Here is a 71313-nt window from a genome sequence, read left to right on the forward strand (position 1 = left end):
AGAAAGGTCTCTCGCCTGAAGGAAGTCCTTCAAAGTAAAAGAAGAAGCAGATGTTGGAAAGAGTCCAGGCCTCTGCTTTTGCTAGCCATATGACTTTGTACTTCTCCCTTAGCCTCTTATTCCTTTCCTCTCCTCTACAGAATGGGCACACTTCTTAGCAAATAAGAACTTTCCCTCCCACCTTAGAAGGAAGCTATTCAGATACGCATGTTCAGTTACCATGCCCCATCTTTCCCAAGGCTGGCATTCAGGGCGAACACCTTCTTACAATGATCTTTGGGTAATTTCAATACATTCAGCAATCCTTTTGCAGCACAGACTCAACACTTGGGAGCCAGGGCAGCAGATGGACACTCAAGCAAGCACAGGAAACTAACCTGAAGTTCAGGGATAAGAGAAGCCCCAGGGTTGAGTTCAATAAACAGATGCTGGCTATACCATGTGGACTCTGTGCCAACCTTCTGCTTGAACAGTCTTCCCTGGACATTGCCTGAGAAATGCTTCGCATTGAGCTGGGTCTAATAAGAGCTGAAATATGGTAATGCATGGGGGAGAGGGCATTCAAGGTAGAAGGAACAGCCTGTGTATCACTAGGAAAGAATCCCAGGCTGTCTCAGAACTGTGAGTGCCAGCCTACCCCAGGCGCTTGTCTGATCCAGCAATTCAGTGTCCCGTCCTGCTAAGTGGACATTACAGAATTTCTGGAAATTTTATTGAGTTACTTTATTAAAATTTCAAATGCAATTATAAAGAATTCAAATTATATACAGAATCATATTTTCAAATGAGGATGTTCTGGCTCCTTCCTTTCATACTTGCATCACCTTGATCTCCTTCTCTTAGGATATTGCTTTAGTAAAGACTTTTTTAGTAAAGTCCTTTTTTGAACAGGAAGGGGCAGAGTGGACATTCTTGCTTGTTCCTGATTTGAGTAGAAATGCTTTGAGTTTTTCCTCTATTTAGCAAGATGTAGTCTGTGAAATGTGTGCTCTGTATCCCTAGAGTTTTCAGGACTTTCATCATTAAGGGATGATGGATTTTGTCAAAGGCCTTTTGCATTTGATGAAAAGGTTTTGTGGCTTCCTCTCCTTGAGTCAGATTATGTGGTGGATTATATTTATTGATTTGCATATGTTGAGGCACTTCTGGGATGAAGATGACTTGGTCATGATGGATAATATTTTTATGTGTTTTTGAATTCAGTTTGCAAGTATTTTGTTAAGAACTTTTGGGTTCATGTTCATGATAGATGTTGATCTATACTTTTTTTTTTTTGGTTGAGCCATTATCTGGTTTTGGTACCAGGATTCGATTGCTGGCTTTGTAAAAATATTTTGGAAATATTCCTTTTTTTTTTTTTAATTTGTGGAATAGTTTGAGGTCTGTAGCTGTGAGTTCTTTGAAGATCTAGTAGAATTCTACACTGAATCCATCTGGCCCTAAGCTTTGTTTAGCCAAGAGACTTTTAGTTACTGTTTCTGTTTCACTGGCTGTTGTGGGCTTATTCAAATTATATATTTCCTCTTAGCTTAGCTTCAGTAGGCCATATAGATCTAGAAATTCATTCATTTATTTTAGATTTTCAAGTTTGGTGAAATACAGTTTTTAAAATTTCATTTTAAATAAAATATTATTTAATGTGTATGGCTGTTTTGCCTGCATGTGCATCTGTGAGGTGTGTGCATGTCTGGTACCTGCCAAGGCCAGAAGAGGGTGTCTTATCCTTTGGAACTGGAGTTATAGACAGTTGTGAGCCACCATGTGGGTGCTGGAAAGCAAACCCATGTCCTCTGGAAGAGCAGCTTGTTCTCTGAACTGTAGAGCCACCTCTTTAGCTCTATCGTTTTTTTTTTCCTTTTATTTTTGCTAATTTGGCTAAAAGTTTGTCTAAAGTCTTTCCAAAGAACCAACTCTTTGCTTCATTGACTCTCTTTGCACTTTTTTTTTTTTTTTTTTTTTTGGAGGCCGAGTTTGCTTGTCCTTGTTTTTCCAAGGTCTTCAGGTGCATCATTAAGTCATTAAGCTGAGGGCTGGAGAGATGACTCAGAGGTTAAGAACACTGGCTGTTCTTTCAGAGGTCTGTGAGTTCAATTCCCAGCAACCACATGGTGGTTCACAACTATCTATAATGAAATCTGGTGCTCTCTTTTCTGACCCACAGACATACATGTAGGCAGAACACTGTGTACATAATAAGTAAATAGATTTTACTCTTTTAAAAATGTTATTAAGCTAAGATCTCTCAATTGTTGTTGTTTTTTAAATGTAGGTACTTAGTAGGCATTCCCATTGCCTTCATTTTGTCCCATAGATTTTGGTATGCTGTGCTTTCATTTGTAAACCAATTCTAGGAATTTGAAGTTTCCCTTCTTGATTTCATCCATGACCGAATTATCATTCAGCAGAGTGTTGTGTAGTTTGTATATGTCTGTGTACTTTCTGTAGCTTTTACTGCCCTCAACTTTCAGCTTTATTCCATTGTGCTTAGATAGAATGCAGACTGTAATTTCAGTGTTTGTGTGTGTGTGTGTGTGTGTGTATTTGTAGAGACTTGCTTTGTGTCCTATGTGATTAGTTTTGAAGAACAGTTCCATGAGCTGCTGGGAAGAATGTGTATTCTTTAGTGTTTGGCTGGAATATCTGTTGGGTCCTTTGGTTCATGATGTCATTTAACTCCAGAGTTTGTCTGTTGAGTTATTTCTGGATGGCCTGTCTATTGGTGAGAGTGTGGAACTGACATCACCACTATCACTGTGTTGGGGTCAATCTTTGGTTGTAAATCAACTGGTGCTTCTTTTATGCAGTTGGTTGCCCTTGTATTTAGTGTATGTATGATGTTTAGGATTGCATTAGATATAATGAAAATCGAGGCTGAGATTAGTAAAATAGAAGCAACAACAAAACAGTGCCAAGAGTCAGTAAAACAAAGAGTTGGTTCTTTGAAAAGACTAACAGGACTGACAAACCTTTAGCCAAATTCGCCAAAAGGAAGAGGGAGTTAGAGAGACAGGTAAGAGCACAGGCTGCTCTTCCAGAGGACCTGGGCCTGCTGGGTGATTTCTTTCTTTAATGACTGTGAAATGTTATTTCCCTATCCTTTCTGGCTAGTTTTGGTTTGAAGTCTACTTTTTCAGGTATTAGAACATCTCCACCTGTTTGCTTATTACTTCCATTTACTTGAAACACCTTCTGACATCCTTTTACCTCAAAGTGATGCCCATCACTGCTGGTGAGGGGAGCTGTGGATGTGGGCCAAGGGAAACACTTATCTATTGCTGGTGCAAACTGGTCCAACCACTATGGAAATCATCATGGAGGCTTCTAGAAAAGCTAGAAATGGCTGGGCAATGGCGCCATACATGTTAAGTGTAGCATTCTGGATTCAGAGACAAGTGAATCTCTGTGAGTTTGCAGTTAGTCTGATTTACACAGCAAGTTTCCATTCATCCAGGAACCTTGTCTCAAAAAAGAAATAGATCTACTACACGGTGCAGTTATACATCTCTTGGCATATACACAAAGGGCTCTATATCACACTGTAAAGATACGGGCTCATCCACATTCATTCATTGTCTCTATTCATGCTAGCCAGGGAATGGAAACAGCTTTGATGTCCATTAGCTGATGGATGAATAATGAAAACATGACACATTTATAGAATGGAATATTATTCATCTGTTAAGAAAAACAAAATTGTGAAACTTGCAGGTAATGGATGGAGCTGGAAACAACCACTCTGAATGAGGTAACTCAGGCTCAGAAAGACGAGCATCATGTGTTTTCTCTCACATGTGAATGTTAGCTTTGAATCTTTAGATAAGTGTGTTCTGCTTGGAATACTGTCTTAGGGTTTTACTGCTGTGAATAGACACCATGACCAAGGCAACTCTTATAAGGGACATCATTTAATTGGGGCTGGTTTACAGGTTCAGAGGTTCAGTCCATTATCATCAAGATGGGAGTGTAGCAGCATCCAGGCAAACGTGGGGCAAGAGGACCTTAGAGTTCTATCTTCAACCAAAGGCAGACAGGAGAAGACTGTTTTCAGGCAGTAGAAGCCAACCCCCACAGTGGCATATTTCCTCCAACAAGGCCACACCTCCTAATAGTTCCATTCTCTGGGCCAAGCATATTCAAACTGCCACAAACACTCATAGAGATTGGACAATTAATAAGGACAGATGGGTGGATTTCAAGAAAATGTAGAAAGAACCCAGTGGTTTAAAAGGTTAAAGGGGAAATAATGGAACAGGAAAGGTTAAGTGGCCTGGAAATCTCTCTCTCTCTCTCTCTCTCTCTCTCTCTCTCTCTCTCTCTCTCTCTCTCTCTCTCTCTCTCTCTCACACACACACACACACACACACACACACACAATTTACTCTAACAGGGCAACAGTGTCCCTACTAGATACCACAAATAGAAAAAACCCTGTCCCAGGAATGGATGATCTCTTTTGGAGTTGTTGGTCAGCAGGGTCCTATAGACTCTCCAACATTACAGGCTGCTACCAATGCTCTTGGTTTCCCCCACTGAACTTGGTGGTAAGACCCCATTGCTGAGGACACCACATACTTAAGTCATAGAATGTGAAGAAATCAATCTAGTGCTCACCTGGAAGCTTCATTGCTGCTGGCTGGCCTTTACAGTGCTGCAATGGACTGCGCATGGTACCGGAGGAGAAAAGTCATCACTAATCTTACCCAGCTGTGAGCCTTGTTAACAACGACAGTGGCAGGCATGGTATGATGTGCCTGCCGGTGTGGTGGTACAGTAATAGCAGAGGAATAACCAACCACTATCTGATTGAATTGAAGACACACTCCACTAGTTGAAAACTTTATCTGTCACCATTATCAGGAACAAGAACCTGTGACCAGGCAAGTCATAGACTTTAGAGGAGAACCTACTATTACTTCTCTAAAGGGGCATAGGATTAAACAGACTCTTAAAGATGTCATACTATGCTCATAGGTTGGGGGCATCTCTCAACTCTCATCGTTCTTTTTGCACTAGACAGAGATTAACACAGAGACACAGCTGGTAAAGGCACAGAGGACAAGAGAGTGGTGAATGTTCGCTCCTAAGTAGGTCATCTATATCACACCCCTTCCTGCTAGAGTTTAGGGATCATTATGGAAGAGGGTGTAGAAATATTGTAAGAGCCAGAGGCAGCAGATGAGTACAAGTTTTCTGGGCACAGCTGGGCAGTTGCATATATGAACCCACAGCAGTTGTAAAAGCATGCACAAGGCCTGTGCAAGCTCAGGTCACACGAATTCCCAGCATGGTCATGGAAGGTGGCATGAAGTCCCATCGCTAATTAAGGAGATATTGGCTACTGGTAGCTGTTGGGAGAGGGAGAGTCAGTTTTCTTTAAAAGTGAGATCCCTGGTAGGCTGACCATGCTCTAGTGAAAGGCTGTCCATCCAAGAGTGTTTAGGCATCACACATTGTACTTGACGGGCTTCACAACAAAAGAAAGCAGCACAAAGGTGGGTGTGGAGTTGGCGGGGGCTGAATCCAAGAGGAATTGGAGAGGTAGTGAATATGATCAAAACAAGTTCTTAAAGAGTCAATAAAATACGAGAAAACTAGTAAGATGAAAAAGTAAAAACAATAGACTGAGAAAAAGAATTCAAAATGGAGGCAGTAAGGGACATACTATTGCAAAACCTAGTGCCCCAAGCCACAAATCGGTATCAGGCAACATTATTCTAGATATGCTTATAGACATAGATATGGAAGGAAGGAAGGAAGGAAGGAAGGAAGGAAGGAAGGAAGGAAGGAAGGAAGGAAGGAAGGAAGGAAGGAAGGGTGAGAAGAAAAGGAGGAGGGTGAGAGGAGGAGGAAGGCAGACAGGCAGGTGGAAGGAAGGAAGGAACAGAAAAAGCACCCGAAGGTCACAGTGAGTGTGCTGGTTTTAAATTAAATGTGTGCAATGTCTTCTCACTCAAACCTAATATGAGATAAACAAATGTGGTGGACTCAACAGTTATTAACTTTACACAGGGTTTGTTACCCAACTGCACCTGTTACAGATCTCAAGATGATGGACACTCTTTCTTCTTGAGTCCCATGCACTTTCTCTCTGTTCAGGAGGATTTGGAGGTCCAGTCCCTCACACCTCATCCATGCCCCCAACATACTGCTGCTGGCCTGTGGCTATGCCCAACTCTGCCATGCTTCCTTTGGACATGCAAGCATCCTGGTCCTGGTTGATTTGATGACACTCTCACCAGCCCGACCTTGACCTTTCCCTGGCTGAGCACTTTGCTTGGATATCTCTCGGTTGCACAACTCTGCCTCATAGATGGGAAGCAGAAAGCCTGCTGCATGTCCTGCTGCTTCTGGCAAGTCAGAGCAGCTTGGGGATGCTGAGCAGCATTCGATGGATCTAGAGACCATACTCAGGAGAGCACCAGGAGCTCAGGGTCCTGGACTTGGGCATTGGCACCTAGAGGAGACACTCTGCACATGAGCCTTCTGAGAAGGCCAGAGTAGCCTGTTCAGGGCTCAGGAGAGGGCAGGAAAGGTGTAATGCATGTATCCCAGCCTCAGGAGGGGATTAGTGAGACAGGCTGCTGGTCTTCTGGGCTTAGATTTTTGTCCGGAGCCCGGGGAATAAGAAACAGACACAGTACTCAGGGCCTTTTCACTAAGAAACAGACAAGATCAAATGGAGAGATTTTCTTCTCCCCTGGAAGACCAAGCCCCAACGCGAGTGATGTGGATGGCGATGGTGCTCGCTAGGCCACTGTGAACCAGAATCTTCCTGTTTACATAATTTCACTCAGAAGCTCACAAGATCAGGGGAAGAGGGTTAACCCCAAAGTCATCCTTTATCTGATCTGCCACCAGAAGATGCCACCCACATTTAGGGTGGGTCTTCCCATTCTAAATAATCTGATGAAGAAAAATCCCTCACAGGAGGGCACAGTGCTTGAATTTTAATTCCAGATGCAGTCAAGTTGACAACTAGAATTAGCCATTGTGGCATCTTGTGCTACTCTCAAATCAGCAGAAGAAAGTGTGATCAATGCTACAAAACCCAGCTTTGAAGTGGTTGTTACTGACAGACGGCAGCGCTGACCCACTCAGGCAAAAGGCAGTTCATTCTTGGTCCTGTACAGCCCCATGTGCTGATGGGAGTTAGCGTTCCTAGCCCTCTCCACTTGCCTGGCTCATTCAGAGCATGGCTGATGGTGGTGTGTAACTCACAGGCTTTCAATCTGCTTTCTTCCCAAGAACCGCAGATTATAGAGTGGGTTTAGCACGAACACAGATTCATTCATGGGAGCACTGGGAGGGGACATTGGGTTTGTGTCCATCTAAAAGCAAGAATGCTTTAAAGTCTCACTTCTGGTGACTTGAACACTTATTTCCCAAAACACAGACTCTGGGGAGAGCCAGACTCAGCACCGGCATGCCAGGCACCGATTCTGAGTTGGAGAGATGAGGACCAACAAGGGACTGAGGGCCTGCTCTCCTTCATCTTCTGATGTCATCTGTATGAGGAGAAACTGTGCCCAAGCCACTTCTGTCCCCTGTGCAAGAAGTTAACCGTGGACTGCAACAGGCTGCTCTCCCTGACAGCACTGAGCGGGAGTGGGAGTCCTGTCCTCTCTTAACCAAATGGAGCGTCCTAGTTTGGATTTTAGCTGTCCCTACAGGCCCATGTAAAGGCTTGGTTCCTAGCTTGAGGTGCTACTGGGAAGGAACTGGGCCTTCCAGTGAAAGGATGTTAAGTCACTGGGGGCAAGGCCTTGAAGAAGAGAAGAGAACCTCAGCTCCTTCATGTCCCTCTCCTGCTTCCTGGATGTCATGAGGGGAGTGTGTTTTTCCCCAACAGCCTCTTGCTATGTTGCCTAGCAACAGGGTTAAGCATCCATGGACCTAAACCTCTGATATCAAACAAAGCTTTCCACCTTTAAGCTAAAAGCTGGGGAGGGTAATTTGTCACGTGGCAGCTGACTGTCTTGGGGCTCTGGGTTTCTGCTGTTTCCCAGCTATGGGAACAGGATCTCCAGACCTCATTGTCCTGTCCTACCTGCTCTCACCCTGGGGGGTAGGATCTGCAGGCAAGAGCTCCAGGGCAGGAGACCCAAAGCTTTCATGAGAGAGGCCTGGGTGACTCCTGTCACTTCTGACTGCTTCTTTTTAACGGTCGCTCTCCATGGGCTGGATGCTCAGGCTCTTGAGAGTATCACCTGGGTGTCACATCCATCTCTTTGGTGGATGCTTGTGACACAGGCCACATTGGTGAAGCATAACAGCCACTGTGATGGGAAGAAGTGTCCTGGTTAGGGTCTTCAGGGTGGTCCATGGGTGCTTTTCATCACCCTGTACCAGCACAGATTTCCTTGTCAGAGACCTTCTTTGCTGCTAGCTGAGGTTCTTTGCAAGCCACTGAGTCACATCAGCTGTGCTTCTCCTCTGAGCACCAGCATACTTCACTTATTCTTTGTCAGCAGTCTGCCTAGCACAGGGCCCCAGCAGCTCGTTACTTCATTAATAAAAGGGGTTCTACAGCCTATGATTTTTTTTTTTTTTTTTGCTTTAAGACTCTTTTTTCTGTGTGTATGTGTGTGTTGTGGGGGGTTATGTGTGCACACGTGTTTATTAGTGTGTTCACCTGTGTATGAGTTACAGAGGCTAGAGGAGGATGTTGGGTGTCCTACTGTGTTGCTCTCCACCTTATTCCCTTGAGACCAGGCACCTCTTAGTAGCAACTGTTAACTGTGGTTCTGGGACTGGGCTGGTTATTTCTTCTGCCCCCAACAGGTGGCGACAAAGCCCAGAGTGAGCGCCTGCCCAGGTATGCTTGGTTTGCCTGAAGAACAAGAAGCCCACCGGGGACAGCTCTTTCAATGATCCAAGTAGTGGTTGCAAACGGGGGTGGGGTGGGGTGGGGGGGGGGTGGGGGGGGGAGATCCTGGGCTAGCAGGAATTTGCAAAAAAAGAACTTCTGCAGTCAGTCCAAGACAGTTGATCTAGGGCTCAGGACTTTGGGATGCTTTAAATAAAGTTTCTCCTTCAGAACTCTCAACCCCCTCTAGTAAGTGACCTAGAAGTTACTAGCTGCAGAACATACCCAACAAACAAGCGAATGAAAAACTGTCTTGGACCATGAATTTAATAAGTGGCAGAGCTGGCACCAAACCCCATGCTTAGCTGATCCCCAAATGTGCGATCTCTTCAGCAAGCCATGGTTTTGGTTTGACATACGCTCTGTGCAGTTGTGTAATCAGAACAGAAGGACTTTGTTATGAGAAGACTGTACTCTAATGAGAGGCCTCTGGTGTGAGCCTGGATATCCTTTAGGATGGGAAGGGCTCTGCCAAGACAAGCCCAAGGGCACTGGAAGCCCAAGGAAGAATTACAATAAAAATATGCTATCTTCAAATACAGACCTGGTCCTATGTAGGGATATGTGTCTGACTCATTCAAAGATCTGCAGAGAATATCAGGCCCTCTATATCTCTAGATTCTATAGAGTCTGGAACACATTAATCCTTGATGAATATTTGAAAAATGGATGAAGAAGAAACCAAGAACCATGGGTAGAAGCCAGGTGGGTCAAGGCAAGCTTTTCAGGTGAGTGGGGATGTGGGTGGGCCTTGGAGGGTGGGTTACAAACTTACCAGGTGGAAAGGGAGCTAAAGGCATTGGAGTTATACAAAGAGGAAGGATAGGGTGCACCTTTGCCCATGTTCAATGTGCATCTAATGCCTTTAAAACACACACACACACACACACACACACACACACACACACACGGGTAACATGGGAGCTATGGCTAGAGCCAGTGCTTCAAGTTCAAATCTCAACTCTATCATATACTACTGGCTGTGAGGATATGGGGATATTTAATACTACACGATCACATTCTTCATATAAACAGGGATGTGATAATGAGAACAGGGCCTCACAGCATTGTCAGAGGGCTCTGAGAACATGGTGCAGTTCTGAGGGCAGTGCAGACACGGGGGGCAGTGCTACCTCTGGGCTTGGCCATTCTTCCATCCGCAGAATGGCTCCTGTATGCATCTGTGTACCATACCTGCACCATTACTGTTTCCCTGTCACTGAGGAAGCTATCACAGGCCTGCCCAGAGGCAAGTCAAGAGGACACAGAGAACTCCTTGTTGGAGAAGGGCCGAGACTGGGTTCTTCCCACCCACTTTTCTGTCTCAACTTGTTTTCCAATTAATTCTTCTTCCCCTTCCTCCTTCCCCTCTTCCCAGCAGATGCCCTCAGCATTTGCCAGTTCTGTTGCTGTCACCACAGCTGCCACAGGACTTGCAGGTCATATGTGTCCCAACATCCATGATGTGCATGACTCTGCTTTAAGATGACAATGGTGCATATTGGAAGTGACACACCAGAGAGATGTTCTGGAGGAGACCTCAGATGATGTTTCCTCTGAAGATGACCAGACAGAGGAGGAATACAAGAGAATGTGCTATGGGTGAAGAGGACACCCAGACACTGTCCACAATGCCTCACCTGGGCAAATCTGAAGCCAGGAAGACTGAGTGGATGGCTGGTGGCATCTGGAGGGCCTTCAGTGACCTGTGTAGCAATCACAATGGATCCCACCAGTCAAGGACACAATTAGGACTGTGGGCTGCAGTGGCTGTACATATTCCTGGTTTCCTCACAGCACAGCAGTCATTAGGGTGGGTCAGGGCTCCTGTATGCATCCGTTCACCTGCACCATTACCTTTTCCCTGTTATTGAGGAAGCCATCACAGCCCCACTCAGAGGTGAGCCAGGACACAGAGAACTTGCAATGGAGAACGGCTGAACAATGTAGTGGCCATGTTCTGAAAGCACCCCCAGGCCTGGGGTGGTGGTGGTGGTGATATAGCTTAGTTGGGAAAGTACTGGTTTAGCACTAGAAAAGAACTAGGTTCAATCCCTGACATCCTATAAAGCAGGGTGGGAGTGCACAGTCTGTAATCCCAGCACCCCTGAGGTGGAAGCTGGAGGACCAGTGGGTCAAGGCTATCTCCACTTCAGCCAGCTTCATGCCAAAACAGCAATAAAAGTTCTCTAGCACAAATGTCCCATCTGTCCCTGAACTCATGTTGAAGTCTCCCTAGTCCAACAGGCTCCCTGGTGTCCAGTTCCCTTCCCAGCCCCCATCAGTGTCTCCATGGGACACCCAGAGATACACACACACACACACACACACACACACACACACACACACACACACACACAAATGAGTTACCTGCTTTATTCTCCAGGATCTCCACTGGACTCCAAACTCTTCTAGGACAACAGTCCCCCTCTCTTCCCTCCACATCACTGGCTTTCTTTCTCTTCATCCTTGCTCCTCCTTCTCCCACTCCTAGCGTCTACCATAATGGGCCCAAATCCTGTGATCTGCTGGGGACAGCCCAGCCACCTCCTCAGAGCTAAAACGAACACTTTAGCGCACAGAACCCTCTCTCCCATTACCCGGTCCTGTGACCTTCTCACCAGCCGGTGCCATCTGAAGCTATGCATGTGCTTACTGGACAGGGCTCCTGTACGTATCCATTTACCATCATCTGTACCTGTCAATGGAGGAAGCTATCACAGGCTTGCCCAGAGGCAAGGAAGAAGCGCACAGAGAACTCCTTGCAATGGAGATTGGTTGAACAATGTAGTGGCCATATTCTGAAAGCGCCCCCCCCTCAGGCTGTACCAGACCAAGGTCTCCCGTGTTCCTTGAATCCACATCCACCGTTGTCAGCATGGCTGGTGCCAGTAGCCCGTGGACGCATGCGTGAACAGCGGCTGTACATGAAGGTATGCATGAAGAACTGCAGTCTGGAAGGCTAAGCAGGCCTGGAGTGGAGAGAAGAGTAGGGGTCACTAGAGTTGGGGTTACCTTGTTCCAATCTGGCTATTCACCAGTTAGTGACTTTGAGTTTGACTTCACCTCCATGAGCCTCAGTTTCTCCAACTGAAACTTGGTCCATGTCTCTGATCAGAAAGACAAAAGGCCAGAATGCACCACCTGCCGCACCCAGCAGGTGTCGCCGTGAGAGCGCACTGAGCTTTCACCTGCGCGCGCTCTCAGGTTCTGCTACTGGTCATTGGGCTCCAGTCCAATACCAAGTCTCCACCGGTAGCAAGATTCCGGAGGATCCTGTCACGTCTCGCCTTAGGTGCAATCAGCCCCTCGCACAGACGAGGGTGAGGAGAGAATGTGTGGGGTAGTAGTTCTGCAGGAGTCTCCACCCCAGTTCCCTGTCTCTGGCCCGTGTGACAGAGCTCTAACAAGGCGTGAGGGTTCTGGAATGAGCCTATATCCTCTACACCCAGAGGATGGCCCTTGGGCACCTGCTGGTCTCAACCTGCGAGTTAGCGAAGGATGCTAGGCAGGCAGGATTCCACCGCCCTCCACCCCCAACTCCGCTCCACGCCCCCTCCTCCCACCGCCGCGAGCTCGGAGGAGCGACGCGGGAGCGCGCTCGGGGCAGACATCCTCGACCCGCGGGCGCTTGGGCGCGGGGCGGGCGCTCCGGGAGGCGGGCGGGGGAAGGGCGGAGAGGGAGGGGCGGGGGCGGGAGGCAGCAGCGCCCCGCAGTCCCCGCGCCTCAAACACTTGCCGCGATCGCTGGCGCGCAGCGGCGCCCCGCGTTGCGCTTGTTCCCCCCTCCTCCGGCTCCGCGGCTCCCGCGCTCTGGGACAGTCTCCAGTGCCCAGCGCGGACCGACGCACCGACGGACCGCCCAGGGAGCCTCGGCCCGCGCCCCCTGCGCAGGCTATGTGGATTGCCCCGCCGGGCCCGGCTGGCGGGATCAGCACAGCCCGGCCCGTGGCACCCGCCACCAGCGGGGACTATGACCCGGAAAGCGCGGCGCTGCCTGGGCCACCTCTTTCTCAGCCTGGGCATAGTCTACCTCCGGATCGGGTAAGCACCGCGCGCGTTCTTTCCGCGCGTGCGGCGGAGGCAAAGTTGACTGGGCCCGGGAGGGAGGCGCATTGCCCAACTTAGCTCAGGAGAGGCAGTGGGCGGTGCAGGAACCCTGAGGGCACAAAGGCTCCCCGTGAGCGGACAACCCAGGGGCTCACGCAATTCCACAGACTGGGCAGGGGATCGGCCATCCCAAGGATCTCAGAGTCAGGGATACCCCCAGAAACAGATAGTTAGGTGTTTCTAGAAGCGAATAGCTGCTCTATGGGGTCCCCAGGGACCGCTCCCCCGCCCCCCGCCCCTGTGCGCAAGCCACAAGCACAGTAGATCCCGCAGGACCACAGCCACCCCTAGAGAGCTCAACTCCCAGCAGGAATTCTACGCGCGATATTGTGAGCGCAGCCCTTTTGCAGACAGGGCTCCCCATGTAGCAAACGTGGGCCCAGGACTGGGGGTGTTCCCTGGCAAAAGCATAAACCACCTTTCAGAGCCCTGGCACCGCCTCATTTCCAGCGGCCCTCAGACCCCCTTCCCAAGCTAGGAGGACAGCACATTTAACAATCAGAACCAAATAGTACGACCAGAGATAGTTAATGGGTAGTCGGAGACACCAAGGAGAGACGCTCTCTAGCCGCCACCCAAAGAAAGCAAGACAGCCGACCCTGGGGTCGCTGGGGTGGGAGCCAAAGAACCCAGGCGTGTCAGGAGGTGGGGCAGGAGACACTCTTACTGGAAAGTGGAAGCAGGTGGCTTCTTGCGCTGCGTTGCGCGGCCTCTTTCTTTGTACTTAGGAAGTGACTTGTGTGCAGTTTTGGGGACGTGGGGGGCTTTAATCATAGACAGAGGTCCTAGCGCCAAAGGGCTACCTTGGGAGGCTTCACACCTGCCTCTCTCTATACACCCTTACTACCTGTGAACCTCCTGTCGATGCCTTGGGAAGAACTGGACCTAAGGCCAGGGGGCGTGTGTGGCAGACCCTTTGTGTTTCTCTGCCGCCACCCTCAGGGTTCCCACTTCCCCAACCCCACCTCTCTGGAACGGGATTTTAAAACCAAGTGTGCTCTGAGTGGACTAGGCGGCCTCCAGCCCAACCGCGGATCGAGAGGTGGCTTCTGGGCTCGCGCGCTGCCTGCCTGCGGGTGTGTTTTAAGTGTTATTGATTCGCCCGCGTCTGGATGGCTTTTCTTCCCCCCCTCCCAACCCCCCACTTGCTTTAATCTTCATCTTGGCCCGCGCACTACCGCCCTGCGCTCATCCACTCATCCAGCATCCAGGAAGCGAGGTCGGGCTCATTGGCTCTGGCCGCGTTAGGTATTATCTTCTTTTTAATTAGAAACGAGGGGCGGAGACACTGAAGACTGGAGAAGGGGAAAGCGGCAGGAAAGTAAAACTCCCTGATTTCTCCGGGACCTGACACCTCATTGGCTCACTAGGGGCCCAGCTACCCTAGGGGAGGAGGAGGAGGTCAGGGGGCGTGGCCTTCTCTCAGGGCAGTTGGAGGGAGGTCCCAGTTAAGAGTTGCAGTGACTTTGAACTGCTCTGCTGGGTCCGAGGGTTAAGGTCCCCAATTCCCTTGAAGGTTTCTCAGTCTGGTAGGTAAGACTGGCTCCTGTGTCACCTGTGTGTGACATATTTGTGGTATTCTAATTTTACCTGGGCTGTTCAGATGACTCCAGTACTAGCCCTGGAACCGTAGGTTCCAAAAGCGATAAAAATGGAACCTCAACGTGTGCTTCCTATCGACCCTCTGAGGTGCAGACGGCCTCTCAGAAGCTCTTGTTTAAGCAGTGCAGGCTCTGAGATACATACGAGGGGTTGTGAAGCTGCTCCAGGTTAGAAAGTGAAGGAAGGCTTTGATGGAAAAGGGGCCTGCCCCCTTGGGTACTAGAAAATTGCTTCTCTGAGATTCGGGTCCCATGGTGTCATGGCTCTCTGCAGGGACAGGTATTTCCTGGTCATCAGCTAGGTATTTAGAAGACTTGTGGCCAAAATCCTGCCCTGCCCTACCCCAGACTTCATCCGGACTGTGGCTCTGTGGGAGGTCCTCTGTAGTAGCTGAGAGGACACCACCCCCTCTCCAGCACCTGCCAATCAGAGCCCTCCTCCAGGTCTCACCCCCTATCTCTGTGTCTCCTCCAGTGGCTTCTCTTCGGTGGTAGCTCTGGGTGCGAGCATCATCTGTAACAAGATCCCAGGCCTGGCTCCCAGACAGCGGGCGATCTGCCAGAGCCGGCCGGACGCCATCATCGTCATAGGAGAAGGCTCCCAAATGGGCCTGGACGAGTGTCAGTTTCAGTTCCGCAATGGCCGTTGGAACTGCTCAGCGCTGGGAGAGCGTACTGTCTTTGGGAAGGAGCTCAAAGTAGGTATGTGATCATCAGACACCCGGCGCAGGGTCTTTGGAGCTATGAGGAGTGGGTACCCTTTGGGAGCTCTCTGTGATCCCTTCACTTGCTCTAGTTCTAGTATCCTTGCTGACTGTATCTTGTGTATGGTTGGCTTAGACTGATGTCCAAGACTGCATCTGGAAGCCATGCCACTTTGCTGGTTATAGGCAAAGCTCAGGCACAAACTAATGGCCTAAAATCTTGCTGGCAGATCTAACATGTTTTCAAATGAGACCTGAATTTAAATGTGGGGTGTTTTACCCAAAGAAGGAGTTGCAGCCTCTTTTGGGAAATAGGCAGATCTATTGGTTACTTAATATGCATAGGGAATCATTGTGATGGTTAGAGCTGAGATACAACCACCCGAGGGTAAGGTATGAGTGATCTATTCTCTGCCATAGTCCCCATCACTACCTACTGTGGTCCAGCACGCACAGTCCTATGACACAATCCACCTGATTCCTACAGCATTGCTTGGGGGGAGGCTTGGCATGTGCAGACATGTATGTATGCCTGAGCACGTACACACATGCATTCAACTAGTAAGGCAGTCGTGATGTTTGTGATAGAATGGGTGTAGAGAAAGTCAGTGATCTTCAGGAGATCCTGGGCTGTAGGAAAGGATGTGGAGACATTTTCTTCCTTGTAGGTGTCCAGACTTGGGGGCCAAGATGTCAACAGACTCACTTCTGCACTGTGACCTCCCCTGAGGTACAGGGCAATACAGGTCCCTCTGGGCTGTGCTTATCAACACAGCTCTGCTGCAAAGGCTCCATTGAATGCTCTTCTCAGCCTTAGCACCAGTACTCCAGTGGGATGCTCCAAATCCCCAGTCCATTCCAGCATCCTCCACATTCCCCAGCCTCCCTGCTGTCATCTGGGCTCCCAGGCTAGCCCACCTCCTCCTTGCTCCCAGCAGGAAGGAACAATTTTAAAGTAGAAACTAGATCACAGTGTTACTCTAGGAAAGATCCATTAAAGGGCCTCTTATCCCAGCCAGCAGGAAACCATTGCCCACCTGCTGTTGAGACCTTGGAGTCTTCATGACCACTCAGCCTCATCCTCTTTTCTAAACACTGCCTTCTCTTAAGGGCCTCAGTGCTTCTGTAGAGATGGGTACCACTGTCCGAAGCGTCTGTGTGCACTCAAGGCTCTTGAGCCTTCCCCTGCCGGCTCCCTTGGATCTGCTTCGGCCAACTTCTCACATTATCTCAGTGCATTCTACCTCCTCCAGGAAGGCAGGGGCTCTGGCCAGCTCACAGTGACTGCATCCTTCCCTGCCTCCAGACAGTCTTGCCACAGCTCTACTTTGGTCACTAGACTGTACTGACTATAGAACTGGGCCCTGTGGTCCTCTCCTGCAGAGCCCCTTTCCCAGCACTGCCTGTCTGGATCTTGGCTACATGAATTTCCTTCTCCCCTGTCCTCTCCTTCTCAACATCAGAATCAGGTTTTTGGGTGTTTTGTTTTGGTTTGGTTTGGTTTGGTTTGGTTTGGTTTGGTTTTTGTTTTGGATGAGAGAGGAGTGGACCAATCTAGCTCAGGCAACAGGACGGTGCTGACACTAAGACTGCAGTTGAAATCCCTGCCTCCCGAGCCTTCTGCTTGTTCCCTTTCATCTTTGTCCTTCTCAAATGTTCTATCCCTCTTCAAACCCCAACACCCAGGATGGCATTCTGACATCGTTTTAAACCTGATGGCCTTGCTGGGACATAATGAGCAAACGTGCTACAGATGAGTAAACTGAGACTCAGAAGGGACTTGGCCCAAGTGAGTGACAGGGTCTCCCAGGACAGAGTTCATCTCTTATGGCTTGCTGTTTTAGAATGAGTACAGCCACCCCATGGCCACACTGTGATGATGCCAACTGGGCTGTGGCAGAGGGGATCAGGATGGAGGCACCCCTGAATCATAGCACCCCCCACACCTGGCTGCATACTGTGGGATTAGCCTCAGCACAGCCTCCTCTAAGGAGGAGGGATGCCACCAATATTCTGGGAAGCAACAAAGGACTGGGTTAGAGGAATGCCGGTTAGGACAGGTAAAGCTAACTAGGAGAAAAGATATGACCTAGCAATGTTGGGGTACCCTGGAAGGAAGTAGGAGCTAGAGCTCAAAGATAAGGTAGCCCAGACTAAGGAGCTTGAACTTCTAGGACTTAGGGTTTGTTGGAAGATTCTGACCATAGCCACAACTACCAAAGTATGGGCTGAACCTTAATCATTGTCACGATTTGATGGTTATTGATCCACCATTGACTTCATATGAGTCAAACCTTTTTCTTACAGTAACCGGTATCCTGTTATCTCTCAAGTTTGGGATTTTTGGGTCCCTCAACCAAGTCCTCTCACCCACACTAGCTGATTGCCTCAGCTGACTAGAGCTGTCTCCTAGGGGTGAGAATCAGAGGTGAATTCTCCCTGACATATGGAGCCCCTCCCTCTGGCACTCTAAACCATAGGGCACACATGTTGCCTTTGTAGGGACTTCTCAGAAGCCCCACCCTCCGTATCTTTATAGATCCCATTGGCTAGAACTTAGTCACATGGCTTCACCTAGCTGCAAGTGAAGCTGTGAAAGGAAGTCTTGCATGGAGAGCAGCCATGTCATCAGTTCAGGATGTTAGGAGTTCACGTGTAGATTGTGAAGTAGGGTAGGTAGCTTCGACTTCCCTGTGCTGAGGTCTGAAGACTTTCTTTCTCACACCTGCTCACGCCCATCCCAACTGTGACTCTCCATTCTGCTTGAGCTCCCTGGCTCTGCCTTCCCTTCTGGGAGTCTGGATTTTCATACAGAGATCTGAGAAGGCTGTGAGCATGCCCAGACAAGGCCTATTGGAAGTGGAAATTGAAACCAAGTCCAACACACCCAGATGAAAAGGGGACTGTTGAAATGCCCAAGGAGCTGACAACCTAGGGATGGTGCTAGCCTCAGAACAGCTGGACCAAGGGGACAGACAGGTGGTCATTTTAGTCTCAGGACCACAAGTTCAAGACCTCAGGAAAGAGCCTTGGGCTATCTCCAGCCACACTGTGCAAGCCCTGATACTTCCTCTGATTACATAGTTTGACAAGGCTGGACTTTCAGTCATGTCAGTCCTTTGGGAAAGATGCTTTGCTGGCCGCCAGCATGAGACCTCCACTCTGTCTGTCTTTTTCACATGGAGAAGAAGCAAAATGCCAAACCTGGGGCTTAAACAGATGGAGTTATTCCTATCAGAGGCTGAGTCAAGATCAGGGCCTGGCAGTGCTGCTTTCTCCTGAGGCCTCTCTCTTGGACTTGCATAAGCCCCCCCGCCCCCCCATAGGTTTCCTCCTCTGGTGCTGGAGATCTAATCCAGGCCTTGAACTTACTAGAAAAGCATTCTACCACCCATGGTAAAGCTGTTTTGTGGATGTGTCCTCGCATGGTCATCCTTCTCCTCATGTAAACTCTTGTGGTTCTTTTAAAAAGACACCAGTCTCATGGGATTTGGCCCACAATTGACCTCATTTTAACCTAACCATCCCTTTAAAGCCCTCTCCAATTGCAGTCACATTCTGGAGAGCTAGGGGTCAGAGCTTCAGTGTGAGTTATGGGGGACATGACTGAGCTTGTAGCAGCAAGCAATAGCATGGTCTATGACTTGATACAGGTGCTGGAGGGCTGAAAGGAGCCCAGAGGTGGGACCCCCAAAGTGGGAAGAGTAGCCTGGGTCTAAGAGCAAGGGAAGAGACTGGCTGTGACTGAGGTCACAGGCAGTGGGGTAAACCAAGGGAACTATGAATAGGGCTCTAGGAGACAGGAAGACGGCCCAGGTAAGAGGCTTCTAGAAAGCGAGTCTCTCCTGAGAGTGGTGTGTGGCAGTATATGTTTAGTCAGCTGAGACCTACCCCAGGAAGACCTCCTGGGGCCCTAAGGAGGCCTTTAGCCGCACCCATCCCCATCTCTTTCTTCTGTGCTGGGGATTGAACTCAGAGCCTTAATCCAGCTAGGGAAGCTCTCTGCTACTGAACTACATCTCCAGCCCCTATCTTCTTAAAAAGTGTGTCTCTTTCTCAAATCCAATGGATGAGTGATGGTCCTTCATCATGGGACCTGACCCTCCCGTGAGTGCAGAGGGTAGAAGGGTGTCCCTTCTGGCTATATTTTATTCGTCACGACACATACACCTCCCCATGACGCTATTTCATTTCAGTTGTAGTTATTGATGACTGTGGCAGAGTCCACCTCTGTCATTCCATAGTGCCACTCACAGCCTCCCCAACAGGACTTCTCAGACCTCCACATTCTTGCCAAGCTGAGTGGGCGCCCCTCAGGGAGCTCCCTGACACCTGCCTCTATGATTCATATTTCCTACTGAAGGGAGAGGGTTGCATTTACTTACCCATGAACTGCCTCTTCCTGTCTTTTGCCCATTTCTCCATTGCCTTGCAGGTTTCCCCACTGGGCCAGGATGACATGGTAGTACTGACAACACGGAACAGGGATCCAGGGCTTGCCTTAACAGACCCAGTGGGGAGCTTCACTCTCTGCTCTTCTTCACTGAGGTTCAAATATGGCCCGGAACTGAAGCAGCCCTTTCTCATGCCCTGTCCTTCCAGTGTAATAGTGAGGCAAGAGTCAGCTGCATCTGTGGCTGCTTTGTAGCAGGGCTGAGACTCAGTAGTGAGTTTCCCATTGCTGGAGGGATTTGTCTGCATACGTGAGTCAGGCTCGAGACCTTCAGTGTCGAGCTGTGTGTTTTAAGAGTTTTTGGTGCTGAGCTGTGTAGGGCAGCTAGATGTGCTGTTGGATTGGAATCACACATCCAGGTTTCTATTCTGCTCCACCCATGACTTTGGGAGGGCATGCGACCTTTCCCCTCTCACTATGCCCATCCAACATGGTCCACCATGCCAGGTGGCAGAAGCACCACATGCTACAGGATGTAAAACCCTGGCACCCGTGGGTTGGATCTCAGAGGATCTCCTTTCCCTTTTCAAGGAGTCTGTGCCAATCTGATAAGGACTCAGCTCAGGAGTTAGGGACTCATGCCTTAGGTTCCATTTGTGTGTGTGTGTGTGTGTGTAGCAGAAACTGTTGGTATTGTGACTTGTACATGATCCTGTATTCTAGAGAGGATGGGCCAGCAGGATGCTGGGGTGATGGACAGGGCTACTGATCTGAATTCTTTACATTGACTTCGAAGTGTGTCCCCAAATCTGCCTGCTTTTCATCACTTCCTATTCAAACCATCTTCACAGTCACTGCCTGGACATCACTTTCCTGATACCCTCCACTCTGGTTGGATTTCCAGTCCATGTGGCAGGGGTTTGGTTTCATGGCTGGTGATTGGGGGAAATCAGTATGTAACACTCTTTGCTCTGAGAGGGCTAACGTATCCACTGGTATCCTAAGGGCACTAGAAACAACTTAAGCAGCCTCCATATAGAGGTCCCAGGTGTTCCAAGATATAGTGCTGCGGAGGCTTGCATCCTAGGAATGGCCACTCTTCTATATCCTCACCAGCAAGCAAACTCAGAGTATGATTTGGGGCCACCTGTCTCTCAGGTCCAACATCTTTTCTATGGGTCCAGAACAGGGGCCTTCCTAGTATCTGATGTGGTTGGGGGTTAATGAGATCTGTTTCAGTCAGCATTCCTCAGCAATTCCCAGAAGGCACCCAGGAAACTCAGATGCCAGATGTCTCACACAAGGGGAGTAAAAACTCACAGACATGTCTGACATATATTCAGGAATGCATGGCACAGAATGAAGAGCTCAGACCCAAAGCCCAAGTCCAGAACATTTCACTGCTTCTGAGGACTGTTTGGTTAAATCCAGGGCTGTTTAATGCTTATGGGCTAAGGTCCCCTCATACCTATTTGCACACGCTACACTCACTCACCTGTCCCACAGATAGAATCTCTGCAATAAAAGCTGGTGAGCAACACCCTAGTCAGCCACAGGCTCTGACCTGGTACTCTCACCATCTGATGGGAACAGATAAAGCCAGGATTGAAGTACACTGTAAGTGGAGGGCTACACTGTAAGTGGAGGGCTACACAGAACCTGAAGTAGGGGCTGGTCTTACAGGACAGGATGGAGGGGTGGTGGTGGCAGGGATGCCTGAGCAGTGCTATTGTGACTCGTATAGGATCCTGGATTCTAGAGATGCTGGGCCAGCAGGATGCTGGGCTGATGCACAGGGATGGCAAGGAGGCTTCAGAGAGACAGGGAGAACCAGGGATCCCAGGTGGTTCTTTGTTTTGTTTTCCTTTATTTTTGAGACATGGTCTCATTTAGCCCAGGCTGGCTTCAAACACACTATGCGGCTGAGGATGGTGTTAAACTTCTCCCCACTCCCAAGGGCTATGGTTACAGGCGTGTTCTGTCATTCCCAGCCTTCCCATGGAAAGGTTCTGCTCTGACAGGGAGCTGTCCAAGAGATTCGATCAGGATGTTGGGTGGTAATCACATTCTTTTTACACACAGAAATTTGCTATGTCGCCAGCATTATCAACAAAGAATTGGTGGTTTCCCATCATGTGCTCAGGGGCTGCTACATTCCTTTCCAAATGCTCATGGCCTCTGATTTGGTACCCTCCTGCAGAATTTTTCCAGGGATGGGCACACATGACCTAGGACTCAGCCTCAGGTCCACCCGCCTCTGTCTAGTGCTTGGAAAACTCTGATGCATTGCTCCCAAGAGTGTGTCATCCTTTCTCCCTGGGGTAGTTGTTTGAGCCTTGCACTTCTTTATTGGAGGGGACTATCTACATCCCTTGCCTGAGAACCCCTACAGGTCCCCAAAAGGCTCTGTCTTTTTACCCACAGCCTGTGAAAGTGGAGCAGTGTTTGGCCGCTTGGCAGGATGGATGGGAAGTCCTTTCCAGGGAGGGAGATAGAGTGAGGGGCGGCCAGCTCCACTTTCTCTCTGCCTTTCTTAACAATGCGCCATCTTGCCCAAGCAAAAGCCCTTTTCTTTACCCATTCTCGCTTAGAACACAGCCAACAAAGGGCTTTTTGTCTCGTTTGCATTTTTTTTTTTGCAAGCCTCAGTTCATCCTGGATTTTCGCTCTCCTGACACTATTCTTTGAGATGAGCTTTTTGTTGCATGGTCTTCCCAGCTTCCCTATGGTAGACAGTCCAACACACACACACACACACACACACACACACACACACACGCACTTGCACATGCACACTCACACAATCACTTTCCCACAGTCATTCATTCAACTTGGAGATTTCATAGGTCAATAATCTAGGTCCCCACAACCTCATGGGGAGAGAAAGAAAACTCAAGTCAGTAAAAAATGCATATGGATAAAGTGCTGCCCACAAATAAAGGGAGAGGACATTAGGAAGGGCCTCAGAAGTGGGGACACTGCAGCTACGTCATGGTGGATGCCAGTCTAGCCAACAATGCCTCTGCTTTGAGGTATTTACTGATTCCTGCCAGGTGTGGGTCAGGCTCCTAACAACCTCTTCAGGAAGACTGTTCATAATTCATAGTACAGAAATGAAAAGTTAACTCTCACAGGGTCTTGCCATGCCAGAAAGCAGAGCCAGGCTGTGACCCCAGGTTACCCAGGCTCTGGGTCCTGCTTTGAAACCACCTGGATACATTTATGGTGCCTCATAGAGTGGCAGGAAGGGCACTTAGGGAAGAGTCATAGTGATGGATGGTGACCACTGGGGGACAGTTAGCAGTGTGCCATTAGCCTGACTCTGTAGGAAGGAGAACCCACAGACAGTCTCCTTCCCTGGATTGGGGATTGGAGCAGCAGGTTAGAGTGGAGTGAATCCATCCTTTCCCCATTCCTGTCTCCTGTCTACACCTGGCTCAGCCTCCCACACACGATTCCTAACCCTTACATCACCTGGCTATGCACGGATCCTCTCCTAACTACCGTGTGGCAGAACACTGGGCTGTGAACAGCTACCACACCAGTCTGGCGAGAGCAACCTTTTTCCATCTGCCTGTTTTCCTGATCACCGGACGTTTCTGCTGGTGTCACTGTAGACTGCTCATTCTCTGACCCATTGGCTTTAAATAGCAAAAGAGAGAAAAAAAAATCTACAATGCACTCTGTGGTTTCCAGTGAGATACCGTAAATACACCCAGATAATATTCCGGTGCAAACCACGGGCAGCGATCGCAAAGGGCGGAGGATGGAATCTTTGGGGCCAGCTTGGACAGGGCTCATTTCCTCTGTCCCCATGGGACTGCTTTGGAGCCGAACACAGAGGGCGTCAACCAGGCTCTGGCTCACCTCTGCAGGGACATTTACCCCTGCCCCCATCCCCTTGCTAACATTCTCCTAGAGGCTCCTGAGGAGCCTCACTGGTCTTCAGGGCAGCCTGCCAGTGGCCTTCTGGGTTCTAAGTTTGCAGATGGGAATGTTGAGGCTCAGGGACCCAGGGTGTGGGCTCAGAGTCACGCAGCTAAGTGTGTAGTAGTGGGAATGGATGGCAAGCACCCTGTCACCCAGGCTGAGCTGGAGACACTTTGGCTTGGTTCCCTGGGTTTCTGTGTAGAAACCCCTGATATGTGGCCAGTGAGATTCGAGGGTAAGGTGGAAGGGAGGGAGGGGATTCCTCGCTGGGGGCCCAGGGGCTGGTTCTAGTCTGGTCTTTGGAGTCATGGGTGACCTCAGGCAGACTTTCCTTCTGTCTGTCGCTCTGGGAATCACTTCTTTGACTCTAGGGACAGGAGAAGGCTTTGCTCAAGACAGAATTCTGGCACTCAGCAGGACTCCCTATGTTACCTACTCAGTCTCCTCCTCCGCATCCCTGGCTCACCTGGTCCACACCAGCCAGAGACATGGTCTGGGTGCCCCTGTCTGGGAGACTCTTCTCCTCACAGAACTTTCAAACTCTGACAGCCCTAGTTCTTGTCACTGGGGTGTTTTTATTTTTCCTTGAAGTCTTCAGCTGACAGAGTGATGTAATCTGCTTTCTGTCTCCTTGCAAAGGCAGAGCCACACCTGCATCCCACATCTGAGTTCATCCAGCCTGTAGCACAGTGCTTAGCACACAGTAGGTGCTCAGGAAATGTTCACTGAGGGCAGGGGCTGGGCACATGCATGGCTGAGATGACAGAGGTCACTGTTTATATGAAGAGCTTTCTTCTGCTACTGGTACTTCAGGTCAGACTCATCACCACAGGGGACAGCTACAGCTGAGCTGGCATCCACTTACCAGATGTGTGGAAGGTCTGGTGGAGAGGTGGGCTGTGAATTGGTGGGCTGGAATAAGAGCCAGGAGTCACAGGAGAGTGGGTCATACCCTGCAGCCCAGCTGTTAGGGCTTGTGTCTGGGCCTCATGATCTGCCTTCTGTGAAAGGGGTGACAAGGGTCAGTCTGCCTCTCAGAGGTAGGTTGCCTTGGTTTGTCCCTCTTGGTAAGGTGTTCAGACACAGCCTCACCAGCAGCCCATTTCTGAAGACTTGACATACTCTGTATCAGTGAGATGCCGTCCGATCCCATCCACCATTGTTGCAGGAGCTGAAGGAACCTCAGAACTTCTTTGCAGACATTTTGCAAGTTCAATGAGATGCGCTCAGTAAGTGCCCCAGTTAGGGCTTCTTTGGACTGTGCTGGAAGAATGTGGACCATCGGGATTTGGGAACAGCTCAGGTCATGAATAGGGACACCCTGTGACCTCTCAATGCCTCTGGCTGTACCTATGTCTGTGACATCCATCAATACCTTTCTCTGAGCCTCACTACCCCACCCCCAATCCAGGGAAGGCAGCCTCAGAGTGCTGGGTGGCTTCTTGAGAATGGGACATGGGGATCTAGGCCCCTTCCTTCCTAGATCTGCCATCACCTTATTTCCTTCTCAGGGTGCCAGGATCTGATCTTACTGACAAGTATTAACTGATAACTAGATGTCATCTCTTGACAGAAGTGATGCATTCTGGGGAGAGCTCTAACCATGAGTTTCACATACAGTGACAAGGCAGGTAGCAAGGCAGGACTAAGGGAAAATGCTGTCCAGCAAAGGCTTTGATTCACAGCTCTAGTCTATCTAGGTAGGAAACCTTCATTACCAGTAAATTTGGGTATTGTCTTACATTGGGGGCTGGCGCAAAATATAGCGTAGAGACCCAGGTGTGAATCTGTTACCTAGTAGGTGCACAACAAATGTTTCTCCTTGTCCACCTTTGTCCCTCTGAGTCTGCAGGGCCCAGAGATGACTGTGCTGGCTCTGTGGTTGTGGTAGACAGGATGGGCTAAGAGGCACATAGCCTGTTCGCCATAGTCTCCACCTCTGCCTGGTCAGACATACCTGAGCCTCAGTCTTTTCATCTGCAAAGTGGGTGTGCTGTCGCTAACTCATTTGATGGCTGTTTATTTATTTATTTTACTTTATTCTATTTTATCTGTATGACTGTTTTACCTGCATGTATATATGGGTACCATATGCTCGTTTGATGCCCGTGGAACTAGAGTGACAGGTGGTTGTGAGTGCTGGGAACTGAACCTGGGTCCCCTGCAAGAGCAACAAGCACTTTTAACTCCTTAGCCACCTCTCCAGCTGAGGGGCTGTTCTTGAGGACAGTGAGTGAGCCACATCCTGTGCGCCCCGAGGCTGCTGCTGCTGTTGTGGGTGGTCTCCAATCCTCCTCTCCAGGGCAGGCATCAATGCCAGAGTGCTACACTGAAGGAAGTTATATTCTCTAGGGACAGTGGGAATGAGTGACCCGGGACAGATGCAGTAAGAAAGGCTATGAGGAAACCAAGTGGGGGTGGGAGAGGGGGTCTTGGCACCTTCCTAACAGCCCGTGATTGCACCCGTTACAAAACTGGTGTTACTCCTGATCCTTATGGAAGTGTGTAATGGGGACTGGATGGTGCCTACCTCTCATCCCGTTTGGGTTAGACGTATTTGCAGAATACGTCTAACTAAAGGACTAAACAAGGCACAGCAAGGGTAGGTGCATTCCTTGAGGTCACACAGCAGCTCTTCAGCATCCCAGAGGGCTGAGCATGGGTGCAAATAGCACCTGCCCTTGAGCACCCATGCTAAGCGAGGGTAGCTGTCCCTCCTTGCTTCTCAGAGCAGGGTTGCTAAGCACCATCTTGTCAGGAAGGTAGACACCACGCATGGCTCGGGGGATCAGACTCCGTGTGGTCAGGTACAACTTTAACTAGAAGCGTGGCTACATTTTCCTTGCCTCAAGGAATGTGAGGGACAGAAGCCATGGCCATAGCTGTAGCCATAATTCTCAACAGCTGACTACCACTCACCACCTACATCACTCTGTGGCTCAGGAGACCCAAGAGAAACAGAGATGCTCACATGCTGGGTGGCAGGCAGGCACACAGTTACCACAGGAAGCATAAGGCTCACAGGCCTGAGAAGGCTGAGGCTGAGGCTGAGGCTGAGGCTGAGGCTGAGGCTGAGGCTGAGGCTGAGGCTGAGGCTGAGGCTGAGGGCTCCTGGTCGCCCCTCAGTTTGCATATGGATCTGCTTATGGGAACATAGCTTCTTCCACCTGCTGGACTCTGGCAGCAACGACCTCCCCTATTCTGAAGTGATCTAATCCCAGGACAGCCTTTGTTCATATGAGATAGCCAGGGGCAGGTGTGAAACTCTGCTCTGGGTGCCCTGAATAAGCCAGACCACTCTCCTGGCTTCATCAAATGCAGGCAAAAGAGCTGCCCTTCCCCTTTGGCTTTGTAAGAACCAGCTAGTGCTGTCCCCCATAAATGCTGTAATGGCTACTGTTTGGCATGCTTTCTCCTACTTTAACAGTGGCAACTATTTTATCTTCCTCACAACCTCATTGGAGAGCAGGTGCTGTCATAACCCCTTTAATAGTGGAGGAGTTGGGCACAGAGACACAGTTGCTTCACCTGGGGTTACACAGCTGGAAAGAGTGGACCAGTCACCTCTGATGGCCCCTGTCTCCAAAACCCTTACAGGTTTGACATTGACATTAGTGCCTTTCCTAGAGTTTTGTTTCTTGTATGTTTGGTTTTCTGGAGTGAGTTGGTACCCAGGTTGGGGGCTTTCTCTTTTCCTCTTTATGGACCTGGGAAACTTGGCAGGTACTTTAAGTGTCTTCTGCAAAACCCTTACAGGTTTGACATTGACATTAGTGCCTTTCCTAGAGTTTTGTTTCTTGTATGTTTGGTTTTCTGGAGTGAGTTGGTACCCAGGTTGGGGGGCTTTCTCTTTTCCTCTTTATGGACCTGGGAAACTCGGCAGGTACTTTAAGTGTCTTCTCCAGGTCACAGTGTTGAGCTGCAGTTTTGAAGAAGGACAGGGGCTCCACTCTGAGGACCCCAGTTGTTAAGCCAGGCTCTGGACTAAGCATTTTTCATGGGACTCACATTCCCCTCTTGGCTAGGCACTGGTATTGTTCCAGGCTCACAGATGGAAAGACCAGGGTCTTGGAGAAGAGAGACTATCCCATAGTAGCCAGTAAGTGGCAGAAATGAAATCTGACATAAGCCTGTGTTGACAGCCATGCCGTAGGTGGGTTTTATGAAAGGCAGAGCAATACCGGCTCTGCCCAGCCAAGAAGACACCAGAGCAGCAATGGTTGGGGGCAGGATAGATGGTGTGTGAAGCAGGTTGGAGGGAGCCCCAGGTGGAGGCCAAGGTCTAGGTTACTTGTAGGTTTGTCACCGCTTCCTCAGTTTCCCCAGCAGCCCCTTACCAACTCTGCCCCAGCTCCCAGAACACATACCCTTCTGAGGTGCACTCCCCTACTTGTGCACCTGCTCCAGCTTCAGCTCCTTCCTCAGCGCCCAGGCCGTAAGAGCCCAGGGCTCATTCAGGGATCACCACGGGCAAGTCCAGCTCTACTTCACCCCACAGTGCACACAAGTCCCTTGAACCTAGTTGGCAGAGGGGAGACTGAGGCTCAGAGAAGCTAAGTAGCAACGTGATACTTGCATCCACTCAAGTATTGGCTATATCCTGATGCTCAGACCCCTCTACCCCTTACAGTGGAACAATGCCCTTGCTGAGTACTAGATAGAGCTTTGAAGACAAACACTTAATGCTACTTGTCATTGCCACAGCTGAGGAGACAGAGGCACGGGGGTGGGGTGGGGTGGTCACTGGTAAAGTCACAGGGGCAAGGATTAATGGCCCCAGCTTCAGCCTTCAGTCTAAGCACTCCACAGGTGTTTTATAAATGTTGCTTTTCTGTGATCTGAACATGTACAAGTGACATGGTCCTGCCAAGCTTGCTGGGAGAGGCAGTGTGTGGACATGGGATAGAAGCTCCCCATGTTCAGCTTTGCTGAGGATCAGGGATTGCAGGAGAGTAAGCGTGAACTTGATTACTGTCCCAAGTATCATCACCACCCTGAGGAGCTTTCTACACAGGCAGCATCAGACTTCTGCTTGAATTTTGGAAAGCCACTGCACTACGCTCAGCCTTTCTCCCGAGCCGGGCCTCACCTTCTTCCTAGCTGCCCTTGCCAGAGGGTCTCCCAGATCAGCTCTTACAAAGCTCTCTCTACTCTTCTGCCCCCAGGGAGTCGGGAGGCTGCCTTCACCTATGCGATTATTGCTGCGGGCGTGGCCCATGCCATCACTGCTGCCTGCACCCAGGGCAACCTGAGCGACTGTGGCTGCGACAAGGAGAAGCAAGGCCAGTACCACCGGGACGAGGGCTGGAAGTGGGGTGGCTGCTCTGCCGACATCCGCTACGGCATCGGCTTCGCCAAGGTCTTCGTGGATGCCCGGGAGATCAAGCAGAATGCCCGGACGCTCATGAACTTACACAATAACGAGGCGGGTCGGAAGGTAGGCTGCAGGGAGGACACTGCAGTGAGGTCCTTGGTGACAGGGGTGGGGTCTGGCATAGCCCAGCGCTGCACTTAGCTTCCTTCTGCTCCACTCTGGTGCCAGGGTGTACAATATGAAGCTTATTGGCTGAATACTAAACATTCACATAACCAAAATGGTTGCTTCTCAGCAGGAGGGAGGAAGAAGGCTTGTGGGGTCTTTAGGGCTCCAGGGCCAGCTGTATAAGTGGACTCTGGGGAAGGACGGGGCAGTTGCTGGAGGCATCCACATGGACCAGCTTTTAGAGCAGCTACCCACTTCCTGTCTTGTCAACCAAGATCTATGTCTAGCCTAGAGGAGCAGAGCAGGATTTCTCCTGTGTCCAGCAGCCTGGCTAGGAAAAGAAGGGAGCTGGCTGGCCCATCCCATGAGGAGGAGCATATGGGACGGAAGGTCCAGAAAAATAAAACCAAGGCGCCATGAGATAGGGACAGAGGGAGGCAGGTTCTGGCAAACCTAAGGACCCGCCATGGCTGTGGAAATGCATGAAAGGACCAACGCAATGCTGGGAACCCCATTCCAGAAGTATTCACACATCAGCAGCCTGACCCGGCATTGACAGACACCTAGGCCAATGCTGCCTGAGAGGGCTGCGCACCTGGTTGAGGCCTGAGGCTGGGCTGGATCCCAGAGGCCTATGAGACATTCGAAGTGGGAGGGAGTTTGTGCTCTGCTCCATAAGGTATCAGTGAGTGTGGATAGGGAATTCACAGACACAGAGTATGGTGAAGTGGGGATCGGGGCCCATCCTCAGGTCTGACTGACTAGCTGGGTGTTTTCTGGGAGCAGGATAGCCAGGCCTTGGGTATATGTCTCTGGTTTTCTATGCCGTCATCACTTCATCTTTTGAGATGCTCTCAAAATTAGAGAAGCAAAAAAAAAAAAAAAAAAAAACAACAACAACAAAAAAAACAAAACAAAACAAAACAACAACAACAAAACAAAGACAGTTCCCAGAAAAGCTCAAACATGAGAGTCTGATGTTTGGCCTGGTGACAGTGACAGTGTCTTGTCCTGGTGGAGCAGATCCCATGGGGCTACACATCTTCTGGCCTGGATATTTCAGCTCATAGAATCCCCATGAGTTGGTGTCACTTGAACTCTGCTTTACAGGTGGAGAAATTGAGGCACAGGCAGAAGGTCATATGTTAAAGATCCCTAACCACTGGGGCCAGGCATGTTTGGCCACAGTGTTCATATTCTCTGCACAGATGTGTACATGGCTGCAGGGGTTGAGAAGGTGGCAGGATCACCTGAGCTCAGCCTGGCTCTGTCATTCATTCTTCAGCCAGGGCTGAGGTAAGAAGGGAAGGCTGCCCACCTAGGACCTGACCCACCATCCTCTTGCACTCAGCCAGGGTAGGTATGGGTTCATGTTGCAGACATGTGCAGCACTCAGAGGAAGCTAGTCAGAAGTGTGGCCGGGGGTTTACATACTGTGAGAGCATAGATGGTTTTGTATCCAGAAGGGTAAGAGGAAGTGCCCCCTTTCTAGTGCCCCTCCCCCATCATAGGCCTCTGAGCAGCCTTGGTGAGTAAAAGAGACCTTGTCTGCCCCAGAGTGATATCCAGGTAAATTGGGTGGCCTGAGGGAGCATCTGTCCAGATGGGCCATCCCTCAGGCATCTCAGCTGTTTGTTCCTTTTCACTGCTGTAGTCCAAGTCCCAGGGCACATCAGTGGTCACAGGTGCTACCCCTCCCAGAAGGTCTCACTCCTTGGAGGCTGGCACAAGGTAGCAACTTCCCTCCTTGGTCACCAGTCTCCTTACCACAGATGCTTGCTTGGCCTGTAGTGAGGTAAAGTGTGAGGCTAGCCCATGGATCAAAGTGAAGCTGGCTAGCAGCTCTGGTAAGAGAGCTTCCTAAGCTACACAGTTGGTTCTAGGCACAAGGCTTGAGGCTGCTGCTCAGTCATGCTGCTCTGGCGTGTGGGCACTACAGGGTCACAGGAAAGCCTCAGTGGGCTTCTTGGAAGAGGGAGGCCCAAAGACAGCTGAGTTTGGCTGAGACGGGAAAGGAGGTGATGTTCCCAGAAGGATGAGACCTATGCCTGGTACATAGTGTATTCTAGTTGGTCTGTGGGTTCCTGGAGGATCCCAAATCGACAGGATGTCTTGATGTGGTTTCTCCTTGTCCAAGTCTCAGCCAAGACACCCCCTCCCAGAGAGAATTCCTTCTTGTTCCTTCCTCACCTCTTCTGGGATGCAGCTGTGTTCCCTAGCTTTCTCACTCAAGACAGACTGGAGTGCCCTTACAGCTGCACCCCAGACCCTGGAGATGCGGGACATTGATCAGGGCTTATGGCAGCTAGGTGGATGTACTTTGGCTCCAAAGCAGAGAGGGGTAGAGGTCATAGAAATGAACTGTGGAGACAGCAAGGTCCAGGTAGACATTGGGTATGGATGGAGCTCAGGCTGAGCCTGCCTGAGGTGTGGGGGCACAGAAAGGGAGATTCTCCACACTTGCTGGTGAGAACCTGTCTTAGTCACTGTTCTATTGCTCTGAAGAGACACCACAACCAAGGCAACAGTTATGAAAGAAAGTATTTAATTAGGGTTGGCTTATGTTTTCAGAGGTGTAGTCTATTATCCTCATGATGCTGGAACAGTAGTTGAGAGCTACATTGTGATATATATATATATATATATATATATATATATATATATATATAGAGAGAGAGAGAGAGAGAGAGAGAGAGAGAGAGAGAGAAGAGAGAGAGAAAGAAACTGGGCCTGGTATGGGCTTTTGAAACCTCAAAGTCCACCTACAATGACTCCAACAAGGCCACACCCCCTAATCCTTTTAATCCTTTCAAATACTGCTACTTTCTGATGACTAAGCCTTCAAATATGTGAGCCTATGGGGCCACTCTCACTCAAATCACCACAGCACCCTTGGGTGCTGTTTATCTAGGGACCATTTTCTATCTTGAGTGTGAGGGTTAGCTGGGGACCCTGTCCAACTATAAAGCAAACCCCTTCTCAGGACCTACCAGGTTGCACTGGACTCTCTGTATAGCTGGTGGGGAAAGGCCTATAGCAGTTGAGCAGAGATGGATAGTGAGGCTTAGGAAGGATCACGGTCTTGTTGATCACTCAATGCCTCACAGAGACAAGACTCAACCTGAGCACAGGCTCTGGGGCTCATCAGCAGTCAGTGTGAGAGAAAGGTGGGCCAGGAGAGCCAGGAGAAAGGCCACAAATACCTTCTGCAGGCCCTTGAGGGTCCATTGCTACAGGAGTACCCTGTGTACCCTGTAAAGGGAGGGGACCAGTGTGATGCTTCAGGGGACTCCAGAACCAGGCTATGGCGGCCAGGGCATGGTGGCTGATGTGCTTCAGCATCTGCCATGGTGGGGGTCGTTACAAAAAGGCAGGTCAGAGATTGTAGGTGCCTCTGGGGAAGATGAATGGCAACTGAAGTCTCTCTTGTTGTTTTTTTTGTGGGGGGGGCACATTATTTCTAGACTGATGTCACAGGCCACTCCACTCAGGTTGGTAGAATACTAAGCTCACTCATTCTGGTTGGTGGTTCAAGTCACAGGACACTGGAGGCAAAGAGACATCTGGAGCATGGTCATAGTAACCCTTGTGTTGTTGAATGATCTCTTTCCTGTCCCTTGGGTGGCAGGGAGAGAACTAACTACTCCATGGTCCTTGTCCTCAAGGTACTCAAGTTAGCATGAGGACCACGCGTCTGGCGTTGTAGGAGAACCGTGGCTCCGACACAGCAGCAGCGCAGCAGTGCAGTTTCCTACAAGAGATGGCTGAGAGAAGAAAGTGATCTTTAGCTGGGCCTTGATGGATAAGCAGGGGCACCCCAGGAAGAAGGCAGTCAGCATAAGTAGGCCTGGGATTCAGAGATGCAATGTCAGTACTCATAATGCCCTGCACGCAATAAAAAACTTTAAAAGAAAAAAAAGAGGGGAGGGGGGTTGTTAAATCCTAAAAGAGCAGTAGGGGCTCCCTGTCTGAAGCTGGTAAAAGGTAGTGAGGTTGCTGAGAATGCTGGAGTCAAATGCAAGCCTTATGTATCAGGAGTAGTCAGAGGCAGCTTAATGGGGTGAGCTTTGGGTGGGTCCCTCTCCCTCCCTGGTAGAGGAGGGTGAAAGGTCTTAGAGGTAGCAGGTGTAGACTCCCAGGAGTTTGGGAAGTGTAATAAGCAGCCTTTGGGCTAAACTTGGGGGTGGGCCCCTCACTGGGTTAGGCAGAGGAGACAGGTCTTAGAGAGCATAGTGGGGTTCTCCTGGAGGTTGGGGGTGGTGAAGGCTAGCGTTCTGGTACCTTGGAGCAGGCCCAGGAACCATGGAGGGAGAGAACAGGAACTGCTTAGGACACTAGGCCTCTGGGTGGGGGGTGTTCAGGGAAGTAGGGGTAAAACAGAGGGCAGGAGGGCTCTGGGGAGGGAGGGGCTGGCAGGAATGTGTTCAGAACAGGGACAACCTGGGACCCCACTGGACTGCATAGGAAACATTCCCTGTTCCTCACGTTAAGGTGGCTTCTGCTGTCTCTTGGCTTGGTGACAGTATCTCCAAGTCCCCAGGATGACATTGTACCTTTCTGTTGGCTGTAGAGGCCTTGCTATACCTGCAGGGTAAAGTGTGCTAGGTGCTCTGGAGGGTCCTAGGGAAGGATGTGCTGTCAGCAGCCCCTGTCTACAGTGAGGAGTGAGACCAGACCGGACAGACAGGCAGCCTGAGGACAGGGCCCCCCCACTGGGACAGGCCAGCCCTGCTGGAATGTGACTAGCTCCAGGGAGGTGAGCTAAGGGGGATGGAATTCCACCTGAGCATGGAGTCACCTCTTGCTCACAAGGGGTGTTGGTCTTGTCCCTTCCTGCCCTGCCCTGTCTGGTCTGGGTGCTCCTGGGGGCTGACTTTCTATTCTGGGCATGGCTCTAGGGCAGCCAGCGTATGGGGGACAACAGGGACCCAGCCCCAGGCAGTGAGGGCGAGGCCCAGATAAGACTAGCTCCACTTAGTGGCTGCCCAAGCCACTTACATACTTGACTAGAGAGAGTGGACAGTGTGGCATGTCAAGGGCCCCTAAGAGGCCAGGCCCCACCTTCCCGGAAGCCAGCCAGCAGTCCTCAGGCTACTGGGCTTCCAAGCCCTGCCGTACATCTAGGGTGGATGTGGGGCTCACCTTCAAAATGCGGAAAAGCCTGCATCCTGGGCTCAAAGGACCAGGAGGGTTTGGGGCTTCAGAAGCATTTCCAGGTCTGACATGTCGGGTAGGAAAAGATGCAAACCTCTCAGGAGTCTTGCCTTCTCCAGCTCACTAACCCTAGTCCTGAACTCCTGAGACAACCATCATGCTCCCACCCAGGGATTTTGCACACGCTATGAGGGTGAAGTTTACCCTTTTCTCAGGAGGACTTCTCTCCCCAGTGTCTACCTAGCCTCAGTGTACCATGCTGCTTTTATCTTCCCACCATTTGAGCATACTCTCTTTGCACAGCCCTTTGAGTCTTTCTTGCCCATTAGCTCCCACTACAAGGTCAGCAGCATGAGGGTCAGGACAGCTGAATCCCCTATGCCTAGAATGGTACCCGGCACACAGTAGGGTTCAAGAAAGGCGTGGAGAGGGCATGGATGAATGGCAAGTGTCTGCTCTTCCCTGGGTGGAGTAGGATGCCAGATATAACTTGAGATTCCCAGTTAAATTTGGCTTCAAGATAAGTAAGAAATCAGTTTTATTTATGTGTGTCCCAAATATTTTATGGGACACCTACTTAAACATCTTTGTTTATGTCAAATTCAAATTTAACCATTTAGCGTATTCTGAATCAAGCTTATGCTGTGCTGACTATGGACTCACATGCAGTTGAAAGAACACCGAGACCCCAGGGACCCCCAAGGACCTGTAGTCCAGCTCCCTCACAGTGACAGCCTGTAGAACTGTAGGATGCTGTCACTCCAGGACACTGACATTGATACTACAGAGATACAGAACATGAGGACTTTGTGACACCCTCTCTTCCTCGGGGCCACACACCACTAACCCACTCCCTATGTTTATAACTGTGTCCTGTTAGAAGATTGCATAAACTGAGTGGTGATGTGTGCAACCTATAGAATCCCCTCTTGCTTGATGTGATCGCCTAGACTCATTCAAGTTGCTGTGTGCGACAACAGTTCTTTCCTCTCGGCAGCCACGCAACAGTCCACAGCTCGGAGGCAGCACACTTGGCTTAGCTGTCTCCCTGCTGAAGGACAACTGGGTTGTTGGCAGGCTTGGGCCATTGTAGATAAAGCTGCAGTGAATGTGTGTGTACAGATTTTTTTTCTACAGACGTAAGTGTCTAGATCTCTGTGCCAGGAGTGCCAGCATACTGTTGATGAGAGTTAGCTTCATGATAAAGCCCTAAGACATCCTGTGCAGGTGATGTCCACTTTGCATCACTGTATGGCAACTGCTGAGACCACCGGGCAGTGAAGGCAAAGAACTGCTTTGGCTCTCGGTTCAGGGGTCTAGCCTGCAATGGATTGGTCCTGCTGCTTTGGTTCTGAAGCAGCTCATCACAACAGGGTGATGGAGCCAAGCTACATGCTTCGTGTCTGAATGGTGACAGACAGGGACGGGCTGGAGCATGTCCCACTGTCCCCTTTGATGGCACCTTCAGTGACTTGAAAACCTCCTATAGCCTCACCCCCTCACGTATCTATTCTCTCTTGGGAACCAGCCCTTTACTACATGGGCCTTCTGGAGACATCCATCCCAGGTTGATCTACAGCATTGCTGTCATCCTCTTCCGTTCCCATAAGCAACCTGTGAGTGACCTGGCTTCTCCATCCATGCCACACTCGCTGATAACACAGGTTCTTATTTCTGCCATTGTGATGGGAGTGTGCCCTATCTCACCAGGGTTCTAACCACATCTCTAGTGTCTGATAGGATGAGCCTTTCTCCTTGTGTGTCTCTGTATACCCTGGTACCCAGGTATACTCAGACACAGGGTTGGATCGTGTCTGTTTGTCCGTCCTCTGGCTCACCTTTTGGACTGATTGCTTTTTGGGTATTTAATGTTGGGTTTGTACACTTTTTTATTTGTCTATTCAGATGCTTTGCCAGGTCTATGGGTTGTGAGTCTTTCTCCAGCCTACAACTTGTCTTTTATCCTCATCAGGGCTTCACAGAACAAGGGTGGGCCCATTGTTGCTGCTGGTGTGGCCTCACTGTAAGTCAGCTGGCCTTGAACTTGTGGGAGAAAGTGCTTTCAGGGTTAGCTGAGAACCCTTTGCTACCCTGTGTCCCTAGGTGCTTTCTTTCTAAAAGCTTTGCATTTAAATCCCTGGTGTGGTGTGGTGGCAGATGCCTGTAAGCCAGGACTCTGAGAGCTGAGGCAGCGAGAGTATGAGTTTGAGTCACCCTGATATATACAGCAAAGCCCTGACTCAAAGAAAAGAATTAAGCATTGAAGCCCATGATCTATTTTATAACTCGTTGTTTTAAGCCTACAAGTTACTGTTTTTACAATTAATTAAAGTTTTAATCTATTTTAAAAACACTTAATCTAAGGATTTCCACTTCAATCAAACTTTTGTTTATGATTAAGCAGCTCAAGGTCCATTAGTACTGTAAAATATCACCATGTCTGAGCACAGGCTCCATCACACTTGTCCAGAGATCCAACAACCATCATACCTGTGTGTGAGACATCCCCACACTTGTACCAGAGCCTCCATCTCCATACCTGTACCAGAGCCTCCATCCCCACACCTATAGCAGGGCTACCATCCCCACCCCTGTACCAGAGCCTCCATCCCCACACCTGTAGCAGAGGCTCCATCCCCACACCTGGACCAGAGCCTCTCCTACATCTATGCTAGAGCCTCCATCAAATCCTCTGATGTCAGCAACTTGGAAGCCTCAGGCTCAGCCTCAGCCCTATCATCCCAGCCCAAGCCTTCAGTCAACCCACTGAAGCTACAAGCCACAACACATACTCTCCACTTCCTGTCACAGCCCAATGACATCATTTTCTTCTCTACTTCCACAAGCTTGGCCATTCTGGGAACTTCACATTAGCTAGATTGAAGTGTTTTCCTTCTGTGTCTGACTTGAACTGGCCTCGCATCTTAGGAACTCTCCTGCTGGAGGTGTGACTTGTATATCAGCATCCCTGGTCCTCATGGTGACTCTGTCTGGTTCCTCTGCCTGGCCCTAGTGCCCAGACAAGGAGTGCAGCCTCTGGGTTGGGCCAGGAGAAGGATCTAGGCCTATTCTGGATTTAGAGACTATTCTTCCGAGGGCCTGTGGGTGAAGAAGCAGGGAAGAATTGGCCCCTGGGTCCAGCTTAGACCACATCAGGTCTGTGGTAGAGATTAGGAGGTGGGATCATGATGAAGATGAGAGTCTAGGAAGAAAATGAGGCTGCTGATACCAAGGGAGCTCAGGACAGGTCAGAAGGGACTGGCCATGGTCAGGGTGGAGGGTGCTTGTGCTAGGGTTTTCCCCTGCATCGAATGACATAGCTGGGGCTGTGCCCAGCCGGCTCCTGTCACTGATGCCACAGTGATAACCATGACCAGCATCCAGGGAAAGAGGGATAAGATAAGAGAGGAGTGGAAAGCAGTGACAGGACAGGGCAGCTCTTCCTGGAGAGACTGGCAATGCCTGAGGGTCCCCAGCCTCCACATTGCTCTGGGCTGCCAAGGCTCCACTTAATCCCATGCAGACACGACAGCCTACGCTTAGCCCAGAGAATTTCTGAACACCATGGCCCCGAAGGAACTTAGGCCATTCTTCCAGGAAGAAGGTGACTTTAGTGAGCTGTTGCTGTCCCTCAGGCCCTCAGGTTCAAGCTCAGGTGAAGCAGTCACAAGGCCCTTGTCAGGGAAGTTGATACAGGCGGACACAAGGTTCTCTGTTGGGGGACACAGGCAAACCTAATATCAGCACCAAAAGTACAGTCTTCATTTAATCCCTACAGCTGCTAGCCTCCTGCCTGGTCACAGGTCTGCCTTACCTACTTTATGCATAGGAAAATGGAGGTGAGGAGAGGTAATGGAGCCCAAAGCTGCACAGCTCACAGGCTGTCCTAGAATCTGAACTCAAGCTGGATCCAGACTTATCAGTGTCTGGGGCTGTCCCCATTCAATCCTGATATCCCACGAATGATTCCACAATATTATCCAAAAGTTCTGGAACCTTCAAAAGAAGCTTTGGACTTCTGCCCCCCAAGACCCTACTCTAATCACATGGAGATTGAGGGTTATTCGGGTACTGTGTCCTGTCTTGCTCTGTTCTTGGGGCTCTGGACATTATAGGCTGCATAGAAGGGGACACTTGGAGGGCAGAGGAAATAGCTGTTTTAGAGGTTGTATGCATTGTCCCTTGAAGCAGAGTTCTGTTGCTTCACAGCCAGCTCAGGGCTGGACAGAGGGCAGACTGGGAGCCATGAGCCCTCACTTGCAGTGTCTTTCTCACTCTCCTAGGCAAGCATGAGCTTCAGCCTAGTCTCTGCCAGAGCCCAGACTGGCATACCCGTGATGTTGTGGCATAATCCAAGGGCTAGTGTGGGCTGCAGGGTTCGGATTGCTGGTCTCGTTCCTATTCACAGTGTGTGCTGCAGATCATTCATCTGGACTTGGCCTTGCTGCTTCTGGCCAGGGTGCCCATGAGGCTCTCAGTTCGATTCTCCGTGCCGTCTCTTTCCATCTGTGAACCTGGGGGCTCATGTCATAGAGTGTCACTAACCAAATGATCAAATGAACTACAAGTGTTTACGGTCACGCTGTTAAATAGTCTCCATAAGTCACACGTGACTGTCTGAACAGACTGCAATTAAGTATGATGAAAATTCAGTCCCTTTGGCCCAGGTTTCTAGTGTGTGGTGGCTGCATGTGGCTCATGGCTAGCATATGACTTCTGTGGTACAGGAGGTCACCTAGACAGCTGGTGGTCATGGGGCATTCAGAACTTAGCATTATTAGAGAAACTTGGGAAGGCCTCTGTAGCGGGCCACCTTCCTGGCCTCCAGGACCAGCCATGTGATTTCTACCAGAAAGGCTCCCTCCATGTGGCTGGTCCTGGCAGGAGCTTACTGGAAAGTAACCAGGGGAGGGGAGGGGAGGGGCAGCATGGGGAGGCTTAGTCACTCCACAGTGAGACCACGTCAAAATGTGCTCATTTGGCACACAATTCCTTCTTTGTCCTCAGAAGGGGGACTTGAACTCAGGCTGTTATCAAGTCAGTGAAGGAGGGCATTCAGCAGAAGAGCATATGAGAGAGCTAAGAGGCATAGCATGGTCTGGGAGGATAGGAAGAACAGGCTCCTAGGAGCCCAGCTGCCACCTCTTCTGATCCTGGACACTTGTGTCCTTTGCAGAAAAACTCAAGTGTCGTAATATCACTGAAGAGAACTTCCTGCCTAGCCAAGGGAGACTCACCTGCAGTTTGCATCTGAACCAAGAGAGATAGCTCAGGGAGTGTCTGCCATGCAGAGGGAAGGCTTTCCCTGATCCCCATGGGATGATATGTCACCTGCCCACTTCATGGATATAGGGGAGGTCCAGGCAGCAGATAGAGGAACATAGCATATCCCCTGGGGGTGGGGTTCTCCTGATACCAAAGTCTCTAGGGCAGCATGACCTGGGTATTAACTGTGAACAGTGCCAACCTCATCTGCTCCCTGCATGGTACCATATGTCATCTCTCAAGACTGGAAATACCACATGTGTGCTTGTCCCAGTCCACAGGTACCTCACAGCTACTCTCTTATCACAAGAGAGAGCCTGTGGTTATCCTGCCACAGGAGAAAATTGAAGTATTGAATGACTGAGTGGCAAGCTTGAGGTAGCCCAGTCACCTACCTTGGCATGCCACATTCTTCCCATCTCCCGTATATCTGTTTCTCAGGTATATGTGCATGTATGGAGCTTAGATGGTGAGGTTGGGATGTTGCAGTCACAATGACTAACAAGTTACACGCACTTTCTTCCTGCAAGAACTTCACTGTTTACAATACCATTTCCTGGCCAAGCTTTGCAACTCCATGTGGGTGAACAGTGTCACTGGACCTCTACTGTAAGTGAGCACAGCCACTGAGGCTCTGGTGGGAGCTGCTCTCCTCCGGGCAGGTGGGGTTGCTGGCTACACCCTGCATTAACTCTCAAGAATTCCAGTTGGGCCTTTGTTCTGAGCTGGCAGTAGAAAATAGCCTGGGTGTGGGAAGAGCTTCCTCCCAGCCCTGATAATGCCACTTATTTGCTGTGTGATCTTGACATACAGCCTATCTCTGAGGCTCAATGTCCCCACACACACCCCAAGAGAGAAGGCACCAATAATAGACCTCTTGGACCCACAGTGCATGTTCAGTACCTGCAAAGTCCTAGATGCCAGTCTTCCACTGTGGAACATCTGGATCCCCGAGCAGCTGCTTTGAGACTGCATGGATCTTAGCAGCATGGGTTGCGGACGTAACATAAAAGCCAGTGTTGTGTTCTAGGCTCTAAGTTGTTTCGGTGGGGATGAGGGTGAAACAGGGTCTCACTTTGTAGCCCTGGAGGATGTGGAACTCAGATCCACCTGCCTCCATCTCCAAGTGCTGGGATCAAAGGCCCCATGCACTGTTATACCTGGCTAGACTCTATGTTCTGCTCCTCAGGCTCTTGCTAGGTCTGAGATACACCTTCTCTGAAGCCCTGTCCATACAACATGTTGGAATTATCTGAGGGAGAAGGAGCTGTTTGAAAGCCCTTGAGATTTGTAACGTCTGAATGGGGGAACCACAGGGGACCAAGCCATCATGTGGCACTGTGAATTTCCTGGGATGGGTCTCTAGGCCAGTCAGTCATATTTGAGCAACATATCAGTAGAGAGCCCTGCTCTTGTCCTCTCCTGCTGCCCCTGTTCACATATGTCCTATGTGCTCCAGGATCTGTAAACTTGTCCACAAAGTCCTGTCTACACCTAGACCTTCTGTCTAGGCCCCTGCCTGCTGCATCAGTTGCTGTCTTCCTCCTGGCTACAGGCTGTGAACATCCCCTCCTGCTCCATCTCTCTGTATCATCTTCAGGGTGCATCAGTGCTACCCTAGGACAGAGCCTTGGCTCTGCCTCTGGCTATACACTTCCTTGTATGCCTCACGGGAGGGATTTCACCTACAGACCTGCTTCTGCCCTACTACAGCTACCCAGGATTCACCTAGCCATCAGACCCTGAGTTCAAATCTTCTGCAAACAGAATCTGCCCCTGCCAGGTGTTCCAGTTCATCAACATCTCTTCCTGGCAGCAGTATGGCAGCCCTGGCTTGGGGCTGTACTCTTTCCAAATGTGACTTTTATCCTTCCTCCTGTGTCTACAACTTCACACTGGTTCCCTTCCATTCTCAGTGTAGATGGTGAAATCTTCAAAATAGCAAACAAGACTCGCCATGATCTCCGTCCTCCTCTGTTTCCACCTACCTCCCGCTCCCTTTGTCGAGTCTCTTCCTCCTCTGCTGCTCTCCTCTCTGCTCTCAAACTGCTGGGTATCCCTCTGCCTCAGGCCCTTTGCACTGGCTAATTTCTCTGCTGTAGCAGGGAGAGCCTGCTGTATCCCCCAGACTCACCCCACCTCACCTCCTCAAGTCTCTGCTCAAATATCACCTAAGGAGGGTTTTCCTGACCACCCTGCTGGAAACTGTTCCCATCTGTCTCCCCACTTCCTGTTCCCGCCCATGTTTTGTTTTCCCACATAGCCCTTTTGACCACCTGACATAATATTGGGAATTTGCCAGAGGTCCCAACATGACTGGGAAAAATCAGAAGGCTTGCTGTGGAAGGCCTTCTGCAGGAGGGCTGGAGCCCAAAGCTTCCCCAACACATTCAAGAGTCTGTGCCTTCCATCTCTTGTCCCATCGAGCCAGTGAAAAGAATTTGTTCCAATACAGCACTCCTCATATTGCAGGCATTATCCTAAGTTCTCTGTACATATTGTCTCACACAGTGCTCATAATGACCCAGGAGGTGACCACTCTCAAGATCTTCTTTTATAAATACAGAAAGTAAGGCGGAGGTTCAGTGACTTGCACAAGATCACACAACCAATAAATCAAGAGCCTGTATCCAGGAATCATGGCCAGAACCTATGTTCACTATACCTACTTCTCACTGGACCTTCTCACTCCTTCATTTGTTAAATATGTGTCTATTTATGTTAAATACTCATTTTGGAGATGAACATAAAAATAGATGACTAAAAAAAAATGATGCCCTTCATCAAGGAGTTCATAGTCCAGTAAGAAATACGTAAGTCAAGACCTCTGGGAGAATGTTCCCATTCAGTAAACATGTGCTGGCACCTGCACTGTGTCAGCTCTGGACTCCAGAGATGAAGAATGGCTGCTGTTTTTGAGGGCTGCTCACTGTGATGATATAGCGGGGAGGTGAATTATTGCACAGAGAGCAGCTGACATCAGAAACTGATTCTGACACAGAGAAACACAGGGCATTTCTCTGTGGGAACCCAGAAGAGGAGGTCTCTGCTTGGGGATTGGTTGAAATGAACAGATGGCTAAGTGGTAGCATACGTAGAATGTGGTGGGTAGATGGTTGTGTAGATGAATAAAAGGATGGAAAGATGGATAGATATGTGGGTGGTGGGGATGGGTGGATAGAAGAATGGTTGGATAGATAATGAGGGGTGGATAAAAAGTAGGTGAAGGGAGAGATATAGGGATATGTTGCTATATAGATAGAAAAGGATTTGGAAAGGATGAATGGATGGATGGATAAAAATGTGAATGAATGGGTGGGAAAGTGGGTGGATGGATGAATAAGTATGAGGGCGAATGGATAGATGTATAGGTATGTTACTGCATAGATACATATATATGTTTTTTTGAAATATAGACAAGTAAGATTTGAAAGGATGGCTGGATGCATGTATGGGTGGGTGGATTGAGAGTCGTTTGGAAGGATAGTTAGTTGACTGAATGAATGAGTAAAAAGCTGAGCTCATTGCTAGGAAGTTGGACACTTTCCCAGTGAGATCACCCGACCAGCTGAAAGAAAGGGTTGCAAATCCACACATTCATTCACTCAACAAACACCAGTAAGCACCTATTGGTGTGTCCGGTACTGTGTTAGGCTCTGGGATTAGGTGTGACACTTGCCTTTATAGAGCTGGCATTCCAGGGGGAAGTCAAACAACAAATAGTCAGATGGAGAGAGACCCATTGTCAAAGAGTAATGAATGCTAGAGCAGAAAGCTAAAGCAGAGAGACAGGGTAGAGATGCTGCTATTGGGGGTAGGTGGAAGAGACCTTTCTGAGAGGGTGAGGTGTGAGCAGAAGGTGAGTCAGAGCATTCAATAACCCAGAGGCCAGTATGGCCCCACCAAGTGAACAGTGAGGAAAGAGGTGACGAGGTCACAGTTGTAGTGTTGGGAGCAGGGGTGCTCTGGGGGAATTCCTGTGAGGGGTCTCCTTGGTATAGGCACACTTGGGAGACAAGCAGTGCCTCTTGGGCCTAAAGGCTTTTGAGGGCAGTTGTGTCTGGCAGTCCTGGAAGCCAGTGGAGACCACTGGGTCTGGGATGGTTTGCCTAGAGAGCCCCCCTTCGGTGCTCCCCTGGAATGGTTCCCAGTTGGGAGGCTAGCAGCATTTTAATTACAGCTCCCAGTTTTCAATGGTTTGCAGCCCAACCGTGAAACAGGCCCTGGGCAACATGTGGCACTTTGGTGATTTATTCTCTCACCATGTCTATATTTAGTGGCCCTGGATGTTGTTGGTCAAGTTTTCAGAGAGCAAAAGAAAGTGGAAGGAGGTGGGGTGGGGTGGGAGTTAAGTCTGGGGTTTGAGTGCATACTTCCATTTTTCATTTGCCCTCCAGGATAAGATTCCCCAGCCTGCCTGGAGTTACTGGTATCCAGTGACATGAGGCACAACTGTCCAGTGTCTTGATTCTCTTCTCTCTGAGAGTATGCATGCTTTCTGCCGAATGGTGGCTTTGGAGGCCACCACACATCAAGTGTATCTACAGGCGTGGGCTCCCACTCTCTCTCTGAGGCTGTACCTCCTCAACCCCAGCCCCATCAACCCAAAGCCCAGGACCCTGCAGGGCTCCTCTGACTTCACATGCCCATAAACCACCTGGGGAGTGGAAATTCCCACTGACTCCATGACAGGTCTGAGCAGGGCTCCAGGCTCTGTATCTCCAGCCACCTCCCCAGGTGCCCTGCAGGTGGGTGCTGTGGCTGGAATATGCATCCCAAAAGTTTGGGTGCTGGAAACTTAGTTCCCAAACCAAATGGAGATCTGGAGGTAAGGCCTTTGGAAGGTGATTAGGGATAGATAAAGTCTTGAGGCCAGCCCTCAAGGTGACATCAGTGGCTTTATAAGAGGAGGAGAGACCTGAGCTCCCACATGGTTCTGTCTTCTGTGTGACACCCTCTGCCATGCTGTGACATGGCACAAGGTCCTTCTAGATGCGGTGCCATGCATTTAGGATTTCAGCCTCCAGAGGTAAGCTGGATAATTCTGTATTCTTTAGAAGCTACCTACTCTCTGATATTCCACTATGGCCATGGAAAACAGGCTGGGACATTGGCTTTGGGACGACAACTGGGTAGCAAGAATCTTGACCTGTATCATTCAATAGAAATCTATTATAAGCCACGTGGCTAACATGTTCTAGTGACCACATCAAAAAGGCATGGGTAAGGGATAGAGAACACTTGTCTAGCATGCATAAGGCCCTGGGTCTGATCTCTAGCACTGAAGGAAAAAAAAAAGACTCTCCTAAATGGACTAATCTATTTTATTTAATCTATTATCACCATTCGACATCGAGGTCTTATGTGCTGGTTTTCCATAATAATTGTCTGTGATCTCGTGTTTATACTCATAGCATAGTAAGACATCACATTGCTTCCAGGATGTCCGCTCTACTCCTCTAAGCTCTGAGTCTGACTTAGGACTGATGAGGGAGATGTAGCTTCACTCTCTGGGTTCCTGAGGCAGCTGTAAATTTCTGCTGAGGACAATCCTGGAGGAACAAAGAGGCCATACTAAGTCCCTGCATCCTCTTTCCCACCCTGACAGGCCAGCAGGTATGTTCAGTACCTCATTTAGCTCACATAACCCAGAGGTGGGTTCTCTTAAAAGTCCCTGATTTTGCGGTTAAAGAACCGGGTTCAGAGAGGCTGAGCATCCTCAGAGTGACCGTGTCAGTTGGTGATAGACCTGGGGCTTGAATCAAAAACATGGAAAGCTCTTTCTCCTCTGCAATAAGAGACTCTAAGTCTTTTAGCATGACACTGTTTCGAGGTAATTTTCAGGCCCATTCACTTCTGCAAATCTGTCGGGGTGGCCTGGACCCTGAAGCCAGGGAGCCTCTGGAGTGGCAAAGAAGACGCAGCACCTTTGGTTGGCAGGGTTAGGACAGCCCAAGTCCTTGGGAGCTCTGGGTCCCGGCTCCTGAAGCAGCACCAAGAATTCCGTGTCCCCTCAGCCACACCACCATCTGTTCCTGAGTGGGGGAGATTCATTGTATTCAACTGGAAACTTCCATGGGATCAAGACCAGACACTTGATCAGAAGAATCTGAGTTCCACCCAATAGAAGCCTAATACAATCCCCAGCTAGAAAAGGGTATTTCAGAGGAGATGCCCAGCCTGTACGTCCCAGCTACTTGAGGCCAGCCATTCCTAATTCACTGATGCCTGCTGAGGATCTCCCAGGAGAAGGCTTCTTCTACATGCCTCATGGACGACACAGCAGAGGGCTCTGCATAGGCAGACTAGCAAGTTCTCTAAAAAACGTGTGGCAGGGAGGATGCAAACTAGGATGGTATGAGAGAGCCTGACAGAAGAAGGTGACAAAGCAGAGGACCCAGGGGGAAAGCTGCCACAGCAAGACAGTGGCAGATGTAGGGGTCTTTAGTGGGAATAAACATGGCTTCCCAAGAATGCCTGGTACCAACTGTTCACTGAAGGTGTTTGGCAGACCTGAGCCGCAGCAGGTGTCCTGGGCACTAGAGAGTAGGATGAGGATTTTTTAAAGAGGTGGTCACTTGGCCTCTTATGACTGACCCCATCCCTGCCACAGCAAAGCCCAGCTATGCCAGATGTGTATTGGCTTCCAGGAGGGGAGTTGGCCCAGTATAAATCTCCCACCAAGTCATCCAGAGTACTGTGAGATCTCCACATCCTTCCTTTCCTATCCTCGCCATTGCTAAGGCATACCCAACTTCTCTCCTGTAGCTCCCTGACCCTTTGATCTTTTCAGCTTCTGCCCAGTTACTTCTGCTACTAGTGATGCCCTGACCTTGCTTCTTTGCACACTTCAAAACTCACAAGTCCCTTCTTCCAGGAAGCCTCGCAGGCACATCATTTGCTTGGTGTATACAGAATGCAAAGGCTTCTGTGTGGGCCAGATTCATCTAAGGAAGAAAGATTCACTGGCTTGTTTGTCTCCCGAACTATGCAGAGTCTTCTGAGAAGAGAGACCTTGCTTGACCAGTCTTGTGTCACCAGCACCTGACATAGGTCTTAGCAGAGGGTAGCTCTCAAATGGCTCTGAAAGGACAGACTGGGGTTCTGTCCCATGCACATATATTAAAAGCACCTGAAGAGCTTAGGATGCTCTCCCATACCTTTCCAGATCTGATACTAAGTCAGAACTTATGAGAGCCTGGGCCAGGCTTCTGGGCATCCCACTCCCATTGACTCTGCAGGGCTGGAAAGCCCAACCTGGGAAGAGAAGCAGGTGCCAGCCATACACTAGACTAGAGCCATACTTTCCACACCCATTGCATCAGCAGGTATGCTCAGGGCTGCAGGCCCCACAGCACTTTTGCAGCAGCTTTATTGAGCCATTCATGTGTCACACAATCACACAATCACACGATCACCCAATGTCAGTGGTTCCTAATAGGTTCAGAGAGATACACACACCCACCCTTAAAAGAAAGTTAAAACCTTCAACAACCAAAAGAAACTTTTTGGTAATCACTGATAGTTGTGGGACCAAAAGGCAAGCAATTTAGCTGGTATCCCAGTAGAGAGGAGGTATAAGCAGGAGGATCAGGGGTTCAAGGTTAGCCTGGGCTATGTGAGACCCTGTCCCAGAAAAACAAAAAGCCAACCAATCAGTCACCATCCTGCTCATTAGTCCCGGCTTCCCCAGTTTCCTGAGAACTATTGATGTATCTTCTACTTTTGTGGATTTGCCTTTCTAGACATTCCGTGTAAATGGGATCATACTCTCTCTCTCTCTCTCTCTCTCTCTCTCTCTCTCTCTCTCTCTCTCTCTCTGTGTGTGTGTGTGTGTTTCAGTGACAGGCTTTGTACATTACTAGCACGTGTGTAGGGCACATCCATGTTGTAGCATGCTGCTTAGACCTGGAGCATCCCCTAAAGCCCATCTGCTAAAGGTTTAGTTGCCATCTTATTGAGGGGGTCACTAGGTGTCTGAGAGGATGTCTTTGAAGGAGAGAGTGGAGCCTCTACCTATTTAGTCTCTAGCCCTGCCCCCCTGTTTCCTGGTTGCCAGGAGGTAAGCAGCTTCCCACTGAGCACTACCACGATGGACTGTGACATCACAGCCCCAAAGCAGGAGGGCCAAGCAAGCATGGAAAGAGTTAAGGAACCATGGCCAACGTAAGCATTGATGACCTTGGGAATTTTGCCACAGTGACAGAAGTCTGGGTAGCAACGCTTCTTCCCTTTTCATGGCAGAAGATATTATATGGAGAGTTTGTTGTGTCAACACCAAGCAAAATGCAGAGATAACTCTCCAATTCAGACCTTACTAGGAGAAATAAACTAAGGATAGGAACGGAATCTGGAACACATGGGCACGTGCCCTAGAGGCCTCTGATGTTGGAAAAAGCAAAGCAAAGTTGGGAACTTTAGGAGAGAGAAATCTACACGGCTTGTTTTGAGGTCAGGTCTGATAGCACACTGGGTGCCCGCAGGAGCTCTGACTGTCGTGTGGCAGGTAGCATTGCCTGCAGAAAGCTAGTCTTTAGGTTACAGTGGTTATTCTGTGGTTGGCTGCTTAGTGAAAATAGCCCTTAGGACTGATGGGCCATGGTGGGGTATCCCCATTTTCATGGCCCCTTGACTGTGTTAGTAGAATATGACAAGATGCCCCCATTTGCAAGAAGTTATCAAAACCTATTTGTCTAGTGAGGGCCTTGGGAGTTGTTCCATTTGAACTTTAATGGTTGTTGCTGCGAAGAACACATGCAGACTTGGGAATCTGGCATGACCTCTGTGCTGTCGATGTGCCTAGGCACTGCCACCTTAGAGCTGTCTCCGAAAGTCCTTAAGTCTAGGGCCAACAGAGGAAGAGAAACTGAGAGACTTCAGGCCTTTGAGAGGGCTGCATAGGCCAGCACTATCCTAGATCTCTAAGGGCTGTCAGAGCATCAGGTTGGTGGGTGCTGGGAATGCTAACGATCTCACCATTTTGCATTGGTCCCCATCCCCTAATTGAAGGGTTGAGGAGAAATCCATTGTTCTACCCACAATCCCTTTGTGATAGTAAGGACTTTTGAGAGCTCAACCCCAGCATTCTTAATAGCCTGAGTGAGGTGAGCACCATGGCCTAAGGCTGCTACCACCTCATTTCTTCTAGGGGTGTGTGTGTGTGTGTGTGTGTGTGTGTGTGTGTGAGTGAGAGAGAGAGAGAGAGAGAGAGAGAGAGAGAGAGAGAGAGAGAGAGGTGATGATGATGATGATGATGATGATGAGAGTGTGCTCTACTACTGAAGATTGAACCTAGAACCTCATGCATGCTCGTCAAGTGCTCTGCCACTGAGAGACAACCCTAGAAGCAGATTATCTTCTAGGTTGGTTGTAGGGGGGAGTCTATTTCCTTCAGAGCTACCACTGCTAGAAGCTGGCATCTGCCTGTTGCCAGTGTGACAGTTGATCTGCAATGACTTCCCAGTCCAGACTGTAAGTCTCTCACTGTGCACCTGGCCTCCCACCTCTAATCCTCACCTAAGAAAGAAATCATCATGTGCTGCAAAGATGAAGGAGAGTGAATAAGAGAGGAAATGAGGCAAAAGTCCACTCACAGATGCCCCAGAGATGACTGGAAGCACATACGTTTGTTCACTCCACATTTTTCTATCACAGGCAGGACCACCCAACCGTCTTACTCAAAGCCACAGTTCATAGTCTACACTCAGCTTGGACCATGGGACAGTCCTGAAGCCTCTCTGGTTTATTTATCATCTCAGGAGAGATGGCAGGCAGGAGCACTGTGAGCAGCTACCATCCCCAGAGCGTAGCCACTGCCCTTTGGAAATGGCTCCAAGTGTCCATGAAAGCCCTATGAAGGGGTTACAGCAGCCTCAGCTTGCAATGAGAGGACCTGAGGCCTGCCCAGGCCCACAGCCCTATGTGCTGTCACCTGGGCTCCCACCATGTCAGAGGGTGTGCATATGTGTATGAATGTAGAGGAAGATGAACACATGTGCATGTGCGTGTGCGTGTGTCTTTATATAAGTGTAAAACTACACAAGTGTGGCTTGGTGGTGGTGGTGATGCCTTTTATCCGAGCATTCCAGAGGTAGAGGTAGGCAGAACACTGAATTCAAGGCCAGCCTGGTCTACCGAGTGAGTTCCAGGACAGCCAAAGTTACACAGAGCAAAGGTATGTGAACATGTGGGTCACATGGTTTTGAGGGAGGGTGTGAATATATGTGCAGATGAGACCTGGCACTGCTTGTATGGTAATGAGTAGAAGGATGTGTAGCCTGTGGAGCTGGGTTGGGGCACCCACAGGAAGGGGTGTTGTGGGTTTGTAAGCATTCTTTGCTTCTGGCTCTTTGACCACAGCAGACCTGTGCCAGGAATACCAGAGGAGCATGAACCTCAGAGGAGACAAGACTGGGGCCATTTATGAAGTTCCTATAAGACCCCAGAGTTAGAGGACAGGTCTCAGACAAGTCTATAACTCAAGGACAGCAGGGAGTCACTTTGTCCAAGCCTCTGTGACCCAATAGACAACGATTTCTAGAGGCCTCTAGTTTACACTAGGAAGCCTCTCTGGCTGGGTCCCAAACCCCTTTTCCTGGCCATGCCTTCTGTGCTCAGGTCTGTAACACTTGTGCTGCAGTGTGGCCCCAGTCTGTGGAATGCAGCTGTGCCTGCACCCACCTGAGTCAGGTAGGGACGCTGGCTTCAAGTGAGTGCACTCAGTATGGCTTAAAGAATGCAACCAAAGAGAAAATACCCCAAGTATTTACAGAAAAAGCTGTTTCCCTCTTTCATCTGAGTTGCCCAGAGGAATACAGCTGCAGTTAAGTGCAAGGCAGCTTTCGGCTCATGATGGATGGGCCTAAGGATGAGGGGAGGGGAGCAGTAGGGGAGGAGTGAGATGAAGAGGAGCTGTGAAGGATGGGGATCAAGAGGAGGAGGAGCAGCAGCAGGGGGAGGAACAGTGGGAGGAGGAGCAGCAGAAGGAGGGGGAGCAGCAAGGGGAAGAACAGCGGGGGGGGGGGGGAGGAGCAGTGGAAGGAGGAGCAGCAGTGGGAGGAGCAGCAGGGGGAGGAGCAGCAGCAGGAGGAGGAGTGATGGAGAAAAGTAAGTGCTCCCTGCCTCAGGATGTTTTGTTATAGCATGCTGTCACAAAGAATCTAGTCACCTGGATCCTTGCCCACCACCTAAGAGGTACAAATGGCCCAGAACTGATGCCTCAGAGGGGACCAGGGAAGGAAGCAGCAATGTTGGCTTACTTAGATTCTCACTCTTCAGCTCCCAGGGTCCTGACCTTCTCATGTCCTTTGAACTTATAGTTTAGGGTGGTGGTGGTGGTAGTGGTGGTGGTGTGTATGTCTGTATTGTACATATGTGTGTTTGATGCATACAATTGTATGTGCAGATGCACATGTGCTGTGGCATGCTTATGGTAAGGTCAGAAGGTCTTCCGCTGTCTTTGAGACAGGGTCTCTTTGCTCTTCGTTGTGATGTACACAGGCGAGTAGCCTGCTAGCTTCTAGGGAGTCTCCTGTTTCTACTTCCTACCTTGCTAAAGGAGCATGCAGACTCTGTGCACATGTAACTTTTCCCAGTGGATTCTGGGACTCCAAACTTCCCTCCTCTCCTACAGCAAGGGCTTTACCCACTGGCATCTCACCTGCCCCAAGCCCTATTTAATATGCAACCCAGTCCCAGCAACCCAGGCCATGTTGGTTGTACTCTCAGATGTATCAACTAGGGATTGTTCTCTCTCTTTCTCTCTCTCTCTCTCTCTCTCTCTCTCTCTCTCTCTCTCTCTCTCTCTCTCTCTCTCTCTCTGTCTCTCTCTCTGTCTCTGTCTCTCTCTCTCTCTGTCTCTGTCTCTCTCTGTCTCTCTCTCTCTCTCTGTCTCTGTCTCTCTCTGTCTCTCTGTCTCTCTGTCTCTCTCTCTCTGTCTCTCTCTGTCTCTCTCTGTCTCTCTCTCTCTCTCTCTCTCTCTCTCTCTCTCTCTCTCTCTCTCTCTCTCACACACACACACACACACACACAGAGACACACACCCTGCTCCAGCACAGATGGAATGATTTCTGTAGCAGTTAGGGTCCTTTACAATGTATTAACACAACACAAACTAACTCAGGGACAGAGAACTCACTGGTTCTTGGAGCTGATGGGTCCTATGGCAATGAATGCCGGCCCAGCCTGATTTGGGGCATGAACACTATTCCCAGGAACCAGCAGCACACATCCCCGCCTCTACTTTCTCAGCCAGTATCAGACTCCGTTTTCCAAGCTGACAAGTGGTCTGTCCACAGCTGTCGGCTTCTCTTTCCCCTTTGTTTCTCTCTGCTGAGAAATGGCCAATGTATCTTCAGTTCACACCTAACTCCCAAGACTTGCTCTGGTTGGCTATGATGGGATCAAGTCACCAGCTGCTCCTTAACAGTTATTGGTGGGAACTGGGAGAGGTGATTGGTGGGAACTGGGGGGGGGGGTGACTTTGGAAACTAGAAGGGATGACTGGTGAGAACTTGGAGGATAACTTCTGGGAAGTGGGGAGGTGACTGGTGGGAACTGGAGAGATAGCTGGTGAGAACTGGAGAGGTCACTGTGGGAACTAGGGGCAGCACCAGGTGGGGACAGGAAAAGGGAGGTGGCTGGTGGAGAACTGAAGAAATGGCTGTTGGCGGCTGGAATCAGTAACTAGTGGGGTGACTTCCATTTTGGTGGCTGAGGGAAGCTGAGCTGGGCTGAGGAGCCAGTGTCAGCCATATTAGCCTTGCTAGAAAAGGTAATACCAAAAAAAAGAGTGTCCTGACAGGGTAAGCCAGACTTGTGCAGGAGATGAATAGACCCAGGATCCTGGAGGGGGGTACATTCCTAGACTGAGGCACATTCCTGAGGAGGGCTCAGCAGAGGTGATCCATCCCAGGAATCAGGAAGTCCTGATCATACTGAGAAGCTCAGATAGCTTCAGTGGGGCACAGAACAGTGATGTTCAGCATAGGGAAACAAGGTAGGCTGAGATGGCCCTCTGGATGCTGTGAAGTGTGAGCCACACTTTGGTGACGGGTACCCTGTGGGAGTCCTAGCCAGAGGTCATGTCCAAACTCTCTCCTCTCAAACCCCCTCCTGCCCTCCAGATCCTCGGTGTCACGGCCACTGTGAGGGTTTGGGCCAGGCCCAGCAGTCAGACTCTGATGCTATCTACTTGGCATTATGTATGAGTCAAGGAATTTTCTGGAGCCAAATTTCTCCCCAGACCTTCCTAGACCTGAGCACCCCACCCTGAGGAGTTCTGGGCTCTGGGCAGCACCTGGTACATTGTCTGCACTTCCTGGAGGACTTGTCAGAAAGAGATTGATGTCTCTCCCTCCGGCGGTGCGGAAAAGCCTTGCTGCTGCTTTAGACAGATTTGGGGCACCGCTGGGAGACACAGAGGGAGCTCAGCTTCAGCCCCACCCACTGGGTGCAGGAAGCCCCTCCAAAGAGCTAGTTGCCAGTTGTATACACTCCAAGACAGGGAGCTCACTCTTTCTCAAGCCTCCCCTCAGCAGGGGTGAGCTTGGTAGAGAAGGCTAGCCTCTCAAGGAACAGGCTCCTGGTCAGTGCCTAAGCCACAGTTGCTATATCTGCACCATAGACAAGCTCTGCTAACTTTGGGCCGGCTTCTACACCAACCCAGTTGAATCGGGGCTTGGGTCCTCACCCAGTGTTGACAGATGCCACAAAGTTTGGCAAGGAATCTGAAAAGCCCATCTTCTGGGCTCAACCCACCTGTGTAGTAAGCATGGCTCAAAACCGATCTTGAACCCACTGCAGAATAGTATTCTGCTGCCCAGGAAGACTCCTCCTACTAGGTAGGGTCCAAGTTCTGTCCTTTAGTCACATCTTCCTTTCTGCTTACCCTGTCCCAGACAAGAATGCAGAGCCTGTGGGGCAACGCTCACGGACCCTGGACATTGCTTTCTCTAGGCTAGGCTGGGTTGACCCCTCTTCTAGTTGTGTTATGCCCGATTCTCGTTTCTTTTGAACAGATAGCATCTCGCTATGTAGCAATTCTTTTAACTCAGCTTCCCAGGAACTGGTGTTACAGGTGTGTGCCACAAGGCTTGGCTGCTCTTCTTCCATCCTAGAAATCACAAAGGATGACCACTGTGTGTGTGTGTGTGTGTGTGTGTGTGTGTATGTGTGTGTGTGTGCATTAGGCATCCATCAGCAGGACCTCAGACCACTGGCTTTTTAGCAGTTTCTTGCAAATCCTGGGTTTATGGCCATCAAAGCGCTCAGTTTTTCTCAATCTCCCATTCTGTGGTTTTTGTGACCAATTTCAATATAAAAAATTCTTGAGTGTTTGCCTCTCTTCTGGCTGTACTAACCAATGTCCTAGTCTGTAGGAGGGACAGCATTCTTCCTGGGGCTCCACATGACCCCCGATAGGCATGCCAGGTGATGGGAACCAGGGTCCAGTTGTACAAGACCCCCCTGCTCCACAGAGGCACTGAGTCCTGGCCACTGGCTCAGTTTGAATGTGCTCCCTATGTTCTGCACACATACTCTTCCTCAAGCCCAACTTCCAACCTCCTGCCTCAGCGCACAGATTCCCCACCCACCAGTCCCCATGGCAGGTTCACTTGCAATCACTATGGATTTTGCCGCTTCCTTCCTCCCATGGCTGTTGCCTGTGTTAGAGCTATATCGCCTGTGGTCCCCCGGGCACTGAGGGACAATATCCCTCCCGGTTTCTCTCCTGCCATTTTTCACCTGCATCCTAATCTCTGCTTCATCTAAAATGAGTTCTGGCTGCTTACAGTGTGCCCAGATGCTTCCCTGCCTTGAAGAGAGCCCTGATGGCTCCTCAGCTCTGTCACTGGAGCCTCAGCCCTCCATCCACAGGGCCTCCTTCCTGTTTTTTCCAGGGGCTGCATCCCACCCACGCAGGCACAGGCAATGCATCTCTAGTCAGTCCCCCTTACTCCCTGGCTGCTGTGAGGCTCTTGCCTCCCTGGAGGCCCATCCCAACCCTTCTCCCAGTGTCCCTTGCTACTCCTGCAGCACACAATGCTCACCAGCTTCTGTGAGCTCCATGGTTACCTTGGGTCTGGAACCTTAAATGCAGAGATGGAAGAGGGTGCACCTCAAAGCAGGCAGGACCAGTGTCGGCTTCCATCAGGCCTTCTGGAGGACCTGCCCCTCTCCCACCCCTCCCCCACCCCCAGCCCTTGGTCATAGCACAGGTGACACAGCAGCACAGAGCATGCGTTCTTTGCAAAATGAACTAGTTGAAAGAACACACCTGAGGCCAAACAGCCCTCCATTCTCCTTGCAAACAGAAGTGAGCACGTTTGCTACACTAGGCCAGTTGTCACGGATTGATGACTGTCCCAGTTGGGGTATTCTGGGAAAGGAGGTCGAGTAAGATTCAGATCTGAGCTCTGTAGGAGACAGGTGGACCCTAAGCCTTGGAGTGGGTGCTACCCACCTGTGTCACTGTCTCAGTTGGAGTAGCCAGGCACTTGTCCCCCTGGCTCTAAGTGCCCAACACAGGCCACTAGGGCAGAGCTTCTCTGTGTCCTACAGAGCCTTACTGGAGAACACATAAATATGGATGGCTCAAAACTGTCCTGGAGACAGATGAAGTAGCAGACTGACGGGTGGAAGGATCCTACCTTGTTAAGCAGGGGAAGCTTCTGGGAGGAGGTAGCATTTTTATGGCATATGAACTGCATCAGAATGGAACTATTCAAACAGGTTTCTTAATCCATAGGACAAAATCAGTGTGTCTAAAAGGTAGCATCCTTCCTGGGACTGGAGGCCTGATGGAATCCAGACAGGATGCACAGCAGGAGCTGGGACTTTTGATAGTGGGGACACAACCTCCCATGGGATCCAAGGGGAATCAGGCAGGGACAATGACTCCTCAGCATCTTCCAGGGGCCAGTTTGCTGAGGCTAGACCCAGTCTGCTGAGGCTAGACCCAGATGTGTATTTATTTCCTCCTGGGTTTCCCTTTGGCCTTGTGAAGTGCTGCTTTGAGTAGCAGACTCTAGCATACCTATTCAACCCTCCTTTAATGTGGGAAACCAGAGGTGTGACCTGATAGGGAGATGTCCTTCTGCTGAACTAACTCCCTTTGAGCATGTTCTGAACACCTGCTGGGGACCATCCCCCAGAAGGTGCTGGAGACCCAGTCACTACAGGGCCTTCAAAGCCTCAACTTGTTTGACCTGCAGCATGGAAGAGGGCTAGGAATCCTGATAGTTCAGAAACCAGGATGTGGCCGGGCCTCAAGGTGGGGAGCTAGGATGAAAGGGTTTGATTCTTCTGCTGTTGTCATTGCGGGGGTGGGGTGGGGGAACTGGCTACCCAATGAGTGACCAGTCCTGGCCAGGGCAGTTGTGACTGTCCTGAATACAGTGAGATCTCTGAGACTTTGATTCAGAGTGCAGAGTTAGCAGAGCTAGGCTGGATGTCACCTGATTAAGGGCCCATTCAAGGTCACCATGGCTCCAGTCCAACAGTGGCTGCAGAGGAAGAGGAGAGGCCTAGAGGGAGAGGCGGGTTGCATGAGGTGGTGGTAGCCATTATAACCCTAGAGCTTTGGAGCCTAGTTCGGCTCAAGGACCCACTGCCACAGGTTCCTGGTCAGTGCCTAAGCCACAGTTGCTATATCTGCACCATAGACAAGCTCTGCTAACTTTGGGCCAGCTTCTACACCAGCCCAGTTGAATCGGGGCTTGGGTCCTCACCCAGTGTTGACAGATGCCACAAGTTTAGCAAGGAATCTGAAAAGCCCATCTTCTGGGCTCAACCCACCTGTGTAGTAAGCATGGCTCAAAACCGATCTTGGACCCACTCAGACCAAAGAGAATGAACCTGCGTTTGGACTGAGCTGGGCTGATCTCACCAGACTTGGAGAGCAGAGCAGAAAAGGGGTCGAGAGTAAGCAGAGTACACTCATTAAGGGAGGGTACCGCATCGAGGCTGTGGAGACAGAGGGACTAGATGTCAGGCCCACGTTGCCTGGACCAAAGAAGAGAATGAAAGCAGTAGCTGGTTAACAGGGCCTAGAGTATAGGGCCGGGCTTGCACTTGGCCATGAGCTACGGTGACAGTTTCTGTGCCTTTCCCTGTCTTCCCTGCAGATCCTGGAGGAGAACATGAAGCTGGAGTGTAAGTGCCATGGTGTGTCAGGCTCCTGTACCACTAAGACGTGCTGGACCACACTGCCACAGTTCCGAGAGCTAGGCTACGTGCTCAAGGACAAATACAACGAGGCCGTCCACGTGGAGCCTGTGCGTGCCAGTCGAAACAAGCGGCCCACCTTTCTGAAGATCAAGAAGCCCCTGTCCTACCGCAAGCCCATGGACACTGACCTGGTGTACATCGAGAAGTCACCCAATTACTGTGAAGAGGACCCAGTGACAGGCAGCGTGGGTACCCAGGGTCGAGCCTGCAATAAGACAGCCCCTCAGGCCAGTGGCTGTGACCTCATGTGCTGTGGCCGTGGCTACAACACGCACCAGTACGCCCGGGTGTGGCAGTGCAACTGCAAATTCCACTGGTGCTGCTATGTCAAGTGTAACACGTGCAGCGAGCGCACGGAGATGTATACATGCAAGTGAATGCGGTCACAGGCCAGATCACAGGCAGGATACAGTTTCCCTGCAGGCCACTGCCTGGATGCTCACAGGGAAAGAACCACAGAAGCACTGTCCTTGTCTTTTCTGCTGAGGGGGAGGGGTATTCTGGGTTTCCTGCAGACTCCTGTGGGAAGCATCTCTCAGAGGCCTGCCCATTCTTCTCTACACGGCTGCTGCTCGGCCACCCTCCCTCAGACACCGCCCGAGCCCCTCCAGGACTGGAACAAAGTTTTCTACGGCAGGAGCTCTGGAGCCTCGGGCCTCGTCATAGCAATATTTAACAGTTTATTCTGATATGAGATAATATTAATTTATTTAATTAAAGAGAATTCTTCCACTTCGTCGGGATTCGTCTTCTGCAATCAAAGTGGACTGCTTGAGGTCCTGGTGGGATGACTTCCTAGGACTGGGAGCTGAGAACAGCTGTACATAATTATTCTTTATGCAGATGTTTCTACTAGTTGATTTCACAAGTACCCTTCTGCAGCTGGTGTTAAGTACAAAGAGAAGACGGTCTTTATACACATATAGATATATATATGCATACACATTTGTAACTTTGTTTTGTTTTGTTTTTGCTGTTTGCTGCTACCTATCCAGACTCTAAGCTGGTCCAGATCTGGAATTGTTTTTCTCCGGGACGTGCCCCTATCCTTTTGCCCTTTACAGTTCAAACCTCTCCTTTAGAAAAGTTCCATTGGGAATGGTGTGTGTGATGGGGTCGAGGATCACAAATTCCCAGCAGTTTCCATCCTGAAACGTGAACCACTGGATAAGAGGCTTTCTAAGAGACTATTTTTCTATGGATATTTTATTTATATGGAGTCTGCCTGCGGTGCCCCATGGCCCATGCCTCTTCTTAACACTGGTACTCACTCAGGGGCAGGAGGACAAGGCCAGGTGTGTGGGCAGGTCCCTCGGGGACCCTCACACAGCTGGAGCCTGGAGTTCTATTTGCCAAGGGGGCCATAGCAGTTACCAGATGCCTGGGCCGGGGTATCATCTGTGTTAAACAAGAGGGAACCATCCCCTGGCTTTAGCCTGCTAAGCTCAGGGCTTGGAATGGGGTCACTGGATGGTTATCTTGGGAGATGACCTCGGAATGAGCCTCTGCGGTGGGTCAGTCAGTGTCTCACACACTTTGGGAAACGTGGGACCTGGCATTCATCATCAGGCAGAGGCCAGCTCAGGGATGCCGCTATCCCATCAGGACAGCCCAGGCACTGCCTCTAGGTGAGGTGTAGTCCTAAGAGAAGGGGTCAGAAAGGAGGGGGAAGGAGGAAGCCAAGGAGTGTTGGCCATCCTCAGTGAAAGCGATGGGAGCGTTCTCTCAGCAGCAGAGACACAGCTGTACCTGTATCTCTCCAATGGGAAACCCCTCCAGAAGGCTGGGGATATTTTTTATGTGTTTCCACATGCATTTTCACCTGTGTGCATGTAAGCACATGTGCACACTCCTGTGCCAGCACTCTGAGGCACCTTCAGGGTGCTCATGGATACATGTGCTTACAATATCTCTCTGTGCCTGGGAGATCAGACCATGTGCATGGAGCTGTATGCCTGAGCATTTGTGGTCCCGGGGGTTATTTCCAGGTATCTGCATTTGTGGGTGGGGTGCAAGGTAGACAGCAGGGAACTGATTTGATTGTGTTGAGCCACAGTGAGACTGCAACTCTGAACTCTGTCTCCACAGCTGCTGGTGAAACTCAGATGCCTGTGAGACCACAGCCCTGAGCCTCGTGGCCTACGTGCTGGGAGCCCCTCAGTGCCTAGGTCATATCCAGTCCCCCACCTGGGTTACATCACGACCAATAAACATGGCTGTATGGCTGATTTCTTCCCTTGAATGTATATTTTAATTTCTTCTTTTGTGTAGGTGTTTGGATGTATGGGCCTGGAACTAGAAAGATGGAGTGGATGAACAGATGCGTGGATGGATAGATGGATGGGGGAGTGGGTGGGCAGATGGGTGGACAGACAGATAACAGATAGATAATAAGTGAGCTTTGGCAAGTAGGTGAGTAGATGTGTACATGGATGTGTAGGAGGATAGACAGAAGGATGGGTGTCTAGATAAATGTGTGAATGGATAAATATGTATTTGGTAAGGAGAAAACTCTACAGCATTTCTCAAATTCCCACGTCATATCCTCCCCTCTTCTCTCCACACATCTATAGGATCTCCATTGAGCATGGGCTTTCCCAGATATCAGTCTTTCTGTTTCTGGCCTCACTTGTACCTGGAAATGGGGGAGCTCCAACTAGCCTCACCAGGTGACTGTTTCATTAGTAATAGCAACATAAACACAACGCAAATGATGCCCTGCTTCAGCATCCAAATGAACAGAGGGCCCGCATGAGGGCAGCTAGTCTTGCCAGACCAACACAGGGCTTGCTGCTAGCCTGTCAGCCAATCCCATAATGCACTGCAGGCATCCGGCCTCGGGGCCTGTCCTCTCTTTGAATGCCAAGCGTGACTGTGCTCTGAGCCTCAGTTTCTCCATCTGTGAAATCAAGGAACTAACACCTTCCTCTCAGACTACTGGAGAATCCTTCCAGGAATGACCACGTGGCATTCAGAGTGGCAAGACAGCACATGAAGGCTAGAGCTTGCTAATGTCAGTCATTATCAGGATGTCCACTGAGAGGCCTGTGGCCAAAGGAGTCTTCTAGCCCAGCTTAACAGGGTACACCCTTGGCTCTGTGCTGGCAAAGCCACCCCTGTTCCATCTGTTGTACCCCACAGTGGTTTTCCAGCAAAACTAATGCTTAAAAGACTGGAATCTTAAATCACTCCATCAAACCGTCAGCCAGATGGCAGAGGACAGTGGGCACAAGCCAGGTAAGCAGTTCCACATAGGTCTTTCCTGTCACATGACAAGGTAGGCTTGTGAGGCCAAGTCCACAGCCCTGACCCCAGCTCTGATTCACCAAGCAAAGCTGGCCCTCTGGGTTTCTAAATACATCCTCCCTTGGACCCACCATTCTCAGCATAAAGCAAGATAGGACTGTGGACAAACTTGGTCTTGGCATGGAGAAACTGAAGCCGAGAGAGGAGCAGGGAACCCCTCAACAGGATTTAGGTCAAGAGAGTCCTGAGCAAAGCTTTTCTCCAGGAGGTAGAGGCTTCCCCCCACACAAGCAGGTCTGAACTGTAACCCAAGCATCCAGGAAGCCTTCCCTCCCCCCCTCCCAACCCCCGACTGACAGGTGAGAGCATCTTATGGACGAGAAATCTCACACCAGGAAGCAAGAACAAAGACTGCAGCCTATGTGACCTCACATCAGCACCCAGGCCCGAGCCTTCTGCTACTTCCAATGGAGGATTAAGGGAGATGAAGACAAAGGACCACACAGGCTTTGGAGAGCCACATAGGCTGTTAATGCTAGCTCCTCTCCATCTGAGCAATCCCACAGGCAAGGAACTCTGTCACAGCCTCCCAGGACAATACGTGGGTCCCCTGACTGGCCTCTCCACTTGCCTTTGTTTCTTTTCCTGCTACTGGAAAAAGCAACTTATGAAGGACAGGATTCATATCAGTGCACAGCTCAATGTACAGTCCATGTGCCGGGGAACTCAAGACAGCAGGAGCTTAAAGCAACTGGTCACAATAGGTCCTCAGTCGGAAGACAAGAGCAGTGGTCACATGCCTGCCAATACTCACAATGCTTGTTCCACATACACAGCCTAGGTCCTGCCACACTTAAGATGGCCAGGAGAGAGAGAGAGAGAGAGAGAGAGAGAGAGAGAGAGAGAGAGAGAGAGAGAGCAAAGAGCTGGCCTTTTAGGCTCCACCCACCTTCTTCTTGACTTCACCTCCACCTGCCTCAGCCCCCCCTCCCCAGTACACTGTTCTTCTGACCTTCAGGCAGCTCCTCCCTAACTTGATTCAAACACCAGCTCCTCAATATCTCTGCCCTGGCTCCCCATACCTCTCACCGACTATCTTTTTGTTCTCTCATAGCAGTTACCCCTAGCTGAAATGGGAGCTTCTATATCTTAGGGACTGTAAAGAATAGTCATCAGGAACACCGAGTCCAGGGGTGGCAGCACATACAGCACTTGGGAGGTGGAAGCAGGGATTTAAGGTTATCCTTAACTACACTGTGAGTTCAAAACCAGCCTGAGAGACAGGAGACCTTGTCTCCAAACAAACAAACAAGCAAACACATTAAGTAAGTAAGTAAGTAAATAAATAAAGTGAGCATGGCTAGGCAGGCTCAGAATCCCAGTGTTCAGGAAGCCAAGGCAAGAAGGTGATGAGTCTCCTCTCTCTAAAAGATGAGTGAGCAGTGCCATAGGCATAAGGGTACAAGATGCACACACCCAAGTACAGGTCACACACACGACATAGAAAATGCTGCAAACCCATTTTTGGGAGCCATGCCTTGGATTTTACTCTCTCACTGTGGACTCCGGTGCCTACTTAGACACAGACCCTCAGTGCTCCCTCATGAGTACCTGGTTAAGTGAAGGTCCTAATGTGAGGCTAGAGAGAACTGGTGCAACTTGCCTCAGGAGGCCACACCCAGGCGGGAGGCACCCGGGTCTGAAGGGCCAAGAATACTTCTGAAGCTTAGCGTCTGTGCTCCCTTGGGGCCCCGGCTCCCAGCCCAAGCATGAGCGCCAGTCACAGGTCTTCCCTTTCTTGGTCTAGAAAGGTTGACGTGCAAGTCAGCTGTCCACAACTGTGATGGAAGAGCCAAGATCGTGGCTAGAAAGGAGGAAGGTGCTACTTGGTTTTGGCCCCTTTGCTTTGAGCCCATGGCGAGGCAATGCATCATAGTGGGAGTACGTAGTAGGAGCGGGTGGTGGAATACAGGGTGAGGCACGTGGTGAGAGGATGAGATGGGAGCACATGGGACAGCACGTGATGGAGCACATTGTAGAGCATGTGGTGGGAACACATGGTAGAGCAAATGGTGGGAACGTGTTCTGGAGCACATATATGATGGAGCAAAGCTGTCCACGGCACTGATTTCCATTTACATAAAGAGTTTTAATAGTTTTCAACCGAGTGGCCAGAGGCTTTCAGAGGGCATGGCCCTGCTTAGCATCTCTGGGACCTTCCTTAGCTTCCCTAAGCTCCTTAGCTCAATGACTCAATGCTCAGCCTACCCTCCATTATCCCAGGCAGGCACCCTCTAGCATCACTACCTGAAATACCAGCTCACTGCCTACCCCCACATGATACCCCAATTCCTGCCCAGTTCCATCTGTCTTCCTGGCCCTTATCAAGCTGATTGGCAGAGCGTATGTGCTTGTTGACTAGCTTTGAGAGGTGGGCAAGCTGATCAATGCCAAATGCCCAGATGGGATCCCAGAAGAGAGAACAGAGACCATATGCTGCCTTTCTAACCCTTCCTATAAGAAATTCCAAGGCAATTCACTATGGGTATCCTGGCATTTCTAAGAGTTCACCTCACTTAAGAGCCCTTTTGGCTGTTCATAAGCAGGAGAAAGGACATACGTTGTGCAGCAGAGGAAGAAAGAACACTGTGTTTGAGCTTTTTCAGACCAGAGCCATGTCTTAGTTGGCTCAGTAGGAGCAACTCCCCAAAGGAATGATGGGAAGGATCAGAAACCTGTTATAGCCATGCCTGGATGAGGAGAAGCAAGCACCTTCCTCTCTCTAACAGCCGATTGGGTCGGCAGAGCCCTGGGAATCCCTCACTCTGTCCCTCCCTAGTGCTGAAATGCAAGGAGCTAGTGGTATCAAGCCATAAAGGGCCAAGTTTTAGCTACCCAAGCAACTGGGATGACCAACTAAAACAGGGGCACAGCCATCTCATTAGCTAGGAGGAAGGAAGGAGCAGAGGCAACTAATGCTAAGTCATCATCTCAGGGAAGGAAGGAACTGTAGGGCAGGTTACGGCAGCTACCCCTCTCTATGCTCTCAGCGGTGTGTAGGAGCAGCCATCCTTTATACTTGTTAATGGCAGATGCTCCCTAGTTTAAAAACACACAGAAGTGTCTAAACGATGAAAATACACATGATCCCTCTGAGTCTCTTATGCTGAGAGATGGTGACTGTTGCCAGGCTTGACTGTGGGAATGGAAACCTATTCATGTTACAGAAGACTTGAATGGGCCTCAGGCTGCTTTCTGCTCTCCGTGGCCAACACACGTCACAGCACCTCATTCTCCTGCTGGTTTTAGTGGGATCTGTGACTTCTGGGGAGAGTCATCTGTCTAGCTACCATCAGAAGCAATGTCTTTCTGTGCAAGCATGCAGATCAGCACAGTGCTATGACCATGTCTCAGAAGTGGGACTTCTGGGTCAATCGATGCTAGACGTTTTTGTTAATTCCCCCACTAAACTCTGACTGATGGGAACCCAGGGCAGGGAGTGGGGTATAACCCTGCAGAGCCCTTGGAGAGTGAGTTTGCCTCTGCTGGAGATTGCAGTTGTCATCCACCAGGGTACCACAGATAGGTCCCCTCTTCCAGTTCTGGACTGTCCGTGTGACCTTTTCGCCTGTCCCCACCAGCAGATCTTATTTACATACAAGCCCTCTGGCAGCTGAGTCCAGTTCCATCTTCATGAGTCACTCTCACAGCTACTAACTGAAGTCTCCAAATAATCAGTAAGCAAATGATGGCCCTACCCTGCCCAGGGACTCCAGCAAAATACACATAAGAAACACAACTTTTGAGAACCAGTGCCACTGTTTGTCACCACAGATCAGGGGTGCAGGTGCTAACATGTGCAAGCTAGCAGGGAGGCAGAGGAGTATGGAGGGATCAAAAGATGAGGGGCAACTTGAACCAGCTGCAGGGGACAGTTCCAGCCAGGACACAGAAACTCCGCCGCCACACCGGGGAGGCAAGGTGTCAAGTCTGGAGCTGAAGGCTACAGAGATCACAGGCGGAGGGCACTGCACACCAAGGGCCTCTTCTGATATGGACGCGTGGTGAGAATAAGAGCATGAGGGGTAGGGCTTGTTGCCAGCACCTGTAACATTCAATCGTCTGGTGCTGGTCCTCACATCTCTGCTCTGTGATGTTCGGCAGGGAAGCTGCCAGTTTAAGCCTGCTTTAGGATCAGGCTGTTCCCTTGGGGAAACGGACTAAGGCCAGCATGTTCTGTGTCTCCATTTTCACAGTAGTCCATGGAGCTAGCACAGTGTATATGTGATTGAGTGTATGTGATTCAAGGAACAGCGCTGCACGGACTCTCAGAAGGGGCCTGGCATGCAATGAGCCGCCACCCACGGTGGTTTTGGTGGCTCTGCCCTTGGCTTTAGCATTGGTGAGTCCAAGAGCAGATTTGGGAGGTTGAGATGTCCCAGATGCTTCTTCAGGTCAGGATCCAGAGCCACCCAGGCCTCCGGGGCTCAGGGCCACCAGGTGGCCAACCCTCCTCAGCAGGCAGCAGCTAGAAAGCAAAGCAAACACACGGAGGGCAGGAAGCTCCTGGGCCGCAGGAAAGCAAACACACTACTTCCTCCTGCCACACGCTGCCGTCGCCAACCTTTCCCAGGGCCCATCCTTGGGAGACCTCCTCAGGCCCCCGGCCTGTGTTTGGACAGCTTGTTGGAGAGTCTGGGTGGAGAAAGGGGAGAGGCAGATCCAGGCCCAGGCTTGCTGAGACCCCATCTTGTGCCCTAGTCTCCCAGCCAATCCTCAGGGCACTGCATGGAACCACTCCCTACCCCCATCCACAGCCTATGCCCTGCACTGGGTCACAGGCCTTGTCTGTGTGTGGTGTCAAGAAAGAGTCATGGAAATAAAAAGTAGTCATAACCAGTGTTGGCCAAGTGCTCCCTAGAGGCCCAGCACAAGTCTCTATGCCACCTGCTGGGTGCCTAAGAGCAGCAGTCCCGGCTGGGTCTCTTGGTGACCCTGCAAGACTGAGTTTTCTTTTGGTGCTGGAGATAAAACCCAGGGCCCCAAACAGGTTAGACTTATGCTAACCTCTGCTACTAAACTCTACTCCAGCTCTGTTAGCCCACTTTTCAGATAAGTAAAGGAAGCAAAGAGAAATGAGGCCACTTGTCCAAGGTTATCCAGTTGGAAAAAGACATTTCTATCCAAGGCTCAAATTAGTAATTTTAGCATCTTTGTAAATATATACGTTTCCTCTTGCTACTGAAACAAACTCACCAACTTGGAAGCTTGGCACAGCATACACCTGCTTGCCTGGTGGTGAGAAGTCTATAATCAGACTCCCCACAATGAAGTGAAATGGAAACTTAAGGGGTCTTTGGAAAGTCAATTGTGTTGAATGGTGTTTTGCTGGGGCGAACACATGGAGTGTTTTCCTGAAGCAGACACAGGTGAAAGGATGTTCTGCTAAAGCAAGCACATGAAAGGACACATGCTGAAGGATTCTTTGTTAACAACACACATATATTGGTCCATCTTACATTGTGTAGTTGAACTCCATTTATTGAGACTCTATAGAGAGAAATGCACCGAAAAACTTCTGTTGGTGTGCTGCAGTTTCTCATTGCTTTCACGGACTAGGGTTGATTACCAGAGTGATGTCAGCTGAGGCAAGACACGAGCTGAGGTAAGACCCATGGAGCACACATGATGTTTAGAGGGCATAAAAAGGCCCAATGGACAGTGACAGAGGCTGTGCTGTGTTTGCCTATTATAGAGCTAGCTGTGCAATGCTTGTTGGTCTCAAGTCTGCTTCACTGAGAGAGGCACAGCCAGCTGAGAACTTCTGGCATTCCTGCTGGTCCTTCCTGCTGACTTGTGCTGAGGCTGAGGCCTGGCTGTCTCTGCTAGGTAGTGACATCACTGCTGATTCGAGTTTGCTATCCTGACTCTACCAAACTGGACTGCTGGTGTATCCATGAAGTGTTTGCGAATGGACAGAGCTGCCGCTGCTAACCTTTGAACTGAACTGCCGATTTCCAGACAACACAGACTGGAGTTGTTCCAAAGAACCATTTCTAAACAGGTCCACTTCTTCCATATCCTTTCTTTTCTAGTACCTCTGGTGGGTGATGGGCTAAAAGGAAGATTAAAGCGTTTAAGAACCATTATTTTAAAACGCTTAAAAACATTAAAGTTACACTGAAGCATGGGTGAGGGCAGTGGCTCTCTCCAGAGGCACTGAGAAGAGAAACCCTTTCCTGCCTTGTTTGGCTCCCAGAGGCCACCTGCATCTTGGCTGGCAGTCCTTCCTTCTCTCCAGCTGCAGAACACATTGCCCCAGCCTCTGCCTCTGGGTCCCTCAGCAAGGACCCTCATGATGAATTGGTTCACATGACCAATCCAGGACAGTTGACTTGTTCTCTTCTGTGCATGCATACGTGATTTTATGTCCCTGAACATTCTAGGAACTGCAAATGAGAGAAAGCATGTGGTTTTTCTGAGACGGCCTTAGTTCACAAGCTGAAGTTGGCTCCACTTACATCCGAGTTCTGGAAAATGACATAATTCTCTCACTGCAGTGTATGTGCATGCTTATGTTTTCTCTATCTGTCCCTCTGCTATAGGCTGCATGCATTATCTACTGTGACCAGGGCTGCAATGAGCATGACTGCATAGTGCCTCTGAGGTGCTGACTCAGAGTCCTTTGAGTAAATACCCATGGTGGCACACTGTGACACAGGGTAGACCATACCAACTTCTATCATGACTGGGCTGGTTACACTCCGACCAGCAGTGAACGGGCCTCCCTTCTGCACATGACTACACCAGCATTTGTTGTTTTCTTAATCACTGTCACTGTTGTGTGTTCTTTATTCACAGAAGACCCCTTTGCCATTTACAACAGTATAATCACAGGCAGCAGTGGTCAGGACATGGGCATACCAAGTAGGCTGTAACCCAGTGTACAAGCGCATGGCCACCTGCTGAACACCCTGGTTCATCACTCTGAGATCTTACCTTGAAGACTTGGAATTTGCTCTCAGCTCACCTTGCACCTTTCCAGGTGAAGAGAAAGGAGCCTCCCCCTGCCCATGGGAGTTTGTTCTCACCAGGCTCTAGCATGTGGCCTGCCTCAGAGACCCAGGGTTGGTATGGTGTGCTGTATACCATACTCCACTGCTGACTTGAGCAGAGGGAAAAGTCCCACCTCCCTCCGACATTGACCCACAGTCAGGCCTCAAGCAGATGCTTGCAGAGAGCGAGCAGCAGAAGCAGAGTGTGACTGTCACATCCATAAGCACTGCAGGCAGGGAAACAGCTAGAACTTTCTGAGGGGACACCTCACAGCCAAGCTGCCATCATGGTTTGAGGGAGGGCTGAGGGAGGTTCATGTGCTGGAAGCTTGGTTTTCCCTGTGGTGGGTAGAGGGATGGGATGCTGAAGTGGTTAGATCACTGGAGAAGGTGGTAGGTCACTGTCGGGGCATGGAGTGGGGGTAGTTAGGTCTCTGGAGAGAGGTGGTTAAGTCACTGGGAGGGGGAGGGAGAGGTCATTGGAGGGAAGCAGGTAGATCACTGAAGCATTGCCTTTGGAAGGGCTTAAGGTAGTTTTCTAGGGACTTAGTTCCCCAGGGAATTATTACAAAAACCACACCTAGCCTTTGTCCCTTTGGTCTTCTTTGTTGAAGTATGCACCAGCTCCCGCCATTATGATGCCAACCACCTGGGCCCAGAGCAGAGTCTGAGATGCCAGAGCACCGTGATCTTGCCTGTCTAGCCTTAAAATTACAAGCCTATTTTCTTTCTTTCTTTCTTTCTTTCTTTCTTTCTTTCTTTCTTTCTTTCTTTCTTTCTTTCTTTCTCTCTCTCTCTCTCTCTTTCTTCCTTTCTCTCTCTCTCTCCCTCTCCCTTCCTTCCTCTCTTTCTTCCTTCCTTCCTCTTCTCTCTCTCTCCCTTCCTTCCTTCCTTTCTTTCTTCCTTCCTTTCTTCCTTCCTTTCTTTCTTTCTTTCTTTCTTTCTTTCTTTCTTTCTTTCTTTCTTTCTTTCTTCTATCTTTTACTATTTCTCTCTTTATGTACTAGGTAGGGTTGCTATTGCTGTGCTAAAACACATGACCAAGCAACTTGGGAGGGAAAGGGTTTGTTTGGCTTTGATGAACAAATTACTGTTCATCATTGTAGGAAGTCAGGACAGGAACTCAAACAGGGCAGGAACACGAGGCAGGAGCTGATACAGAGTGATGCTTACTGGCTTGCTCCCCATGGCTTATTCAGCCTGTTTTCTTATAGAACCTAGGGTGGCCAGCCCAGCGTGGTACCATCCACAGTGGGCTGAGACCTTTCTCTGCCTTACAACCAGATCTTATGTAGATATTTTATTAACTGAAGTTCCTTCTTTCAGATGACTCTAGCTTGTATCAAGCTGACATAAAACTAGTCAGCATGACTCTGAACTTCTTCTTCTTGCCTTCAACTCCTGGGTGCTTGGAATTCATGCATGCACCACCACTCTTGGTTTGAGCCTATTTTATACTTTCCAGCCTCAGATATTTAGTTAAGCAACACAAAGAGGCTCACACAGCTGTTCTGTGTGATAGCCAGCAGGCACATGTGGTTGCTGAGCACTTGGAAAGTGGCTCATCCAGGGAAAGTCTTGCATGATAAAAGCCTCACGTCTTTGGAGAAAGAAACCCAAGAAGCTAGGTGAGATCTTGCATGCTCATGGATCAGTAGGATTAACAGTAAAAATGGCCATTCTACCAAAAGCAATCTACAGAGTCAATGTAACTTCCATCAAAATTTAACACCATTCTTCACAGACACTGAAAGGTCAATTCTCAACTTCTTATGGTCAAACAAAAAACTCAGGATATCTAAAACAATCCTGAACAATAAAAGGACTGCCTGAGGTCTCGCCAGTCTCAATTTCTAGTTTTACTACAGAACTGTAGTAATAAAAAAAAATGTATGGTATTGTCATCAAACCAGATTGATCAATGGGCTCAAATTAAAGACCCAGACATAAATCTAAGCACATATGGGCACCTAATTTTTAATAAAGAAGCCAGAAATACACAATGGAAAAAAGATGACCTCTTCAACAAATGGTGCTGGTCAAATTGGAGGTCAACATGTAGAAGATTCTGAATAGACTCATACTTATCACCGAGTACAAAACTCAACTCCAAATGGAACAAAAACCTCAACATTCAGCTAAATACACTGAACCTGACAGAAGATAAAGTGAGGAGTAGCCTTGTACTCATTGGCACAAGAAACAACTTCCTGAACAGAACACTGATACCACAGGCACTAAGACTGATGATTATAAATGGGACCTCATAAAACCGAAAAGCTCTGTTACAAAGGACATTGTCATTTGGACAAAATGGCAGCCTAAAGAATGAGAATTTTTATTTTTAACCAACTCCACATCCAATAGAGGACAAATATCAAAATTAAATAAATTTTAATAAATTTTAAACTCAAGAAACTAGATATAAGAAACCAGAAATAATCCAATTTTAAAATGGGGTACAGATATAAACAGAAGTCTCAATAAAGGAACCTCAAATTGCTGAGAAACACTGAAAGAAATGTTTAATATCCTTAGTCATCAGGGAAATGCAAATCAAAACTACTTTGAGATTCCATCTTACACCTGTCAGAATGGCTACAATCAATAACACAAGAGACAACTCTTGCTTGTGAGGATGTAGAGCAAAGGGAACAGTCCTCCACTGCTGGTGGGAGTGCAAACTTTTACAGCCACTATGAAAAGCAATATGTCAATCCCTCAGAAAGCTGGGAACCAATCTACTTCAAGATCCATCTATTCCACTTTTGGCAACATACCCAAAGGATGCTTCATTCTACCACAAGGACACTTGTTCAACCAAGTTCATTGCTGCTCTACTCATAATAGCCAGGAGCTAAAAACAATCTAGGTATTCCTCGACAGAATAACAGATAAAGAAAATGTGGTATATTTACGCAATGGAGTATTAAAAATACTGTTTAAAAATATGGCATCATAAAATTTGCAGGCAAATGGATAGAGCTAGAAAAAAAAGTCATCCTGAGTGAGCCCTCCCCCAGCAAGATATATATGGTATGCATTCACTTATATGTGAATATTAACTATTAAATAAATAACAAACTATAATCTATAAATTGAGAGCGGTCAGGCTTAGAGGAAGGGACAAGGGAGAACACATGGGTCTCCTTGGGAGGGGGAAAGAGAATAGATTTTATGGGTGGACTGTAGGCAGATGAGGATGGGAATGGGTGGATCAGGTGTGGAGGGGGAGGGGAGATGGAGTTGAGGGAGGGAATCATTTGAACAACGATATGGAAACCTACTGCAGTGGAAACTTCCTACAATATACAAAGGTGATCCTAATGAGGTCTCCTAATGATGGGGGAATACAGAGCATCAACTGGTCATCTCTTGTCACCAAATGAGGCCTCCAGTAGCAGAACTGGGTTGCATTCAATTGAGTTGCTGGCCAAGGAGGTCCAATGGAAATCCCCAAACAACCCAGGCTGTTGCTAAGACAATGAGATGCTTGCCACAAACTGACAGTGGGTCCCCATCCCCCTGCTGAGGACAACAGCCACACAACTTATTCAACATGGAAAAGTCAAGCAGGTACCCACATGGAGTTTTCACTCCTACAGTCCAGCGTCTTCAGTGCAGGAAGATACCCTGGAGGCTACCAACCCAGCCACAGTCTGCCTTCCCTGCAAGACAAGCTAGAGCAACCGTGACACAGAACTTATGGGAGCAGCCAACCCATGCCTGATTTGACCTAAGGCTCACTCCATGAGATGGAACCCATACCTGACAGTGAATGACCAAGGGCCAGAGACTAGGTAGCCCAGAGGCTTAGGGTAAAACCAAACACGCACACACATACACACACACACATACACACACACACACATATACATATACATACACATATACGTATACACGTATACACATATATATACATATACGCATATATGCATATATACATATATACATGTATGTATGGTATATATGTATATATGGTATATATGGTATATATGGTGTATATGGTATATATGCCAGATCCTCTGTGTACATATTATACCTTAGTATTTTTATGGCACTCCTAAGTTTGTGAGCCACTGGGCCTCTCTGTTCTCGGGACCCTTTCTCTTCTGTTGGGTTGTCTTGTCTAGCTTCCATGTGATGGCTTTTGTTTTACCTTACTATATCTTATTTTGTCATGTTTTGTTGTTGTCTCTTAGAAGCCTGTTCTTTTCTAATGAGAGACCAAAGGGAGTGGATCCAGAGGTGATGGGAAGTGGGGAGGAACTAGGAGGA

At 49.6% G+C, this 71313-nt stretch overlaps 1 protein-coding gene across 2 annotated transcripts; it reads left to right on the forward strand.

The window, feature by feature from the left end:
* The first annotated feature begins 12583 nt into the window (after window positions 1–12583).
* Wnt7a (Wnt family member 7A) lies at window positions 12584–58959 on the forward strand. Of its 2 annotated transcripts, none has more exons than XM_021165391.2 (4): window positions 12584–12910; window positions 15053–15279; window positions 28770–29041; window positions 56632–58959. In XM_021165391.2, exons 1-4 carry the CDS (start codon window positions 12840–12842, stop codon window positions 57109–57111), a joined length of 1050 nt encoding a protein of 349 aa, XP_021021050.1. In that variant the 5' UTR covers window positions 12584–12839; the 3' UTR covers window positions 57112–58959. The 2 variants fall into 2 exon arrangements, with proteins under 2 accessions (XP_021021050.1, XP_021021051.1); XM_021165392.3 differs by lacking the exon at window positions 12584–12910 and adding an exon at window positions 14449–14505.
* Window positions 58960–71313: the final 12354 nt, after the last annotated feature.

The sequence above is a fragment of the Mus caroli genome, unplaced genomic scaffold, assembly GCF_978045245.1.
Source record: "Mus caroli unplaced genomic scaffold, Mus_caroli_1 scaffold_7, whole genome shotgun sequence".
Taxonomy (NCBI): Eukaryota; Metazoa; Chordata; class Mammalia; order Rodentia; family Muridae; genus Mus; species Mus caroli.

Coding starts and splice junctions, on each gene's coding strand:
- Wnt7a (XM_021165391.2), top strand. CDS start 12,840: ATGACCCGGAAAGCGCGGCGCTGCCTGGGCCACCTCTTTCTCAGCCTG. Junction 12,911..15,052: donor ATAGTCTACCTCCGGATCGG/GTAAGCACCGCG, acceptor TGTCTCCTCCAG/TGGCTTCTCTTCGGTGGTAG. Junction 29,042..56,631: donor ATAACGAGGCGGGTCGGAAG/GTAGGCTGCAGG, acceptor TCTTCCCTGCAG/ATCCTGGAGGAGAACATGAA.